This window comes from Rhinoderma darwinii, chromosome 9 (genome assembly GCF_050947455.1).
Source record: "Rhinoderma darwinii isolate aRhiDar2 chromosome 9, aRhiDar2.hap1, whole genome shotgun sequence".
Lineage (NCBI taxonomy): Eukaryota > Metazoa > Chordata > Amphibia > Anura > Rhinodermatidae > Rhinoderma > Rhinoderma darwinii.
This window is the reverse complement of record NC_134695.1, coordinates 22,766,540-22,838,628: the sequence shown is the minus strand read 5'-3', so window position 1 is coordinate 22,838,628 and position 72,089 is coordinate 22,766,540. Positions and strand designations below refer to the sequence as shown.

General features: G+C 42.8%; 1 protein-coding gene across 4 annotated transcripts; it reads right to left on the bottom strand.

Moving 5' to 3' along the window:
- Nucleotides 1–20,676: 20,676 nt before the first annotated feature.
- Nucleotides 20,677–48,647, bottom strand: KAT5 (lysine acetyltransferase 5). Of its 4 annotated transcripts, none has more exons than XM_075837358.1 (15): nucleotides 48,367–48,647; nucleotides 46,116–46,182; nucleotides 44,401–44,469; nucleotides 44,160–44,296; nucleotides 43,119–43,190; nucleotides 33,345–33,416; nucleotides 33,139–33,222; nucleotides 30,784–30,864; nucleotides 30,031–30,279; nucleotides 29,843–29,932; nucleotides 28,875–29,015; nucleotides 26,237–26,330; nucleotides 25,987–26,146; nucleotides 25,796–25,877; nucleotides 20,677–21,613 (listed from the first exon to the last, which is right to left on the bottom strand). In XM_075837358.1, the coding sequence occupies exons 1-15, from the start codon at nucleotides 48,373–48,375 to the stop codon at nucleotides 21,479–21,481; spliced, it is 1,542 nt and encodes a 513-aa protein (XP_075693473.1). In that variant the 5' UTR covers nucleotides 48,376–48,647; the 3' UTR covers nucleotides 20,677–21,478. The 4 variants fall into 4 exon arrangements, with proteins under 4 accessions (XP_075693473.1, XP_075693476.1, XP_075693472.1 ...); XM_075837361.1 differs by having other exon boundaries at nucleotides 33,139–33,219; nucleotides 48,367–48,646; XM_075837357.1 differs by lacking the exon at nucleotides 48,367–48,647 and adding an exon at nucleotides 46,792–46,818.
- Between the last annotated feature and the right edge of the window lie 23,442 nt (nucleotides 48,648–72,089).

The following is a 72,089-nucleotide window of genomic DNA, read 5'->3' as shown; positions in this document are numbered from 1 at the left end:
TTATATATCGGTAAGACAACTCAACAGCTTAGGAGAAGGATCTCCAAGCATGTGAGTACTATCAATACACAAGAAGACACTCCTCTCTCCAGACATGTTAGATCTTGTCACCAGGGAAATGCCAATGTCCTAAAATTCTGGGGCATCACCCAACTCAAATTGGGCCCTAGGGCTGGTAATTTAGATAAAAAATTGTTACAAGAAGAAGCACGCTGGATACATAGGTTAGGCTCTCTTAGCCCCAATGGTCTAAATGAGGGCTTTACCTTCGCTGCCTTTTTATAAAATCTTCCATGAATTTATAAAATCTTCCATGAATTTCCATTCGAATTATTCAAATAATACGGATCAAATCAAGTTTCTAATCTTGACAACTAAGTGTACACCATACACCATTATGTGATGCAATCTTCTATATACTATATACAAGAATCCTCACCTATATATACAGCTAACCTATCACAGTAGTCCTACCTTTAGGAGCAATAAATAGCCCTTCAGTACAACATAGGGGGGGCTAGTGCTTTTTTAAAATTTAATACAGTCGCTGCTTAGCTCCTGCACTTTACTCTACGTAGGACAGAGGCTCTTCAGGCAGTCTGCAGCTGCCGCACATGCCAGCCATATCGCGTCCATGAGATGTCAATACCTCTCACATCTCCAATGCTATGCTAACCGACTCTGCACATTTTAATCCTAACTCAATGTTGTACGTCTACCTTTTTGTCATGGCACTCTATTTCTAAAGCTAAATATTAAAAGTTATGTTTTACTACATGCCATAATTCAAGTGGTAGCTGGGAAACTGGGATATTTGTGCTAATGCGGGTAAATATATGCTTCTCAAGCAGTTGGGTCAATGTGGAGCAGCATCCCGACATCCTCAAGCATGCGTGAAATGTCTACAAAGGAAAATAAAGGAAAATAAAAACATAATTAGTGAGTGTTTTGTACCCATTAAAAAACGAAGGAGTTTATACAGCAAGAATTGGATCTAAGTACAGGTGCCTAAGGCATATTCCAAAATGAGGCCCTTAGGCTGCAAAGTATCTAACTGGAATATCCATTTTAATTCCTTTTCTTTCAAAAGTCTTTGTCTGTCTGCTCCTCTATGCAAAACCGGTACGTGATCTATCACTCTAAATCTCAATTGATTAACTGAGTGTTTAGATTCTATAAAGTGTTTAGCCACTGGCAGGTCTATCTGTTTTCTTCGTATGGTACTCTTGTGTTTATTTATACGATCTCTCACCTCATTGATAGTTTCTCCCACATAGACAATACCACATGGGCAAGTAATCATATAAACCACGAAACTAGTGGCACAAGTAAGCCTGCAGGGTATATTGAATTTTCTACCTGTGAATGGATGTGAGAAATTGGAAACTTTGAGAAAGTTGCCGCAACAGGAGCACCCCAAACAGGGAAAAGTACATTTTTTAGGAGTATTAAGGTATGTCTGCACAGGACCTTTAGATCCCCCTATATCTTAACGCACTAGGGAGTCACTCAGATTTTTATTACGTCGATAGGACATTATTGGTGGTTGATCACAAGATGGTATGTTGGGACAACCTCTTCTGATCAACGACCAATTCTTTCTGATGGCTTGTGCAAATTGTCCACTCATAGAACCATATGTGGAAACAAATGGTATTCTTTCTGTGTTTGTCTCTTTATCCCCTCTGATAAGAAGTGTATCCCGATTCATATTTCTAACTGTATGTCTATGTTCAGAAAATAATCTAGTGGGATATCCTCTTTCCAATAACTTTTTTACACATCATGTCTAATCTCACATCCAATATTTCCTGATTGTCCACTATCTGCTTAACTCGGAGTAATTGATTCCGTGGTAAAGAATCCACCATCTTTCTTGGGTGGCTACTTTGGTAATGCAACATCCTATTTTTGTCTGTCGCCTTCACATAGAGATCGGATCTCAGCCTTTCTCCTTCCCTATAAATTGTTGTATTCAAAAACTGGATGTTATTCTCAGACCAACTTAGTGTAAATTGTAACTCAATGTACCTGCTATTTAATTCTCGATGAAACAAATTTAATTTGTCCAGTGTGCCTTGACATATTAGGAAAACATCATCGATGTACCTTAGCTAGCATTGGACATGTCTCCAGAATTTAGAGGCATACACAAACCTGTCCTCAAATGCAGCCATGTAGATGTTAGCATATGTGGGGGCCACATTGGACCCCATGGCTGTGCTGCGGAGCTGTAGAAGTCGTCTCCAAAAACAAAGTAATTGTTCCTGAGGACAAACTCCAACAGATCCCGGAACAGGTGTGTATGCCCCGGGGACATGTCCGAGCTGGCCAGAGCTCCGGAACCGCTGATAGACCCTTGTCATGCTCTATCGATGTATAAAGAGAGAAAAATAGAAAATTGTTACAACAAGTCCGCTCACTGCATTTCCACTACGTTATTTCATGCGATTGATTTCACGTCCAAGTGTTACAGGTGCTTGAAGGTACTCCCAGAAAAATCCTGAGTCGACAGCAGGTATACAGAGCAATGGAAGTGGACAATAAATGGTGTATCCAGCACTCTGTGTAAAAAATATGGCTTTATTCGGTCATTTTAAAATAGAGAGATTAAAATAAAAATCCCGGGACCACGCTTACGCGTTTCAGACTGCTAGGGTAATTAGTCATAGCTTGGTGTTTCACTTGTGGGTTAACATATTTATACCTTATATCCCAGGTCAGGTGACATCCTGTGGGTAGGGTTTAAACATTAAACATTTCATTCATAGCTTGAGTTATTCTCGTAACATCAATATGTCTTTGTCTAAATATATTATTTTATATTCGTCATACAAAACTTCAATAGATCTGACATGCGTAAATGAATTATTTAAACATGTGACAAAAAGGTCTTGCAAATAGTTTAAACATCATTAGAAGAGACAATGATCCTAAATGATTCCCTGGACAGCTCAGGTGTTTTAACACTGTGATGTCATCTAGGGGGAGTGAAAGCCGTGTAGCTTAAGTTTTAATATAACAAGTTTTTGTAAGTTTGAAAAACTTTTTCATTAAAGTATGTTCAACTAGTAAACTCTCATATATTATGAAGGTTAAAACATCACCAAATACATATATTTAGTTGAAAATGTGAGACATTTGTTAGACGATAAACAGCTGTCCATGTTATCTCGTCCGTGGTGCTGAAGGACAGCATAATACAAAATGAATGAGAAGAACTGCTCCGTGGTGCTGAAGGACAGCTCCTTTATAAATAAGTCAGCATGCAATGTGGAGGAGGAATAAGATATATGTTTTTGTATATTGGGAATATTTACGTTGTTCTTACACTTATATGCTATATTGTATTCCATCATTCAGGAAACATTGTAAGTGTGGCAATTAGAACAATCCATATTTATTAGATGTGTTTGTACAAGTATATTTAACTTGTGAGCAATACCTATAGACACTCTATGAGTTGTCTCTTCCTATTAGTTCTTCATTGGTCATTACATCTATCCCAATATTTGACTATTATAATTCAACTCTCTGAAAAAAATATTTGTTATGGTCAATAAATATACACGAGATCATTCCTATAATTCATTCCTTGTGGAAAGCGTGTATCCAATTTTAAAATCCACAAAGCTCCCCTATTCAGGAGGAGCTTCCTCCAATCCCCACCTCTTTTGGCATAGTACACTTTCCACACCACAGACTTATAATGTACTAGTGTCACGTTGGTGAAAATCTATGAAATGCTTTGCCGCTCCTGATACATTAGTTTTATTAGGATTTTTTATATTGGTCAGATGTTCTGCCACTCTTTTTTTCAATGCTCTGATTGTACATCCTACATACTGTAGTTTGCATTTGTTGCAGTGTAAAACATATACAACATGAGTAGTATTGCAGTTCATAAACGATTTGATGGGGAAAGATGTGTTATTAAATGAAGAGGTTAGGATGGTGGTATTGGACATTATGCTACACATGGCGCATCTTGTGCCACCACATTTGTGTGAACCAGTGCATGTTAACCATGAGCTTTTGTTATATGCGGTTCTAGGAAAAAGACTCGGGGAAATACGATTCCATTTTGTAGTGGAATTTCTTGCCACAAAATTGCAACCTGCTTTAAGAATGTTTTTCAAACTGCGGTCTTTGTCCAAAATGGGAAGATAACGTTTTATGATGGTCACTATTTGCCCATAATCGCTACTGAAAGGAGTAGAAAAAGTTAAGTTTCTAATTGGTTCCTTCTTGGGATATTTATGTTGTTTTTCAGGATACAGATATTGGAGTCTGGACTTTGCGTTAACAATACTTTTAGCTCAATTGAGCTTGTGTTTGGGATAGCCCCGTGCCGTTAATCTGGTATCAATGATATTGCAATCTGTGAGGAATGCATAATCTTGGGTACATATTCTTGTGGCACGTACATATTCCCCAATGGGTAGATTGTCAATTACATGATTGGGATGTGCACTAGCTGCATGTAGGACCGAATTTCCTGCTGTTGGTTTGTGATAGAGGCTGCTTAAAATGTGTGACTTAAGGGAGTCTCCAGTTAATATAATGTCAAGGAAGGACATCGTTTTGGGGTCCATATTGTGAGTGAAAATTAGATTGTCACCATTATTATTCACATATTCTAGAAAATCCTATATGGATGTATGTGAACCTGACCATATAATCAAAATATCGTCTATGTAACGACCATAATAGTAAATGTCCTTGACATGTGGATTCAAATTGTTGTAAATATAGTGTTCCTCCCACCAAGAGACGTAAATGTTTGCTAGGGAAGGCGAAAATTTGGCCCCCATGGAGCAGCCTAAGCATTGTAGATAAAAAGCATTATCAAACAAAAATAAGTTATGTTTTAAAAGGTGACAAGTGACATCAACAATGTATTCCTTCAATTCGTCTATATATAACTCAAGCTTTGAATGAAATGGTTAATGCTTAAACCCTACCCACAGTATAAAGAGAGACTATATCCAGAGAGGCCAGGATGATCATACCACTGCCTTCTACGGTCCTAAGCTTATTTAGGAAATCAATAGCATCTTGAGCAAAAAATCTGGTATTTATAGCAAATGACCTCAATATTCGATCTAAAAAGATTGCTACATGATTGAAAAGGGATCCCCGGCCCGATACGATCGGACGGTCTGGTGGATCTATCAAGCTTTTATGGACCTTAAGTAAAGTATACAAAATAGGTATAATTGGCGATGGTAACACTAGATAATCAGCCAAAGCTTCATCCACAATGCCATCCAACCTAGCTTTCTCTATCAACAGCCTAAGTTCACAATTCAATTTAGAAGTGGGATCTCTTGACAATTTCTCATATACACTCCTGTCCATTAATTGCCGATGTACCTCTCTGACATATTTCTCTGTGTCCATCACTACCAGGGCTCCCCCTTTATCCGCCCTTTTGATGGTGATGGACTTGTTAGTAGACAATTCAGAGAGTATTTGGCTTTCTTCTACAGTGACATTGGGTCTCACTGAAAATGACATTTCTATGGCCCTCAATTTTTTAAACACCTGTTGAGTAAATTTAATATATGTCTCAATACAGATATCCTGTGGCGGTTGAAACTTGCTCTTAACATACAGGCCAGTCCCTCAATGTAAAGGGAGAACTATCAGTGCTACTAATAGATGTTGCAATATTTTGTACATTATCACTCTCATGGGTGATTTTCGATATACTCTCATTTTTATATATATTTTTTTATATATTTTTTACAGTTGAAGATTGTCCTTCTTGAAGGTTCGTTCACCACACACCAGCGAACATACGACCAGTATGAAGACTACAATTTTTCCTCTCTTTCGGTCCATCTTCTGTGTGTGGTCATAAATGCGAATGTTTTTATTAGATCTTTGCAGTAATTGAAGAGATCATATGGGTCTCAAGGGAGACACTATAGGAGACGATCAGTAGCCAATCAGAAGTCTTGTGTTTATTATGCTGTATATCTGTCTGATAATTTTCTTCAGACACATATTACGAGCGTTCCCTGCAACTATCTCTAATCACTTTTTGTGATCTAGTTTATATAGGCGGTTTAACATAGTAGATGACTGATTGGATTTGAGTAAAGATTGAACTACTTATTGATCCATACATATAGTTAGGGGCCGGTTAATAAACCCCCCTCCCTTTTTCCCATTGACTCATTGGATATTTGGAAACATGTGACTTATTGTCACGTAGTGATGGCGTCCTTGACAACATAACAGATTATGTCCCACAGCTTCTTTTACAAATTACACTGTTAGAATTACAATGTTGTGGCCAATATATTTGAGCCACAAGATGTGGGATCGAGGATATTATAGCTTCTATAGGTACCTGATTGATATTCCTGGCCGATTTGTTCAGTTGGTGGTCAATTCCCTGTTTCTATTGTGCCTCAGCGATTCATTGATTGCAGAGCATCTGCAGTAGCGTCCTAGGATCGGAGCTGAAACCTGGAGTGTGGTGAACTTCCCTTCTTCGTTTTCTATTACCAGAATAACGATTGATGCATTTATATTAACTGTCGATTGAAGATGTATTAAATGTCGTTTTTATACACATTTTTACTATTATGTAACAAGTTAACGGATGTCATTAAGATTAATGTATAATTCACCTGGGAGACACTGATCACGATTTCCATTGGCTGAAATGTACCATGTGATTATTTGTATTTACCTATTTAAGATGATGTTTTGAGACATAATGTTAGGCTTGACAAAGACCCTACACTCACTATGGGTCGAAACGTTGCCTGTTTGTCGTGGATGTTTTGACAATAAAACCACTTTGAAGATCTGGAGACGTGTGCTGTTGTCCTACTATTTGTCTTGGAATATCCTGTGGACATGTCGTAAATGTCCTTCATAGAAAAACCCCTATAAATGCCACGGTCGCTATTGACCACGGCATTTAACTAGTTAAAGGGGTTTGCCATAAAACACATGTATCCCCTATCTACAGAATATGGGCTACATGTGAGATCGCTGGTGGTCCGACTGCTGGGGCCTCCAGCAATAAGGAGAACAGGGGAGCGAAAGTCACCCAAAGCGCTACATGAGAAGCCTGGACTTCCGGGTTCTGTGTCCGGCTTATTTGTTCCACAGCTCCATAGAGATCAATGGAGAGCCGCTCGCGCATGCGCAGAAGAATCCCGTTGATCTCTATGAAGCTGCCGGAACGCGGAAGTCAAATCTTCCCATGCAGCGGTCTTTGTAACTTTCGGTCCCCGTTCTACTTATCAATCACACATCTATCCACTATCCTGTCGATAGGGGATACATGTGTTTTATGACACAACCCCTTTAAACTGCCAGGAACAGCGAAATTGCTATTCCTGGCCGTAATAGCAGTGTGTCACAAGCTGACACCTGCAGTGTATAGAGCGTGCTCAATGCGTGAGCCCGCTCTATACATCATCCCCCTCTAGCTCCATGATGTGCCGGCACGTCATGGGTCGGGAAGGGGTTATGTAATGAAGCGGTTATGGCGCCCGGCGATGCCGGGTCCCTTGACTGCGGACTATAAGACGCAGGAACTTTTTAGCAAGATTTATTCTTGCTAAAAACTGCATCTTATAGTCCGAAAAATACGGTACATGATAATGCGTTAAATGAGACCCTAAGCTATGCCCCTTTTCTCTGACCATCTACTTGTAGTGGGTTGTTGTTTCTTTTTAACCAATTTTTTCCTCGTATCCCTTGTTTTTAGCCACACTATGAAGGTATGTTCACATGGCTTATTTTCGTCTGTTTTTCGGGCCGTAAACGGACAAAAAATCGGAAGCAGCACAGCCTCCGAACATCTGATCATTGATCTCACGCGCTTGCGAAACAGAAGTGCATGTCACTTCTTGAGACGTTTTTGGAGCAGTTTTTCATTGAGACTATAGAAAAACGGCTCCAAAAACGGCCGTAAAAAAGTTGATTAAAAAACGTCTGAAAATCAGGAGCTGTTTTCCCTTTCAGATGTTTTTTTTGCTAAGTGTGTGAACATAGCCTCAGAATCATTAATCTACTCATATATTCATACTGTTTTCTTTATTTAGGTCACAACATGAGCCACAGATATCACTATGACGTTCTTTGCCATATACAAGGGAACTGACATTCTCGACATCTTCTGTATTGGTCCTGGATGCAAATGGATTGGACTCATACATCATTCTGTATTAAAGAGGCTCTGTCACCAGTTTATAACTGCCCAATATCTGACCTAATCTAATAGGCGCTTTAATGTAGATAACAGTTTTTTGTTTGTTTTTTTAAAAATATTTATTTTTGATCAAGTTATGATAATTTTTAGCTTTATGCTAATTTGTCCTTAATGCCCAAGTGGGCGTTGTAAAGAAAAGTGTATGACGCGAACCAATCAGCGTCATACACTTATCCTTCATTCAACACAACGTGATCTCGCAAGATCACGCTGTGACAAGACTTCTGTCGCTCCGCTGAAGGACCTGTGGGAGGAAGAGCCAACAGACATCGCCTCAAGCCGTGGCCAAGACGTTCACCCGAATCTGCAGAGGCTGGAGGCGGTCTGTTCAGTCTTCCATGGCTCCGGTGAAGGACCTTTGGGTGGAAGTTCCATCACAGCGTGATCTCGCAAAATAACGCTGTGCTGTGAAACAAGCTGGGAAACAGACCGTATATACACCTATTTGCTACGAAAAGGACGACATGGATTTTATGCTCCACTAACTTAGGCCCCATGCACACGAACGTGCTTTTATGTGCATGAGGCCTTAGTGGTAAACATTATGATGACTAATGTTGCCTTTGAATGCTGTATTTTTTCACCCACATCTGATTATTGATGTTTTTCAATACATTATTCACCTATTTCTATGTTTATTTCAATATTTCTTATTTCACACTATGCATCGATCACTAACATTCCGGTGCAAATAACATCTTTTACACTACGGGTTTGTCCACACATAACGGAATTGCGGACGGAAAATTCGCAGAATACAGTAGCAGCAAAGTGGGTGATATTTAACAAATCGAATCCACACACTGCGTATTTTTCGTACCGCAGTGTTAACTCCTGCTGTGGAAAGTGGACTAAATTGTTGCGTTTTTCAGGAGATATCACCATCTCCCAGCATTGAAAATAACGCATTAAAATCCGCATCACTTTCTGCAGTAAAAAAACACAGGAAATGATGTGGCTTTTCCGCAGCGGAATTTCTGCCAGTTTATGCTGAATTGCTGCAGAAATTTTCTGCAGCAATTCCGTTGCTTGTGAATAAGTCCTACCTCTTGCACCTTATATTTTTTTTATTTCATTCATATTCTCATTTATGCCCGACTTTTATACCCAGTAAATTAAGTATGTATTTGCTCACTTTGTTTGATTTAGTTCACCCCTTATCCCTAGATGTGCATATTACACCTTTTTATTCTTTTACTTATACACATTATTATGAATTCATCTGTCCACTATCCTATATAGTATCACTTTCACTGCTTCATCAGCATCCAGAGGTCACGTATCCGTATTAATATATATTGGAGTCATTTACTGCAGTACACTAATCCATCTATATCTCCCATTATGAACCAGCAATCTGCTTCATGTCCATGTTCCATGTGTCACGTATGTAATTTTTCACAAATATACCAATTCGCCAGGACGTCACTTGTTAAATTTGCCCCGCTGCTGAATGCGCACACGCAGCACAGGGGCGCTGACCACCTTCCGGCCCGCGTTTCTCATTGGTTGATGCACCTGGTGCATGATTACGTTATTACGCTCCACCATGCATGTGACAAGGGACGCGGGATTGCCGGAAGCATGATCGCCGGCATCTCGTCTCCGTCATGACGCTAGCTGTCCACAGGTGATATGAGACTGAGAATTGTGGGATGTGGCTTATTATTGGTGCTACCTGATATATAATGAGGGCCCCGTTAGGATGACGCCAACCCCAGACTAAGGCAACACCGAAACATGCACCGGGTTTGGTGTCGTCCTGGTGTTTGAGGACTATCATGTCATTTACTCTGCCATGGGTATGCAGTTTTCTTCCAGCCTACCGCAATCTATTTTTTGCATCTTTTCTGTCCTGGTAATGCATCTAGCGATTATCTAACTGCTATCTAAGGAATATACCTAGTTTTCTTACTTTTCACACATTGAGCATATACACAGTCGAGTCACATTATTATGACCACCAGCTAATATCCACACTAACCGCCGTGTGGAGCACGGACAGCAGTTAGACGGGCTGGGAGTGACTCAATAAGGTGCTGGAAGGTTGTCTCGGGTATCTGGAGCCATGCCAACTGCAGTGCAACCCACATTTGCGGGAGGGTGCGTGGGGGAGAATCCAAATAGCAAACAAGACTACCGAGGTGGTTCTACAGATGCTCAATTGGCATCAAGTCTGGAAAAATAGGGGGCCAGGGAAGTACGTGGAAGTCTTCGTCATGCTCTTCCAACCACCGTCGGACATTTATAGCCGTGTGACATGTTGCATTGTCTTGCTGGAAGATTCTATCTGGCTTAGGGAAGACAAACAGCATGTATGGGTGGACGTGTTCTTCCAGCAATGTTTGCAGGGTGTTGGGTTTCTGATGTTTCTCGTCTGACACACCAACGTCCAGCAGAAAACGTGACTCATCGGAGGACACCCTTTGCCAATCATCGGTGTGCCAATGCCGATACGATCGTGCAAATTGAAGACCATCCATCTGCTTCAGCGCCCCATAAGCGGTAGGGTTTGCTGAATCGACTCGTCTGGTAGCCCCCTAGTTGATATTCACAGTGAGCTGCTCCACTGTAGCGGTTCGTTCGACCCTCGCGCACCTTCAGAACTGACATTCCCCTCTCACATCGACACGTGGTGCTCCGCAGTTTCCACATCGGTTATTCGCAATGGTGCCATTTGTCTACTCACTATACACTTTCACCACAGCAGCACACAAACCATTCACAAACTGCGCTGTTTGAGAAATACTGCCACACTTGGCCTGAAAGCCAATAATCATGCATTTTTGCAACTCTGATAATTCGAATCTTTTACCCATGGCAACGATGTTCAGACAACCTATCGCGCACCTTATATACCCACCAAGCCAGCCCACGACACTTCACTTCCTTTATGGGCTACCAACGTCGAAATTAGGTAGTGGTCATAATAACGTGACTCAACTGTATATATCGCATTCTCTGATAGTTTACCTATATTATGCAGTTTTCCCCAGGGTGGGGGTTTTATATGTAAATTTGTATTATTGTACCAGATACTGCTAGTCCATTAGGACTCGTGGAAAATTAATATCATGTCCTCCACCAGGTTTATAACACTAGTTAGTTTCTTATATATTAGAAACCCCCAAAAAGTCACCCCCACTTTAAAAACTTCACCCCTCAAAGTATTCAAAACAGCATTTAGAAAATTTCTTAACCCTTTAGACATTTCACAGGAATTAAAGCAGTGTAGAGGTGAAATTTACAAATTTCATATTTTTTTTGCAGAAATTAATTTTTAATTCATTTTTTTCGTTTTATCAGAGAAATGCAACTCAATATTTATTGCCCAGGTTCTGCAGTTTTAGGAAATATCCCACATGTGGCCCTAGCGTGTTACTGGACTGCAGCACCAACCTCAGAAGCAAAGGAGCACCTAGTGGATTTTGGGGCCTTATTTTTATTAGAATATATTTTAGGCTTGAAGGGCTCTTGCGGTGCCAAAACAATGGAAATCCCCCAAAAGTGACCACATTTGGGAAACTACACACCTCAAGGAAATTATCTAGGGGTATAGTGAGCATTTTGACCTCACAGGTTTTTACAGAAATTATTGGAAGTAGGCCGTGAAAATGAAAATATACATTTTTTAAAAGAAAGTGTAGGTTTAGCGATTAAAGGAGAAAAAGCACAGCAACATTTGTAATGCAATTTCTCCCGAGTAAAACAATACCCAAAGTGTGGTCATAAATGGCTGTTTGGAAACACGGCAGGGCTTAGAATGGAAGGCGCGCCATTTGGCTTTTGGAGCTCAAATTGAGCAGGAATGGTTTGCGGCGGCCATGTCACATTTGCAAAGCCCCTGAGGGGACAAAACAGTGGAAACCCCCCACAAGTGACCCCATTTTGGAAACTACACCCATTGAGGAAATTATCTAGGGGTATAGTGAGCATTTTGACCCCACATGTTTTTTGCAGAAATTATTGGAATTAGGGCGTGAAAATGAAAATCTAAATTTTTTCAAAGAAAATGTAGGTTTAGCTCATTTTTTCTCATTTCCACAAAGACTAAAAGAGAAAAAGCAACACAAAATTTTTAAAGCAATTTCAGACGAGTAAAACCATACCCCATATGTGGTCATAAACGGCTGTTTGGACACACAGCAGAGCTTAGAAGGGAAAGGGTATGTGCAAACGACCTCTTTTCAGACGTAATCGAGGCGTTTTACGCCTGAAAAGACGGCTCCAATACGTCGGCAAACATCTGCCCATTGCTTGCAATGGGACTTACGATGTTCTGGGCAGGCGAGCTGTCATTTTACGCGTCGCTGTCAAAAGACAGCGCGTAAAATTACGCCTGCGGCAAAGACGTGCAGGACACTTCTTGGGACGTAATTGGAGCCGGTTTTCATTGACTCCAATGAAAACCAGCTCCAATTACGTCCGTAAAAGATGCAACGAAAAACGTGTGCACTTTTAAAAACGTCTAAAATTCAGGAGCTGTGTTCTCCTCAAAACAGCTCCGTAATTTCCGACGTATTTGGCGTTGTCGTGTGCACATACCCAAAGAGCGCTATTTGGAGATCACATTTAGCAGGAATGGTTTGCGGAGGCCATGTCACATTTGCAAATCACCTGATGGGACAAAACAATGAAAACGCCCAAAAAATGACTCCATTTAGGAAACTACACCCCTTGAGGAATTCATCTAGGGGTGTAGTGAGCATTTTGACCCCACAGGTGTTTCATAGAATTTATTAGAATTGGGCAGTGAAAATAAAAACAATCTTTTTTTCTTCAATAAAATGTAGCTTTAGCTCAAAATTTTTCATTTTCTCAACAAATAAAGGAAAAAAGAACCCAACATTTGTAAAGCAATTTCTCCTGAGTGCGGCAATACCCCATATGTGGTCATAAACTGCTGTTTGGGCACACGGCAAGGCTCAGAATAGAATGCGCACCATTTGGCTTTTGGAGTGCAGATTATGATGGATTGGTTTCTGGTTGCTATGTCGAATTTGCAAAGCCCCTGTGGGACCAAAACAGTGGAAACCCCCCAGAAAGTGACCACATTTTGGAAACTACACTCCTCAATGCATTCACCTAGGGGTGTAGTGAGCATGTTAACCCTGCAAGTGTTTTGTAGAAATTAGTGTGCACTCGATGTTGCAGAGTGAAAATGGGATTTTTTCCATAGATATGCCAATATGTGGTGCCCAGCTTGTGCCACCATAACAAGACAGCTAATTATTTTGCAGTGTTTCCTGGTTTTAGAAACACCCTACATGTGACCCTAATCTTTTGCTTGGACATTTGATAGGGCTCACTGGAGATACACACCCCAAAAGTTATTAAAAGGCTTGTCCCGGGTATGGCGATGCCATATATGTGGAAGTAAACAGCTGTTTGGGCACGCTTTAGGGTTCAGAGGGGAGGGAGCGCCATTTGGCTTTTGGAGGGTGAATTTTTGCTTGGTAGCAGTTTTGTTTGAGTATTGCTGGTGTTTCCGTTTATAATGTGGGGGCACATGTAAGCTGGGCAGAGTACATCAGGGGCATAGTTAGGTGGTATAATAATGGGGTAAAAAAAACAATAAAATAATCCATAGATGTGTGTTACGCTGTGAAGCAATCCTTTCTGCACAGGCTGGTGTCGCACTGATAAATGATGTCCTTTCTTATCCCCATTTTGGTCCACACTCCGCACCTTTGCAGTTTGGGGAATTGTGCTAGGAAAGTGTTGTCCTGGTATAATACGGGCACCATCTCTTCCAGCGGATGTTTAAGCCCTACCCTTCCTGGTTCCCTAATTTTAGGGCTGATAAATCGCCTCTTGAAACAGAAGAAATGTTCCCCTCGGACCTTCACAACTGCATATTTTTTATTTCCTGACTTATTGGAGCCTTAACTAATTTTATTTTTTCATAGACGTAGTGGTACAAGGGCTGTTTTTTTGCAGGACGAGCTGTAGTTATTATTGGTACCATTTTGGGGTACATGCGACTTTTTGATCACTTTTTATCCTATTTTTTTGGGAGGCCAGGTAACAAAAAAAAAACGCAATTCTGGCATAGTTGTTTTAGAGTTTTTTTTATACAGCGTTCACCATGCGTTATAAATTACATGTTAACTTAATTTTGCGGGTCAGTACGATTTCGGTGATACCTGATTTATAGCACTTTTTTATGTTTTACAACTTATTGCACAATAAAATTGCTTTTGTTCACAGAATGTATTTTTTCTGTCAGCATGTTGTGAGAACCATAACTTTTACATTTTTTCGTCGACGGAGCCCTATGAGGGCTTGTCTTTTGCGAGACAAGCTATAGTTGTTATAGGTATTTTTGAATACGTGCGACTTTCTGATCACTTTTTATTCCAATATTTGTAGGGTAATGTGACCAAAAACAGAAATTCTGGTATAGTTTTTTTTTACGCTGTTCACCACGTGCAATAAATATAATATTTTTATACCTCAGGTCGTTACGGTCGCGGCGATACCAAATACATATGGTTTATTGTATTTTTTCACTAATAAAGAACTTGATAAGGGTACAGTGCGATTGTGTTTTATTTTATCACTTGAAACTTTTATTATGTTTTCAAACTTTTATTTTTTTCACTTTTTTTCAAGTCCCACTAGGGGACTTGAAGGTTCAACTGTCAGATTTTTTTTTTTTCTATTACATTGCACTACCTACGTAGTGCAATGTATTAGATCTGTCAGTTATTCACTGACAGCAAGCCGATTAGGCTTCGCCTCCCGGCGGGGCCTAATCGGCTTCCGTAATGGCAGAGCAGAAGGCCATCGTGTCTCTTGTTGCCATAGGAGCAGTCGGCAGCCCTGATTGAATATCAGGGCTGGCGATCTGGTAGGAACCGCTAAGATGCAGCGATCGCTGCATCGAAGGGGATAATGGCAGGGATCGGAGCTAGCTCCGGTTCCTGCCGTTACAGGTGGATGTCAGCTGTAACATACAGCTGACATCCACCACTGCTGACGCCGGCTCAGCTCCTGAGCCAGCGCCATCTAGCCGGCGGCTACGGAAGCCGTTTAGGCTCCGCCGCCGGCAGGATCCTGACCAGCTTCCGTGCTAGACAAGGTATTCCGTGCTAGGTATTAGGCCTCCGGTTGCCATTGCAGCCACCAGAAGCCTGGTTTAATTGCCGGGGTTCCAATGAGCTGCAAACACCTTAAATGCAGCGATTGCGTTTGAGCGCTGCATTTAAGGGGTTAATGGCGGGGATCGAAGCTAATTTCGATCCCCGCCATTACAGTCGGATGTCAGCTGTAATACACCGCTGACATCCGGCTCAGCTTCTGAGCCGGTGCCCAGCATTTGGCGTATGGATACGGCAAAATGCGGATAGCACTAGCTTTCCATGGCGTACCCATACGTTAAATGTCAGGAAGGGATTAAAGAGACTCTGTCACCAGATTATAAGTGCCCTATCTCCTACATAATGTGATCGGCGCTGTAATGTAGATCACAGCAGTGGTTTTTATTTTTGAAAAACTGTAATTTTTTAGCAAGTTAATTAGCATAAATCTAAAATTGCTCGTTTCTTAATAGACAACTGGGCGTGTTTTTACTTTTTACCAACTGGGCGTTGTACAGAGGAGTGTATGATGCTGACCAATCAGCGTCATACACTGCTCATTGTTCCAGCCCATTGTTATAGCGTGATTATGCAGTGAAAGAAGCTGGGCTGGAACAATGAGAAGTGTATGACACTGATTGGTCAGCGTCATACACTCCTCTGTACAATGCCCAGTTGGTAAAACGTAAAAACACGCCCAGTTGTCTATTAAGAAACGAATTAGCATAAATCTAAAATTGCTCATAACTTGCTCAAAAATGAAAAAAAAAAACACTGTTGTTATCTATATTACAGTGCCGATCAGATTATGTAGGAGATAGGGCACTTATAATCTGGTGAAAGAGCCTCTTTAAGCAGGAAGCCCGGCAAATTGGACGTAGTCGAACAGTTAGAAAGCTCACAAGCTCAAGTCATTTCGTACACAGAGGCCTCGACCTCGTCCTTTGCAGCCCGTCAGGAGAATCTGAACAAAATAATCGATTGGCTGGAAGACCAGGACAACAGAGGTAGACATAATAATTTAAGACTCAAGGGCGTACCGGAATTGGTTCCCCAAGAAACTTTAAATACCTCAGTTAAATAGCTCTTCATTCAGATTTTAGGAGACACCTATTCTGGAGACATCGAAATAGAGCGGGCACATAGAGCTTTAAAACCTAAACCAAAACCTGGTGAACCACCAAGAGACATCATCTGCCGCCTCTAACTCTATAACAAGGGATGACATATTGAGAGCGGCTAGGGAGACTGATTCAATTCTCTGGGCAGGTGCAAATATTCTCATTTTCCAAGATTTTGCCAATGTTACCCACTCTAATAGGAGAATGCTGAAACCTCGGACGGATGCCCTCAGGCAAAGGAACATCCCCTACAGATAGCTCTTCCCTTTCGGTCTGAGTTTTTCGGTAGAAGGGAAACTATTGATATTGTGCCAAAACGCCGACCTGCCTGAAGCCTTGGAAGCTTTAAGTCTGGTCTGGGATGTCTTTCGTCAATCACCCCTCCCACTCCGTGGGAAACAGCTGGCCAGGGGAAAGCTACTAAAGCTAGAAACCGCATGGGCAAGACTACTCCTAGGAAGATCGACATGGATCCGGAATGATTACTCTCACATAATATGTCGTATAACGTCTTCCAACCGGACTGCATGAACTGTTGTTTATTTTCTGTATTATGTAAACATTGTAGTACTTTATGTGAAATTTCTACACACACATTTTGCTTGTTGTTCTACAGCGTCAAAATAACTTAAGTAAGATTATACAACTCTCATTGTGTGTAATGACAATGTTTAAAGGTATTAGTGGATTATTAATAGCAGAGAGACCATTTGTCACAGCATACTCCGCTGCTGCCTGGAGTCTCAAGAAGAACAACGCTTTATATATGGTAAGCTGATTCTTTGCACATATATTATACTGGTGCCGTATATACACATACACATATACATGTTTATTTAAGCGTTGAATTGCGAAACTATATTGCCTGTAACAAGTTACATCTGTCTCTTACAATGCATTTGATATCTGTTCAATGTCCTATACTAATAATCTTTTTCTCTTTCTTCACACTCATTCTGGCGCACCCTCTTATGATGTACATCACCTTACCTTATTACAGGTTTCCTATGTTTCCAGTTAATGATTATAAGTTTGCTTACCCCATTAAGCGGTATGTTGGTTCCGACTCCTCTACACACATGTGAGACACCTAGAGAAGTTTTCATGAGGTACTACAGGTTGAGACACTCAATTCCCTACTATTTTCAAATAGCTAGATATGTTGGGTTTAGACTTCCTCCACACTTTATTTGCTCACCATGACACGCCAAGATATAACTTTTAATTCCTATAACGTCAAACGTTTCAATGACCCTAGGAAACGTAGCCAAGTACTATCCCTCCGTAAAAAGAGCCAGAGCAATATACTTTTATTGCAAGAACCGCATTTTAAAACTACATAATCTTCCTAACCTCACCTACTCACGATACCCGAAATGGTTCCATAGCGCCCAACCCACCTCTGCCTCTAAAGGCGTGAGCATAGCGTTCCATGTAGGTATCCCATTTATTCACGAAGCCTCGTTTTCAGATTCAGAAGGGAGAACCCTGTTCCTCAAGGCACCATAGCTGGCATCAAAATATCAATTGCCAACATTTATGCCCCGAATCACCATCAGGTACCCTATTTGATTGACATCCTTGAAAAATTTAAAAAAACTTTGTGGAAGGTATGATGGTAGTTGGGGGAGATTTTAATTTAGCTTTGGATCCACTTGTTAATACTTCATCCCAAAAATCGGTTATTGCTCACAGAGCCTTATTGGGATGAACGATGCATCGAAACTTCGATACTGTGCATCCCCAAACGGTTCGATACCGCTATTTCATGTATTTCGATACTTAGCTGCGCAGCCAAGTATAGTAACACATGAATGTATGAGAGCGGTACTACGGCCGTGTAATACAGTCATTGCCCTGCTCCTGACACGTGCGCGCCGTCCGGATGATGCGATGCGGCCAGCGCTGCACTAATGAGCGGCGGCATTGAAGACAGAACATGGCAGGCACACTACAAAACACCCCCATGTTCTGTCCTCAGTGCCTGAACCGCCGCTCATTACTGCAGCGCTGGGCGCATCACCTCACGCTGACCGCGCGCGCACTTAATGTCAGGAGCAGGGCAATGACTGTATTAAACATCCGCAGCACCGCTCTATAACGGCGGAGACCAGAGAAACCTCTCATCTCCGCCGCTATTCTCCTGAATGCTGCGATCACAGCGGACTGCCGCATTCAAGAGGAAGTGAGAAGGGGGGATGCCCCTTGGATCGCGTCACAGGAATCCCTGTGACACGATTGAGGGACATACCATATATGGGCAGACAGCCCAGGGTCCATTGAAGGACCCCAGGGCTGTCCTACCATATTTATTGTTGTTAGGGCATACTTCGGTATGTCCTAACAACTGCCTGTGTACTAACAGGCTAGTGTACTGGCATATAGATATATGTCAGTACATTAATGTTTAAAAATAAAGTAAAAACAAAGTAATGTTAAATTTAAAAAAAACACAACACCTTTTTTTACAATAAACATTAAAATAAGTCAATACATAAAATATACATATATTCAGTATTGGCGTGGGCGTAATAACCTGTACAACTATTTTTTTGCATCATTTATGATGTGTACGCTGTAAAAAAATAAAATGAACACTGCTTTCTTTCACTTATTAATGTGAGGCGCGAGGTGTGATGAATTTAACCTCCATGTTCCTCACATTAATAGTAATTAACCCCATCATGTATCTCTGACTGGGAAACATGATGGGATTAATTACTATTAATGTGAGGCGCATTCAAAATTCATCACACGTCGCGCCTCACATCAGAAAACAGAAGAACTTTTTTTATTATTACTGTTGGCAAAGTATCGAAATCGCAATACTAAACGAAGTATCGGTATCGAAGTCCAAATTCTGGTATCGTGACATCCTTAGAGCCTTAGGACGACTCAGGACAAGCCTGAACTTACTCGACTTAATAGACGTTTGGCGTCTTCACCACCCTCATGCCAGAGATTACTCATTCTTTTCAGACTCATTCCTCATTAACTAAACATGTCTTTAATTATTATTTGTGTGCTTCTCTCCTTGTATTGCATATTTCTCTGGGAACCGTGTACATAGTTCTTGGTATTTAACACTTCATATTGCCTTTTATGTATAATTGAAAGCCATATGTTTTTCATTGTCTGTCAGAGGCCTGCGTGCTCTATTTGTTGTACTTTTATTTCCTCTCAATAAAAAGAGATATGCCAAAAAAACAAAAAAAAACAACAAAAACTTACAGCACACAGACCTATACAATTCAATGGGGCTATTCAGACATGCGTGATTTTTTTACGCAGTGCGTTTCTGCTGCGTGAAACTCACTGCATGTCGTATTTTTGTCCGTTTTTGCGGATCACGCACCCATTGAAGTCAATGGGTTCGTGAAAATCACGGACAGAACCCGGACACCATCCGTGTGCTGTCCCTGATTCACGCACCAGTTGCTAAAGAAATGCAGAGAAAAAAATAAATGAATAAAAAATGTGCACCAACACAGACATCAAAAACTGATGACACACGAAGCTGTAATGCAGAAAAAAAACTGGCCGTTTTTTGCGGACGCGTTCATGTGAATCTAGCCTAAGCGATTATTTTTTTTTTTTTATAAGCCTGGAGCACTGAATCACATGTACTGCAATTAATCTAAACCATGTCCCCGAAACCTCATTAACCCCTTCCTGACATCTGTAGGGGGTATGGAACGGGCTGAGTTCACTCCATAAAACGAGTGTGTCGGCTGTGTGTAACAGCCAAGTCTTCAGTGCAACAAGTGGGTTTCTGCCGTTTAACCCCTTAGATGCTGCACTCAAATGTGCCCGCGACATCTAAGCCGTTAGAAACAAGGGTCGGCCCCTTGTGACATTGCATTTATTTTTTTTTTCCTTGTAAACCAAAAGTAGTAAAACAAAAAAACGACATAAAATTTGGTATCGCTACTGCACGGTGAAAACAGTAAAAACTAAACCCACCCCAAAAAAAATGTAGAAATGTTTTTTTTCCCCATTCAACCCCACAAAGACATTTTTCCCAGTTTCCTGCTATATTATATGAAATGGTGGTGTGAAAATCTACAACTTGTTCCGCAAAAAAACAAAAAAAAAAACCCTCACACGGCTATATCGATGGAAAAATAAAAAAAAGTTCAATAAAGTTAAATACAAACAACCTGTTGCCACTTTCTTCAATTAAAGCGACGCAGTAAATCTCCATTTGATGGTCTCCAAATACTAAAAAAAATGACGATATGATCATTTATGAATATATCTGAAATATCAGGCAAGAGGTATCACTATTCTATCCGGAGGAGAAGACTTGATAAAGTGAGACATTGAAGAAATCATTCATTACACATCATATAGCACCGAGTAAATAATAATAGGAAGGTGGAAATCGGCTCCTCTCTCATTAAAATGCTTTATACAGCGGCTATGAAACACTCGTTACATTATGTTACACTGATGTCTTGTGTTCAGCCGGTTACAAAACATCTCCCGGAACAACAGAAGAGGTTGATCAAAGGGACGGTCTTCTTCTTGGCATTTATACTCCTGGATTGCTGGTCCTCTTTTATCCATATGTGCGCCGTCACGTTCCCCTCTTCAGCACCTTCCTATGGAGGCTCCGCAGGCAAACTGGCTGGAGGTGCTGGTCAGAGTCTGACCCTTACATATAATGTCAACACTTACAGCGATGTTTCTGTATATCGCTAAATGGTGCAACAAAACCACTAGCTTTGCTCACAACATATTTGGATCATCATTAAAATTCTGTCTGTTTAGAATTGTGCTTTTGAAGTAGAATTTCTTTTGTCCCGGCCTCGGTATAAGCTTCCGCATCTATTGTGCTCTGCGCACCGTGACCACACGGTTTATTTCCCATCATTGGTCCCATTCTGTTCTGTGCGACCGCTTTACAATAAAATTTGTTCATTATTCAAAGAGACAGCCAAGGTTCGAAGGTTGCTCTGCGGGACAGTCATAAATGAAGTCTTCTCTAGACTTCCCACTCCATTAGGCTTACCACAGTTTGATATAATGGTCTACCACTTCCCTCTTTTGCTCCAGTCCTTAGGAGTGAAGTGCAGACATTTTGAATCTATCCTCAAGATCCTTTTCAGCATGGCTCTTTCATGACCTTCAACAATGTCTTCTGAGAGTGTCAAGATATACTGCCCCTGCAAAAAACACAGCCAATGTAATGTATTAAAAGGAGATGTTCTGCATTATTTATCTGAATTCGATGTGGCTTTATTAGAAGTTTTCCAAGAGAAGGGGATTTTAGAATCAAAACTTTATGGGTATGAACACACACAGCGTAAACACTGAGGATTTTCTGCAGAAAATCCGCAGCGTTTAACAGTAGCAGCAGAGTGGGTGAGATTTTAATAAATCTCGTCCCCGCACTGCGGAAAAATGCCACCGAAAAAAACTCACATAAATTGACCTGTGGTGCGGTTTCTTCAACCGCAGCATGCCAATTAATACTGCGGAATCGCAGCTCTTCTGTGGTTTTCCCATTGTATTCAGTGGCGTGCTTAAACCCTCAACAAAGAGGTGTGCTTTGCAATATATTTGCAGCGGAATCACAGCAAAAATCGTAAGTAAGAAAAAAAATAAAAATATTTAAGTTATACTTACCCAGTTTCCTGCTTCCCCAGTCCGGCCTCCCTGGATGACGTTGCAGCCCATGTGACCGCTGCAGCCAATCACAGGCTGCAGCGGTCACATGGCCTGCAACGTCATCCAGGGAGGCTGGAGCGGACGTCAGAGGAGGAAGGGGGTAAGTATGTGCGATAATTTACACCCGAAAAAACGCACCACAGTGTAGTCTGGGTTTTCGGACGGCACTCCCTGCGGTGTTCAGGGCAGTTATGCTGTGCAGCTTGACGCAGTGGATCTGCCCTGAATACGCTGTGGGTGTTCCTACCCTAATAGAGTTGAGCAGGAAGGCCTTCTGGTGACTAGATGATGGGGAACCACCTGTCAAAGCTTTAAGTAAAATGTGGCATTTCATGTACCCAATAAAATCTTTTTACAAATGTCAAAACATCTACGCTGTGCAGCAGGATCTCTACTTTGGCCACTGTAAGGGCACGGCCAGACGTGGCGGATTTCCTCCGCAACTGTCCGCATCAATGCCGCACCTAATCCGGGTTGCGGATTACGGCTGCGGATCTGCCCAAAATGTGCAGTAAATTGATGCGGACTAGCTGCTGCGGACTGCGGAAAAAGTGCTTCCCTTCTCTCTATCAGTGCAGGATAGAGAGAAGGGACAGCCCTTTCCCTAGTGAAAGTAAACGCATTTCATACTTACCGGCCCTTGTCTTGGTGACGCGTCCCTCTTTCGGCATCCAGCCCTACCTCCCTGGATGACGCGGCAGTCCATGTGACCGCTGCAGCCTGTGATTGGCTGCAGCCGTCACTTAGACTGAAACGTCATCCTGGGAAGCCGGACTGGAGACAGAAGCAGGGAGTTCTCGGTAAGTATGAACTTCTATTTTTTTACAGGTTGCTGTATATTGGGATCGGTAGTCACTGTCCAGGGTGCAGAAACAGTTACTGCCGATCACTTAACTCTTTCAGCACCCTGGACAGTGACTATTTACTGACGTCTCCTAGCAACGCTCCCGTAATTCCGGGAGCCCCATTGACTTCCTCAGTCTGGCTGTAGACCTAGAAATACATAGGTCCAGCCAGAATGAAGAAATGTCATATTAGTAAAACCAATACGCTCCGCAGCACACATAACATGTGCATGACAGCTGCGGACTTCATTGCGGAATTTAGAATCTCCATCAACCAGTCCGCCACTGCTCCGCAACAGACAGAGCATGCTGCGGACACCAAATTCCGCTCCGCAGCCTATGCTCCGCAGCGGAATTTTACTCAACGTCTAAACGAACACTGCTAAATTAAAGTGGAAGTCAATGGAGAAACGGCTCCGCTGCGGATTAACGCTGCGGAGTGTCCGCAGCGGAATTCAAGTGAAATGCCGCCACGTGTGAACCCAGCCTAAGGGGGTCCTGAACAGGGGAACCCCCTTACCTCCATGTGTCCTAATAATTCATATAAAAAGGGGATATCCATACTATTTGGCTGCTGTAGAGTCTGTAACTCCTGTAGACAGCTGGACTGCTGCAAGTTCTAACTCAAATCCCGCAGTCCACTGCTGCCGACTCAACAACTCTCCCCCTACCCTTAGTTTTAGAGAGAGCAGCAGTGGGGGGGTGTGGACCCAGCAGGTCAGAGACTAGAGGAAGCATCTTGATAGCCTGTGCTCTCCCCTCTCTATCTACACTGATTTAGATTTTTGGGGGGGAGGGGGAATTTTTTTATTCTTTTCTTATGTAATACATAACCAGATCACTTTTATACAAATAATTTACACCAAGTACCCCAAACATTATTTTATAAATATAGAACAATATTCCCTCCCTCTCTGCCACAGTGTAGAACAACAAAAAGCGAAAAAGAGACGTCACGCTATGAAAGTTGTTTTCATTTTAATAGACAAGGAGTTAATCCAAAGTGTCAACTTTTCAGAAAGCAGCTTTAAAGAGGCTCTGTCATCACATTATAAGTGCCCTATCTCTTACATATGGAGATGGGCGCTATAATGTGGGTGACAGCAGTGCTTTTTATTTAGAAAAACGATCTGTGTTTACCACGTTAGGAGCGATTTTAGCTTTATGCTAATTAGTTTCTTAATGCCCAAGTGGGCGTGTTTTTACTTTTGACCAAGTGTGCGTTGTATAGAGGAGTGTATGACGCTGACCAATCAGTGACCAATCAGCGTCATGCACTTCTCCCCATTCATTTAGTCAGCGCATAGTGACACTGCGTTGTTCATTATGTGCTGTCTTATACGGACATATTAATGTTACTGACGTGTTTAGACCGTGAATAGACATTCCTTCCAGCAAGGACGGGATGTCTGTGCACAATCCCAACACTTCGTTACGTTTCTGTGGTACTTACAGCAGAGCAAGCGTAATCTCGCTGTAACCTGTCATTTACAGCGTGATCTCGCGAGATTACGCTTGCTCTGCTGTAAGTACCACAGAAACGTAACAAAGTGTTGGGCGAATGTCGTCTATTCACTGTCTAAACACTTCAGTAACGTTAATATGTCAGTATAAGACAGCACATCGTGAATAACGCAGTATCACTATGTGCTGACTAAATGAATGGAGAGGAGTGCATGATGCTGATTGGTCAGCGTCATACACTCCCCTGTACAACGCCCACTTGGTCTAAAGTAAAAACACTCCCACTTGGGCATTAAGAAACACATTAGCATAAATCTAAAATCGCTAATAAAGTGGTGAAAATAGATCGTTTTTCTAAATAAAAAGCACTGCTGTCACCTACATTATAGCGCCAATCTCATTATGTAGGAGATAGGGCACTTCTAATGTGGTGACAGAGCCTCTTTAATTTATCCCTCTTGACAGAATCCATCTTTTCGAATAGCAATATTGAAAAGACATAGTTATGCCATAATGATAATGTCGGTAACCATAGAACCAATTTCTGGCCGCATAAAGCAGTTTTAAAAACAAGTGTTTGTGCAGTAAAATAAGAATATCAAAAATACCCAGAATACATCATGTACTTTCAGAAAATAGTTTACAGCTGAATATTATATTAATAGCCTCGATAACATCTACCTAAAAACAATATCATTTTGGACATCTCCAAAGAAGGTGGATGCAATCTGCTTCCTCTATTCTACACGTCGGACATCTACTATCTGCTCTTCAGTTCATATTGACAACAAGTTTACGAGTCATAGAGTTGGTGTACAATGTTCCTAACTCATTGCATCCATGACTTTTGAGACAGACCAACTCGATCTCTATTCCACTTGTGCATAGCTCTATCAGGATATTGCAGTAAAAACTCATCAATCAGTAATTTATACATTTTGGACAATTTCCCCTTCGTTTATACTATCCACAACAAGCTTTAAAACTGGAAAACTACCCATTTTTTATTTCTCTTTATTTGCAATTGCCCTACAAGCGATCTACAATATGATACTAACAGCTTGTGTGATCTGCCCTCCCTGATGCTTTTCCCCTCTCCACGCATTCATTTTTACCATTCATATACTGTATAGAATCAGCTCCTCCCAGAAAAGAAGAAAATATTTCATATGAGTCGGGTCCAAATATTGTAAGTAAAACCTATGTCCCTGTAATACTGTTCTGCTAATGATACACACTTAAAATACTACTTGTATTAATTCAACTATCACGATTTGTGCTTTGCTCAGAACTAACAGGTGCTCTTTAAAAATATCTAATCGGTTCTAGTGATGTGGAAGTGCCCGATAGACAGGTTCTCTGTGTTACCTTGTAGTAATTGATGAGGTTCAGATACTGCAATGTTGAGATGACGTCTTCCTTTTTAACACTGGTGATCTCACTGATTTCACTGAAGGTATAAAACACTATATTATTATTACTACTACATTTATACAACATTGACACAGTTTTATGTTTCCTCATCTTTCTTTAAGCCTCCACAGTATTTTATATCTTACTTAATGGTGATCTGCGGCCTCTCCCCAGTTTCAGTCTTTAGGTCCATTAGAATTTCTAAGATTGTCTGAGACCAATAACTTCGGTAGGAGAGAAGACCCAAATCGGACAGTGGCTTTTCGGGAGTACCGGTCTTCCCCTCCACTTTAGACAATTCATAACCTGATCAGAGATAACAGAATAGTAAGGACCATGAGAGAATTTAAAAGGATGACAAATATGTTAACAGAAAAAGCGAAGATGTTAATTTACTGAATTCAATAAGGAGTTTGCCATATCCTCTTCTTTGATAAGGGGGTAGTGTCAGGATACAGGCAACATTATAATCCTCTGTTGACTCCTTCTCCTGCACATGGAGAAAAAAAAAGAGAACAAACATTTTATTATTCTATGTCTCATTTTATTACAAGAGCGGAGGAGTAATCATAAAGTATTTATATACATCATTAAAGAGGTTGGCCAGGAAAAAAATTCTAAAAAGTGTCCCCATCCTTGGTTTGCCTTCCCTAAAACCCCCTACATGCCTTCTAACCAGTTTCTGTTTGATCTCAATTGTCAACTGCTGCTATTGATTTACATCCCTTGCTTCTGGTCCTGGCTGTTTCTGGTCTTGTAACCCACCATACCCATGATCCCTTGGTGTAGCTGAGAAGACAGCTTACAGTCATCGCCCCCCCCCCTTCCTGCCGCCACAGAATCTCAGCTATTTGCATACGGCCACGCCCCTTTATGTTCACAGGGTCCTTCCCTGCTCTAATTAAAGTCACCCAACTCCCTCCCTGCACACTGTCACAAACATCCACTAATAATCATCATGCTCCTCTGCGTCTCCATCCATCGCTGCTCTAATTACAGGCACCAATCTCCCTCCCCATCCCCTTTCACAGCCTGATATTTGTAAGTCTGCCCACTCAACCCATGTAAGACATTTTGGTACACACAATCCAGTCAGCACATCTTCCTTATCTGCTGCTAGATCTGTGGCAAGAAATCCTGTATTACAGGAAACACCAAACACTACTCCACACAATGGTAATAAAGTTGTTTTTTTACATAAATGTATGTAAGTCTCTCTCTGTCTCCATACCTCGCAAATTTAAAGTATCACAAAGAGGGACAACCAATGCAGCACACTAAGCCAAGCCCACACATTATCATGCTCCCATACTGTACATAAACACCCCCCCCCCCCCAATTTTTGTATTGAAAAAGTTCCTACTTAAAGGGGTTGTCTCATTACACACATTGGTGGTATATCAAGAAGATAGGCCACCGATATCTGAGTGTTGTAACCCCGCTGATCGCTAGAATGAACTGGCAACGGTGCTAAAAAAAAAAAGCGTAGTGCCACTTTGTCTTGTTAGTAGCTATACTCAGGTGATCCTATTCTGTGACAACATTGCAATAGTACGTTTTCCCTTAGATCGGTCATAGTTCCTGTGAAAACAGAGCTAGGATGAACAGAGGCTGTTTTGCAATTGATCCCATTGACATATAATGGGATTGTCGTTTTTACATTTTTATTTAGTTATTTTCTTTTACTGGAAGAAACAGCTCAGCAGGCTACACTATTCTAATTGTCAAAAGGAGATAAAAACCTGACAGATATCGCCTGCAGCCGTGCCAGGACGTTAATCTGTCTGTTCAGCCTTCCGTCGCTCCGGTGAAGGACATGCGGGAGGAAGTGATGTCACAGCGTGATCTCACGAGATCACACTGTGCTGTGAATCAAGCTGGGCTGGAATGCAGAGAAGTGTATGACGCTGATTGGTCAGCGTCATACACTTTTCTATACAACGCCCACTTGGTGAACAGAAAAAGAAAAAGCCCAGTTGGGCATTTAGAAAATATTAGCAGAAATAGAAAGTGTTCATAACTTGGTCAATAATAAACGTTTTTTAAAACAGTAGTTATCTACATCAAAGCACCTATTAGATTAGTTTGGATATAGGGAAGTTATAAACTGGTGACAGAGCCTCTTTAAAGAGGCTCTGTCACCAGATTTTGCAACCCCTATCTGCTATTGCAGCAGATAGGCGCTGCAATGTAGATTACAGTAACGTTTTTATTTTTAAAAAACGAGCATTTTTTGCCAAGTTATGACCATTTTTGTATTTATGCAAATGAGGCTTGCAAAAGTACAACTGGGCGTGTTGAAAAGTAAAAGTACAACTGGGCGTGTATTATGTGCGTACATCGGGGCGTTTTTACTTCTTTTACTAGCTGGGCGTTCTGACGAGAAGTATCATCCACTTGTCTTCAGAACGCCCAGCTTCTGGCAGTGCAGACAGCGTGTTCTCGAGAGATCACGCTGTGACGTCACTTCCCCAGGTCCTGCATCGTGTCAGACGAGCGAGGACACATCGGCACCAGAGGCTACAGATGATTCTGCAGCAGCATCAGCGTTTGCAGGTAAATCGATGTAGCTACTTACCTGCAAACGCTGATGCTGCTGCAGAATCAACTGTAGCCTCTGGTGCCGACACGATGCAGGACCTGTGAGTGACGTCACAGATCTGCACTGCCAGAAGCTGGGCGTTCTGAAGAGAAGTGGATGATACTTCTCGTCAGAACGCCCAGCTAGTAAAAGAAGTAAAAACGCCCCGATGTACGCACATAATACACGCCCAGTTGGACTTTTACTTTTCAACACGCCCAGTTGTACTTTTGCAAGCCTCATTTGCATAAATACAAAAATGGTCATAACTTGGCCAAAAATGCTTGTTTTTTAAAAATAAAAACGTTACTGTAATCTACATTGCAGCGCCTATCTGCTGCAATAGCAGATAGGGGTTGCAAAATCTGGTGACAGAGCCTCTTTAAGTAATATCAAGAATTTGAGGCGGTCCATTTATTATTTGACACTGTGCTCCTAACAAAAGAAACCCACCTTTGAAAAGTAGCCGACAATGTGAAAGCCCTTAGAGTCATACTCAGTCATAATGTAAAAGAGAAAGGGATCTGTGTCATAGTATAAGGTCTTGTGGTCCAAAAAGCATTTTGCCAAAAGGCAAAGATTCTGAGAATAACTCTGGAAAAAAAATGGATAGAAGACAAGTCAGTGGCAAAAATAGGATAGAAAAAATTATATTAATTATGAATAATCATTCAGCCCATAAGGGTGACACAGTACAAATGTCTGCTCCACTGAAGGAAATCTTTAACAAAGCTGAACCCCTGTAAAATAAAGAATCCCTAATCCATCAGTGCCAAACATTCAGTTTTCCTTTCTTATCCCTTTGACGTGTAATTTCTAAAGTGCTAGCAAAAGAAACCTGCTAAATAATCTTTGAATTTCCTTGGAGGCAGGAGAACTGATCGCTTAGGCTTTGTTCACATCTGCGTTGGGGTCCCGTTCGGACGTTCCGTCGGAGGTTTCCGTCAGAACGGGACCCTGAGCAGACACAAACGGACACATTTCCATCATCATAGATTTCAATGGTGACGGAGCCGGTGACCGTGCTTTCCGTTTGTCTCTTTTGTGCACTGGACCCGTCGTTTTGCCGGAAGCAATAGAATAGTCGACTACGCTATTGCTTCTGGCAAAACGATGGGTCCGGTGCACAAGAGACAAAAGGAAACTACGGGCACCGGCTCCGTCACCATTGAAATCAATGGTAATGGAAACCTCTGGTTTCCGTCTGTGTCTGCTCAGGGTCCCGTTCTGACGGAAACCTCTGACGGAACGTCAGAACGGGACCCCAACGCAGATGTGAACGAAGCCTTAAATGTAAGAAATGGTGGAAAAACATCACACAGAAGTGGTAAACTAACTGTTGCTTCTCTGTAACAGTAAACACAACTTCAAACACCCTTCACAAAATAGAGTGACTGTGTCTTACTTAGGAGCACATGTACCTTATTCTTGCGTCCGTCTATTTCAAAGAATGAGATAGTCCCTTTTCTGTAGATTTCGTTCCCTGGGGGATGTCGCAAGTTACATTTAGTCTGCCAATAAAGAAATACAAGCATCACCATGTTATTCTAGCAGTCCATCAAATACAAACGTCTAACTCATTTATAACTTTTTGTAGCCTCTTACGTACCAGGTGTCTTTGGAGACACTTAAGACTTTTCAGATACTTAAGGCAGAATTCACATAAATAGAGTACAGGTAACACAGTCAATTCTTGTGGGTACGGTGAGAAGTACCATGGCTTAAGCCTGTGACGGCCCAGTTCAATGCACTCTATGTTCTTCATGCGAGTAATGATGTCATCATGGCTCCGATCAGACACCAAGCTACCAGTCATTCGAGGAGCAGAAGGAATTCCATCAGAGCTGTCTTGAGAATCCTGAACATAAGCGCAAATAAGTTAGGGACTGTTACCTAGCCTTTCCGGTCACAGGAGGCCGTGCTCATTTGTGACAAGCTCCTCTTGCAATAACTGGCTCACGTGGAAACAGAGGTTGTTTCTAAGGCTATGTTCACACGCTTACTAAAAAAAAGTCTGAAAATACGGAACTGTTTTCAAGGGAAACCGCTCCTGATTTTCAGAATTTTTTTAAGCAACTCGCGCTTTTTATGGCCGTTTTTGGAGCTGTTTTTCTATAGTCAATGAAAACCTACATGCACTTCTTTTATCGCAGCCGTTCTTTTATGCGGCCGTTTTTCAATACGTCCGCGTAAAAAAAACGGTCCGTCAGAACAGAACGCCGTTTTTCCCATTGAAATCAATGGGCAGACAATTGGAGGCCTTCTGCTTCCATTTTTCGGCCAGAAAAACGTCCGAAAATAAGCCGTGTGAACAATCCCTAAAGCAGCGCACAAACAACCACATCAACTCCTTAGCCCTCACCTCATCTGCACTAAGGCAGTTCGATTTTCGCTTGCGTCCAGGAGGAACAGCGGGTGCAGTTGGCCTCCGGGCTGCTCCATTCTAAAAGGAAACAGCAAAAGCTAAAATCACAACCAGGATGCAGCATTCCTGCTAACTAGAACCATGAACTGCTAGGTTTAGAACTTAGATTTTGTGTTTTGCTATATTGTTTCTTCTGACAGGACTAGAATACTGGTTAGTGGCATATCCTCCATCAGTAACTTGTGCCAAAAAGCATTAACTAAGAGATAGTGAACCCTGAAACATGTCAGCGAACCCTCCTACCTGCATGGATACATTTATTTATCCAATGGAGTGCTGGACATTCTAAGGATATGTTCCGACACACAGGATATGCTGCGGATTTTCTGCAACAGAAAACCTGCAGCGGAATCTAAAAATAAATAAAAAGCTAAATCTGTCAGAAATCTGCACCAAATATTGCATTTTTGCTAAGCATGTGCAGTGTTAAACATTGATTATAGCAAAATATATGTGCACCTGCATATTTCCCGCGGTTTTTACTGCGTTTCCTCTGCGTAAACTCTGTAAAAGCCGCAACAAAACAAATCTGTTGTTGAATTTATGCTCCCCATTGAAATCTGTGGATCAAACATGAAGCATCTCCGCACAGAACCCGCAGTATAAATTGATATGCTGCGGATTTGTAAGTCACACCGCAGAACACATTCCGCACGACTTTTCTGAGGTTTTTTTCCGGCAGCGTTGACATGAGATTCTCCAACTCATTCACTTTGCTGCCATCGCAAATGCTGCTGAATTTCCGCACAGGATTCTGTTACGTTACGTGGGCACACAGCCTTATTGTGATTAATACGGAGTTTCAGAGTGTCTCGGCTGTCTTCTGTGCACCATTACCTACACCTAGGTCAGCTGACTAAGGCATATGTTTTGAAACCTCATACAAATATTATTTAGGATTTGATTAACCCCTTAGTGACCAGCCCATTTTAGGCCCTAATGACCAAGCTATTTTTTTCGTTTTTCTATAGTCGCATTCAAAGAGCTATAACGTTTTTATTTTTTCGTCTACATAGCTGTATGAGGACTTGTTTTTTGCGGGATTGGTTGTACTTTTTAATAGCACCATTTTTGGCTACATATATTTTTTTATTAACTTTTATTAACTTTTTTTGGGGGGGATTATAAAAAAAAACCTGAAATTCCGCCATTGTTCTATGTGTTTTTAAACTGACGCCGTTCACTGTGCGACGTAAATAACACGTTACCTTTATTCTATGGGTCGGTACGATTACGGCGATACCACATATGTAGAGGTTTTTTATGTTTTACGACTTTTGCATAATAAAAACACTTTTGAACTAAAATGATTTGTTTTTGCATCGTCGCTTTCCAAGAGCCGTAACTTTTTTATTTTTCCATCAATGTAGTGATTTTTTGGGCTTGTTTTCTGCGGGACGAGACGTAGTTTTGATTGGTACTGTTTTGGGGTGCATGGGACTTATTGATTCATTTTTATTATGACTTTTTTGGGGGGCAATGGGAAAAAATAGCAATTTCGCCATTGTTTTTTGCGTTTTTTTTTTTTTTTTTACGGTGTTCACTTTGCGGTTTAAATAACATATTAACTTTATTAATGGAGTCATTACGGTCGCGGCGATACCATTTATGTGTACTTCTATTTATTTTTTACACTTTTACTAAATAAAACCACTTTTTATGGAAAAAAATGGATTTATTTTTTTACTGTAACTTTTATTATTAATCTTTATTTCACATTTATTATTTATTTCATTAGTCCCACTAGGGGACTTTACTGTGCGATCTTCAGATCGCTGCTATAATGCTTTGGTATACTTCGTATACCAGAGCATTATTGCCTGTCAGTGTAAATCTGACAGGCAATCTGTTAGGACGTGCCTCCGGCGCGTCCTAACAGGCATATGTCCAGGGCAGACCTGGGGGCTTTTATCAAGCCCCCGGCTGCCATGACACCCCATCGGAGACATGCGATTGCATTCGCGGGCCGCCGATGGGTGACAGAGGGAGCGCACTCCCTTTGTAAACAAAGTTAAATGCCGCGGTCGCTATTGACGGCGGCATTTAACGGGTTAAACGGCCGCAATCTAAGTAAACTTCGATCACGGGCGTTGGAGCAGGAGCTCAGCTGTCATCAGACAGCTGAGCCCCGGCTCCAGCCTGCACGGGAGACCCGTGCAGGACTTAGACTAGGCGAACGTTAAAAGGCGTCAGCCTAGCCTAAGGCCCCTTAGTGACCGACGTGAAAAGGCGTATTGGTGGTCACTAAGGGGTTAAAAAAATAATTTAAAAAAATCCTTCTAAGACCTTTACCTGTGAGAATACAGAGGCTTGTGTGGTTTCAGGTGCTGGTGGAACTGGTGTTGTTGGCGACACGACTTCTACTTTCCGCTTCTGCTAGAAAAGGCAATGTGACATGCAAAGACATTTAAAAAAAGTATACGACAGAATGTTATATGGAGAATACTAAAAGGCAGGGTAGACCGACATGAATGGAAGTATGCAAGACAAAATCTTACTGGAACAGGGAGAGACTTTCCTCCTCCCGCAGGGGCTGCAGCTGGAGGTAGAACGAGCTCAGGAATCTTCCTCTGTTGAAAAGGAATAACACAGGCTTATTATAACCCCCTGCCCACTGTCCTGGGAGGCCAGATGTATGAAATGTACTTTACCATTACTGTGTGGTAGGGGAGAGACACATAGCATTTCACCGTGTCAAGGACAGAGGTCCAGATAGAATCTGCCCTTGTCATTAGGTTGTGCAATAGACACGCACGCACGCACGCACACTTGCCACTCGCCAGTGTTATAGGACAGATTGCCAGGGCAGCCACAGGTCACCAAACACATGAAAGAAACACACTAAATGCCAGGGTTACATTAAAGGGCACATGACGTCACACTAGCTGCCCTATCTGCAGGCAGCATGTTTTAGAGCAGCTTGATCTATACTTTGGTGGGAAATTTTTTTGTATCAGTGGGCAGTGCTACTCCGTGATCGTCAACGATCCGTATACATGCTCATACCAGGGTTGCACGATGCATCGAAATATCGATACTATCTCCATGCCGTGCACCCTCAAACGGTTCAATACTGTCAATTCATGTATTTCGATACTAAACCGTGTGCAGCTTAGTATTGTAATACATGAATGTAGTTAGAGCTGTGTAATACAACCATTGCCCCGCTCCTGACATGTGTGAGCACGGTCAGAATGGACCAGCGCTGCACTAATTGCCGGCACTGAAAATAGAACATGGTGGGCGCAGTACAAAACACCCCCATGTTCTGTCTTCAGTGCCGGCGCTCATTAGTGCAGCACCGGCCACATCACCTCATGCTGACTGTGTGCGCACATTTATTGTCAGGAGCGGGGCTATGGTTGTATTACACAGCCGCAGCCCCGCTCTAACGGCAGAGATCAGAGAAACCTCTCATCTCCACCGCTATTCCCCTGCATGCTGCGATCACAGCTGACCGCAGCATTCAAGAGGAAAATGAGAAGGGGAGGACCCTTCGATCACGTCACAGGGAATCCTTGTGACACGATCGAGGGACATACCATATATGGGCAGACAGCCCAGGGTCCATTGAAGGACCCCAGGGCTGTCTAACCATATTTCCTGTTAGCGCATACTTAGGTATGTCCTAACAACTGCCTGACATAGTACAGTATCAGTACATAGGCTAATGTACTGGCATATTTATATATGCCAGTACATTAAAGTTAAAAAAAAAAAAAAGTTACAAAAATATTAAAGTAATGTTAAAGTAAAAAAATACCCTTTTTTTTTTACAACAAACATTAAGTCTCAATACATAAAATATACACACATTCAGAATCGTCGCGTCCTTAATAACCTGCAAAACAAATTTATATTTGTGATGTGTACACTGTAAAAAAATAATAAAACTGCTTTCCTTCACTTATTAATGTGAGGCACAAGGTATTATGAATTTAACCTCCATGTGCCTCACATAAATAGTAACTAATCCCATCATGTACCTCACACATTAACCCAATGTTGTCCATTATGACTGAGGAACATGATGGGGTTAATTACTATTAATGTGAGGCACATGGAGATTCAAAATTCATCACACCACGTGCCACACATCAGAAAATGGAAGAACTTTTAAAAAATTTTTTTTTTACTGTTGGCAAAGTATCGTTTTGAAAGTCGCAATACTACACGAAGTATCGGTATTGAAGTCCAAATTCTGGTATCACGACAACCCTAGCTCATACAGGTAAGATTATCAATCATTGAGTCACTACACCCACTGGACTCGTAAGCCCACAGTAAGCAGAGATTTAAATGAATAAAATATGAGCTATAATGATTTATTTTCCCCACAAAACTATACATCAATCTGTTCAGCTCCTCTGGCTCTGCAATATTCTAATGCAGATAGGACACGTTCAACATGATAGGTTCGCTTTAAAGAGTTATTCTATAAAAACTGTGACCGAAAAGTGGAAGCCACATACATTTTTAACCTTGAATTAAAATGGATTTTGATTTTATGTAATGAACCTGCCAAAATAGTCCAAATTGTTACGGTGAAATAAAAAACCAAAAAAAACAAAACAAAACTGAACTATAAACTGAAAAGTTGTGAGTGCATATGTATTTACCACTCTTGCTGTGAAACCCCTAAATTAGGTCTGGTCACACCAATTAACTTCAGAAGTCAAATAATTTGTTGAATAAGGTCCCCCTGTGTATAATCAAAGTGTCACATGATGTCAGTATAAATACACCTGTTCTGAGAGGCCCGAGTCTACAACACTACTAAGGCCAGGGCTACACCTAGACTTTTTGTAGCATTATAGAATTGATTTTAACTATTAAGCTACAGCTAAAGTCGAACTGGAGTCCATTGATTTGCAGGCAATCTTGGACCTCAGCTGTCACTCAATAGTGAAAATCTATTATGTAATACTACAAAAAGTCTAGGTGTAGCCCTGGCCTGGGAAAGCAACATGAAGACCAAGGAGCTCTGCAAACAGGTCAGAGACAAAGTTGTGGAGAAGTATTGGTCAAGGTTAGGTTATAAAAAATACCCTAAACTTTGAACATTGGCACAATTACAAATCTGACAAGAGAAACTCCGCAAAACTCACAGACCGGGCAAGGAGGGAAATAATCAGAGGTTCAACAAAAACACCAACGATGGCAATGAAGGAGGAGCTCCAAAAGGTCTGCAGCGGAGATGGAAATATCTGTACATAGGACCACCATAAGCCATGCGCCAAAGAGTGGGGCTTTATGGAAGTGTGGCCAGAAAAAGGAATTGCTTTAAGAAAAACCATCATACGTTTGGAGTTTGCCAAATAGCACGTGGCAGAGTCCCCAAACACATAGAAGAAAGTCCTCTGGTCACATGAGACTAAAATGTAACCGTTTGACCATCATGGGAAACGTTATGTGTGGTGCCAACCCAACATTTCTCCTTACCCCAAGTGACTCATGGTGGTGGCAGCATCATGCTATGGGGATGCTTTTCATCAGCAGGGACGGGAAAACTTGTCAGGATTAAATACAGGGCGATTCTTGAAGAAAATCTGTTTCAGTCTGCCAGAGATTTGAGACTAGGACGGAGGAACAACTTCTAGCAGGACAATGACACTAAACATACTGCGAAGGCTACACTGGAGTGCTTTAACCTGTTGCCGACACAGGACGAGAATGCTAGTCCTGAGCGGCGAGCACTTCGCGCATTAGGACGAGCATACTCGTCCTGTGTGACAGACGTCTGTGCGCGCGATCGAGAGCGGGGCAACGGCTGTAATACACAGCCACGGCCCCGCCCTGACAGCGGGGAGGAAAGAAACATCCTCTCTCCGCCGTTAACCCTTTGAATGCCGCAATGAAAGCGGATTGCGGCGTTCAAGCAGAGGGGACTGCACTTTGATCGCGTCACAGAAGATAACTGTGACGCGATCAAAGCCCACAACTTGTATGGGCAGACAGCCCAGGGTCCATTGAAGGACCCCAGGACTGTCTGAACATATTTCCTGTTGTTAGGGCATACTGAGGTATGTCCTAACAACTGCCTGTGTACAATCAGTAACAGGCTAATGTACTGGCATATAGAGCTATGCCAGTACATTACAGTTACAAAATCAAAATGATAAATCCCTTTATGGGATTAACAAAAAAAATAAAAAAATTAAATGTACAATTTTTAATGATAAATAAAGTAAAAAAAAATACACAAACACACTTTTTTTTTATAATAAATAAACTTTTTAAAATAGAAGTCCCAAAACATGAAATAGACATATTTGGTATCGCCACGACCGTAACAACCTGTACAACAAATGTATAACATTATTTATGATGATCGGTGTATGGTGTAAAAAAAAAAAAATTACAACTGCAGCGAAATGTGTTTTTTCTGCATTTTCGCCAAAATAAAAATTTACATAAGTTAAACGATAATGTATTTGGACCAAAAAATGTTATCTACATAAAGTACAACTCGTCCCGCAAAAAACAAAGTCTCATACAACTACGTCGTACAAAAAATATAAGGGTTATGAGAGTTATGAAAAAAATTGTTCTGTCCTTAAGGCCAAAATTGGCCATGTCCTTAACCCCTTCCCGACATTTGACGTATCCATACGCCAAAGTCGGGTAGGGGAAGTATGGAACGGGCTCACGGAGTGAACCCTCTCCATACGATGCAGGTGCCGGCTGTTTGTTACAGTCGACACTTCAGAATAACGAGTTGCATCGCGCTCGAGCGCGATCCAGCTCATTTAACTCATTAAATGCTACGATCAATAGCGAACGCAGCATTTAAATCGCCAGAAAGAGGGGGACGGCCCCCTCTAACAGCTCATCGCCCCCCCCGCAACGCAATCGCGCGCGGGGGGGGGGCGATGGTTGCTATGGCTGCCTGGGGGCTTAATGAAGGCCCCCAGGTACGCCATCCTTGTGATCCCATTAAGCACTGCCTAGGCAGGGCTTAATAGTTGCCTGTCAGAATCACGATATACTGCAATACATTAGTATTGCAGTATATCGTGCAAGCGATCTAACAATCGCTGGTTGAAGTCCCCTGGGGGGACTAATAAAAAAAAGTAAAAATGAGTTAAAAAAAAATTTTTGTGTAAAAAAAATAAAGAAATTCAAAACCTCCCCTTTTCCCATTTTCCCCCTAGAGCATAGTAAAAAAATAAATAAATAAAACATAATTGGTATCGCCGCGTCCGTAAAAGTCTGAGCTATCACAATATATCATTATTTAACCCGCACGGTGAACGCCGTAAAAATAATAATATATGTAAACACCAGAATCGTTATTTTTTTGGTCACCTCATTTCCCACAAAAAATTAAATAAAAAGTGATCAAAACGTCGCATGTACACCAAAATGGTATTAAAAACTACAGCTTATCCCGCAAAAAATAAGCCTCATACCACTTAATCGACGGAAAAATAAAAAAAAGTTATAGCTCTCGGAATTTGGCGAAACAAAATAAATTCTTTTTTACACTTCGTTTTTAACTTGTAGTAAAATATAGAAAAAACTATATATATTTGGTATCGGCGTAATTGTATTGACCCACAGAATAAAGTTAACATGTTGTTTTAATTGCACAGTGAATTCCATAAAAATGGCGCGCAAAAAAACCATGGAGGAATCTCTGTTTTTTTCATTTTCTACCCCACAAGTCATTTTTTCCCCGTTTCCTAGTACATTATATGGCAAAATAAATGGTGCTACGAAAAAACTACAACTCGTCCCGCAAAAATCAAGCCCTCATAATTTAATAGGATAATAAATGGTAGGTGGAGGAGCCTTAAAGGAACAGTGTCATGGCAAATAATTTTTTTATATGTTAAAGATGTTAGTGCTGTAATAAAAACGTTTATATTCATTTGTGTGTTTGTGTTTTACTGTTTCTTATTTTTACACTTTTTCTTCCCTATGGGGGCTGCCATTTTTTGTTCCATTTCTGTGTGTGTCGATTAACGACACACACAGACATGGAGTACGGCAGCCACAGTCCCATAGGGACTGTGAACGGCTCCCGTCCCATTCACGTCCGTGTACGGCGTCTGTGTGGGAACTGCGCATGCGCCGCTCCCACACAGTCCTATTCGAAATTGGCGCCGTCCGGCGCCATTTTCCTGTGGACCGGAAGTCGCGGCCGGACTGTAATATTACTACTTCCGGTCGCGGCTTCCGGACTTGTGCACATGGAACAGCGGCAGCAAAGGGAGCGGACGGGCCGGAGGGAGCCGCGGCGGCAGGAGCAGGTAAGACATTTCAATGTATGTTAGTGTTTGTATGTGTTTACTACTGTATGTAAACCTACTACACTGTGGGTTACCTCAAAAAATGGCGACACACAGTGTAGGAGGTTAAACCTTTCAAACCCCTCGTTTATCCCGGCACTAGCCAGGATAAAGGAGGGGGGGATGCTGAGAGCTCACTAGAGCGAGGGCTTTTAACCCAATGTTGCAATGCTGCAACATTGGGAACAGCTCCATCTAGTGACCAAAAATGGGTAGTATTATAAATTAGAAATAATTTATAATATTTCCTGGACTCGTGCAAAAAAAAAAAAAAAATTTGAACAATGTTTAATCACCCACACACTAAATGTTTAATTTTTAAAAAAAAAACATGTTTTTAGGGCAACACCATGCCTTTAAGAATAATTTTAAAGAACTAGGCTACAAGCTGAAGGGAAGGACCTCCAAGGTTGTATTCTCAGGAATACTGCCTGTGCCATGCGCATCACAGGAAAGACAGCGGGAGCTCAGGGAGTTAAATGCATGGCTGAAGTCTTGGTGTAGAGGAGAAGGCTTTGGGTTCCTAGAGCACTGGGCTGACTTTTCATTGGGGAACAAACTGTATTCTGCAGATGATTTGCACCTAAATGGAAGGGGGTCCGCTGTGCTGGGGGAGAGAATTCTAGCTGGGGTGGTGGAGTATTTAAACTAGGGCTGAGGAGGGAGGTCAATGTAGAAAAAAAAGGGGTAGTCAGGTTAGAGAGGGGTCAGACTATATTGGTGGGGGGAGAAACAGAATGTGGGGAGAGGACTAGACAACAGGATAAGGAGATCCTTTCGTTACAAAACATCAGTGTAAATAAAAAGGACCGATTAATGTCAAATCACATTTCTGATAATAAAAGTGAAAAACTGACAGGCAAGTTAAAGTGTATGTTCACAAATGCCAGAAGTCTAGCAAGCAAAATGGGGGAGCTTGAGGCCTTGATACTGGAAGAAAATATAGATATAGTTGGTGTTGCTGAAACATGGCTGGACTCTTCACATGACTGGGCTGTAAATCTACAGGGTTTTACACTTTTTCGGAAAGACAGGACAAATAGGAAAGGCGGAGGTGTATGTCTGTATGTGAGAAGTGATATGAAGGCGAGTGTGAAAGAGACAATAGTGGGTGAATACTGTGAGGAGGTTGAAACCTTGTGGGTGGAACTAGAAAGGGAGGTAAACACTGAAAAAATTACTTTTGGTGTAATCTATAGACCCCCCAATATAACTGAGGAGATGGAAGGTCAGCTATATAAACAGATGGAGCGGGCTGCACAGGCGGGTACTGTAGTAATAATGGGAGATTTTAATTTCCGGGATATTAATTGGTGTCATGGTTCAGCTTCAACTGCAAAGGGGAGACATTTCCTCAACCTGTTGCAGGAAAATTTTATGGGCCAGTTTGTGGAAGACCCGACTAGAGGTGAAGCTCTGTTGGATCTGGTCATTTCTAATAATGCAGATCTTGTTGGGAATGTCAATGTTCGTGAAAACCTCGGTAACAGTGATCATAATATAGTTACATTTTACCTATACTGTAAAAAACAAACGCAGGCTGGGAGGGCAAAAACATTTCATTTTAAGAAAGCCAATTTCCCCAGGATGAGGGCTGCAATTCAAGATATAGACTGGGAAGAACTAATGTCAAATAATGGTGCAAATTATAAATGGGAGATATTCAAATCTACTTTGAGTTATTATAGTGCAAAATGTATTCCTATAGGTAACAAGTATAAACGACTAAAATTAAATCCCACATGGCTTACACCTTCTGTGAAAGGGGCAATACATGACAAAAAAAGGGCATTTAAAAAATACAAATCTGAGGGTACATCTGTAGCCTTTGTAAAATATAAAGAGCTTAATAAAATCTGTAAAAATGTAATAAAATTAGCAAAAATACAAAATGAAAGGCAGGTGGCCAAGGATAGTAAAACAAATCCCAAAAAATTCTTCAAGTATATAAATGCTAAAAAGCCAAGGTCTGAACATGTAGGACCCCTAGATAATGGTAATGGGGAGTTGATCACTGGGGATCAAGAGAAGGCAGAGTTACTAAATGGGTTCTTTAGCTCTGTATATACAACAGAACAAAGAGCAGCTGATGTAGCCGGTGCCAGTGCTGTTAATATATCAGTTGATATACTGAATTGGATGAATGTAGAGATGGTCCAAGCTAAATTAAATAAAATAAATGTGCACAAGGCCCCGGGACCAGATGGGTTACACCCTAGAATTATTAAAGAGCTTAGTTCAGTTATTTCTGTCCCCCTTTTCATAATATTCAGAGATTCTCTAGTGACTGGTATAGTGCCAAGGGACTGGCGCAGCGCAAATGTGGTGCCTATTTTCAAAAAGGGCTCTAGGTCTTCCCCGGGTAATTATAGACCAGTAAGCTTAACATCCATCGTGGGGAAAATGTTTGAGGGGCTATTGAGGGACTATATACAGGATTATGTGACAAAAAATAGTATTATAAGTGACAGCCAGCACGGTTTTACTAAGGACAGAAGCTGTCAAACCAACCTGATCTGTTTTTATGAAGAGGTGAGCAGAAGTCTAGACAGAGGGGCCGCTGTGGATTTAGTGTTTTTGGACTTTGCAAAGGCATTTGACACTGTCCCCCATAGACGCCTAATGGGTAAATTAAGGACTATAGGTATAGAAAATATAGTTTGTAATTGGATTGAGAATTGGCTCAAGGACCGTATCCAGAGAGTTGTGGTCAATGATTCCTTCTCTGCATTGTCCCTGGTTATAAGTGGTGTACCCCAGGGTTCAGTGCTGGGACCACTATTATTCAACTTATTTATTAATGATATAGAGGATGGGATTAATAGCACTATTTCTATTTTTGCAGATGACACCAAGCTATGTAATATTGTTCAGTCTATGGAAGATGTTCATGAATTGCAGGCAGATTTAAACAAACTAAGTGTTTGGGCGTCCACTTGGCAGATGAAGTTTAATGTAGATAAATGTAAAGTTATGCATCTGGGTACCAACAACCTGCATGCATCATATGTCCTAGGGGGAGCTACACTGGGGGAGTCACTTGTTGAGAAGGATCTGGGTGTACTTGTAAATCATAAACTAAATAACAGCATGCAGTGTCAATCAGCTGCTTCAAAGGCCAGCAGGATATTGTCGTGTATTAAAAGAGGCATGGACTCGCGGGACAGGGATGTAATAATGCCACTTTACAAAGCATTAGTGAGGCCTCATCTAGAATATGCAGTTCAGTTCTGGGCTCCAGTTCATAGAAAGGATGCCCTGGAGTTGGAAAAAATACAAAGAAGAGCAACGAAGCTAATTAGGGGCATGGAGAATTTAAGTTATGAGGAAAGATTGAAAGAATTAAACCTATTTAGCCTCGAAAAAAGACGACTAAGGGGGGACATGATTAACTTATATAAATATATTAATGACACATACAAAAAATATGGTGAAATCCTGTTCCTTGTAAAACCCCCTCAAAAAACAAGGGGGCACTCCCTCCGTCTGGAGAAAAAAAGGTTCAAGCTTCAGGGGCGACAAGCCTTCTTTACAGTAAGAACGGTGAATTTATGGAATAGCCTACCGCAGGAGCTGGTCACAGCAGGGACAGTAGATGGCTTTAAAAAAGGCTTAGATAATTTCCTAGAACAAAAAAATATTAGCTCCTATGTGTAGAAATTTTTCCTTCCCTTTTCCCTTCCCTTGGTTGAACTTGATGGACATGTGTCTTTTTTCAGCCGTACTAACTATGTAACTATGTATAAAAAAATATCGATGGAACAATAAAGACATATGGCCTTTGGAAGGTGGGGAGGAAAAAACGAAAATCTGAAAAAGGGCTGCGGCGGGAAGGGGTTAAGGTTCTGTTTTTTGTCTTAATTATTGTTTGTGTCAGAGTAAAAAATATTTTGTACCTTCAAAGTGGTTTCTGGTTTTATAGTCCTATAGATGTCATCTTTATATAATTAAATTACGTGCAACTTTCCGTTTTCTCACCGTTTCAAGATCTCTGCTTGCGGTCAACGAAAGGAGAACTTCTTGTTTACATCCAGAGGCTGGAAATCCATCCTGATCATTTCATGTGAAACAAAGTATATTAGAAAGTTCCAGAACTTTTCATTATCGCACTCGACTGCACTATTGATTACGTCAAAACAACGGAACCCTGCCACAACGGTGACAAACGGAAACCTTTAGGAGCGTTACCGTCACCATTGAGATCAACGGTGAGGGAAACGGAAGCTAAGGTTTCAGTTTGCCTTTCCGTTGAGGGGTTAACCCGACGGAAACTTCAGACGGAACCCCTCAACGGAAGGGCAACGCTGATGTGAACAGGCCCTAAGGCACAGTTTCTGCAAGGAAGCAGCTAGGTTTTATCCTTATCCCATGCAAATTCTCTAACATGAATCCTTCAACCAATACAATTGTAGTCAAATTCTGAAGCAATCTTCTAATGTGACATCTTAAAGCCAAGATACCATAGAAGAATGATTTACATTTACTGGAGTATAAGCAAATCAGCAGCATGACTTTGAGAAGATATAATGTAAGTGATGCTTCAATGTTTTTTTTTACTGTTGAACCACATAAAATCCCAGACTGTGGGGCAGATTTACGATTCAAAATGCGCTAGAATTTTGGCTCAAATTGAAGCAGAATTCTGGTGAACATGTGAGCCACATTTATTGACGGTTTTAGACAACTTTCACCCCACTCCACAAGGGGGAGTGATTTAGCTAGAAAGGTGCGTGGTCTAACGTGAAGGGGCATGGCTTCAAATGCACTGCTGTGCACCAAACGATGGTCAAATCCAGACAACAGGTGGAGAGAAAGGTCTAACATGTCCAGCTAGATGCACCAAATGTATCCTACAGCGTGATCTACTTTGGTAAATTTGGTGCATTTTCAAACCGCCTTGTCTTAGTTCACACTGTCTAAATGTGAGACCGTATTAGTAAATCTTCCTCAGTATATTTACTTCAAGCAATCACTGACCTTCCAAACCTAATATAAGAACAGGGAGACCTGGATACTCACCACTTCTCTCTCTGGTGAACTGGGTCTGGATCCAGACAAACCATTCTTGGTTGGAGTCTTGGCTTCTTTTTTCGGAAATTGAATCTTCTTCAAGTCTAAGCGATCATAGGTGACCCACTCATCCAATCGCTTATTGACTAAAGGATGAGTAGCAGATTTAGTACTTACAAGGATTATGGTAGTAAGATGGACAGTGACAAGCTCTGAAAACAGCTTTTTTTCTCCATATCAATCTACTTACAGTCTATATAATGAACATAAAACAGCTTCTTTGCAGACAGGTCTTTGACGCTCAGGATTTCTGCTAGTGCTGAAAATAAATGGAAATCTCATTACTCCAATGCCGCATTCTCCTCAGTCATTTCTTCCAATCAAATAAACTTTTCTGCCCATGAATTGATTTCAACTATTTAAAGAGATTGTCATTATTTATAAATAAAAGCTAACAGGAGTTCGGTGCGCTGAGTGCAGGACCCCCCCCCCCCTCTGTGACATCCATGTATAATCCTTTAGGTCACATAGACAAGGGGTGTCCTAAAAGAATAACGCCCTCAACCCCTTACCGACATTTGATGTATGGCTACGTCATAGCTGGGTAGGGGAAAGTATGGAGTGGGCTCAGGGAATGCAGGTGCCGGGTGTATGTTACAGCCAACACTTCACAGTAACGAGCGGGATCGCGCTCGTTTAACCCCTTTAAATGCCGCAGTCAATAGCGACCGTGGCATTTAAACCGTTAGAAAGAGGGTGGCAACCCCCCCTAGCAGCTCATCGCACCCCCTGCAATGTAATCGCAGGGTGGTGATGGTTGCTATGGCAGCCTGGGGGCCTAATGAAGGCCCTGAGGTCTGTCATCTTTGTGCTCCTATTAAGCCCTGCCTCCAACAGGGCTTAATAGAAGCCGGTCAGAGAGACGATATACTGCAATACATTAGTATTGCAGTATATAGTGCAAGCGATCAAACGATCGCTGGTTGAAGTCTCCTAGGGGGACTAATAAAAAAAATAAAAAATAAAAAAAATTAAAAAAAAAACCTTTTCCCATTTCCCCCCTAGAGCATAGTAAAAAAAATAAAAAAAAATGTTAATAAAATAAACATAATTGGTATCGCCGCATCCGTAATATCTGAACTATTACAATACATCATTATTTAACCCGCACAGAGAACGCCGTAAAAAAAATAAAATAAATGCAAACGCCAGAATCTCTATTTTTTGGTCCCCTCATCTGCCACAAAAAATTGAATAAAAAGTGATCAAAACCTCGCATGAACCCCACAATGGTATCATTAAAAACTACAGCTTATCCCGCAAAAAATAAGCCCTCATACCACTTAATCGGCGGAAAAATCAAAAAAGTTGTGGCTCTCAGATTTTGGCGACACAAATATTTTTTTATTTTTTACACTTCGTTTTTTCCTTGTAAAAGTAGTAAAATGTAGAAAAAACTATATATATTTGGTATCGCCGTAATCGTATTGACCCGCAGAATCAAGTTAAGATGCTGTTTTAATTGCACGGTGTATTCCGTAAAAACAAAGCGAAAAAAAAAAATGGAGAAATCGCTGTTTTTTTCATTTTCTACCCAACAAATAATTTTTTCCCGTTTCCTAGTACATTATATGGCACAATAAATGGCGCTACGAAAAACTACAACTCGTCCCGCAAAAATAAAGCCCTCATAGGACTATATCGACGGAAAAATAAAAAAAAAGTTATGGCTTTTGGAAGGTAGGGAGGAAAAAATGAAGATAAAATCTGAAAATTGTTTACGACGGGAAGAGGTTAAAACGATACAAGCTATTTTCCAGAAAGATAAAAAAAAAAAAAAAAAAAAAAAAGGTCACATTCCAATTGCTGCCTGCTTCGATATAATTTTTTTTATAAATAATAAAAAAACAAAATAACGCTGTATAGAGTACATTGCGTTTATTTTCAAACCTCTAAACCACTTACGCCACTCCACTTCATTGTCTTGGTTCTTACGGAGGACAGGAAGTCGACAACCCTCCACAATCTCTGCCTAAAATAAGAGACTAATGTGAATGACTTTACTACAAACCTCTCGGATTTGGTCACATGCACTTTTGGCACAATTTTTTTTTTTTTTTTTAAAGGCTCCAATGCAATTAAATAAATAAAACAAAGTCCAGTATGTATCCAAGTGAGGTTTACTTAAAGGGTAACTAAATGTTCAACAAACTTCTGACATGTCATAAGTTTTGTTTGTTGGGGGTCCGAGCACTGAGACCCCCACCAATCGCTAAAACAAAGCGGCAGAAGCGCTGTGCCACTTCGTTTTTGTTTGGCCTTTTCCAGAAATCGATGTAGCGGTGTATGTGATTACTAGAAAGTCTATGAGCCCGTACTCCGCTACATCGGCTTTCGGGAAAAAGCCGGACAGAAACGAAGCGGCACAGCTCAAACGAGCGCTTCTGCCGCTTTGTTTTAGCGATTGGTGGGGGTCTCAGTGCTCGGACCCCCACCGATCAATACTTCTGACACGTCACTATGATATGTCAGAAGTTTGTTGAACGTTTAGTTAAACTTTAAAGAAGTATTCCCAAAAACTGTTTTTTTTGCTCCCGTCATTTGTAATGTGGTGTTTTAAAAAAAAAAAAAAAAAACTTACCCAGATCTCCATCTAGTACTTTTTGGCCTCTATTCGGTCCTTCCACTGGACCATGTGACCCCTGACCTGACGAGCCCTACAGTGTCTTCTGTGTGGGCCGAAAGTTCGTTTCTCTATTCACTCCTAAGAGAAGCTTCATGTGAGTCGCATGGGAATGAATAGAGAAACTACAAACAAGAGACAAGGCAGCACATCCAAAGAAAAGTGGCATGTATTCACCCACAAATGCCACGTTTCGCTTCAACAGCATGAGAAAGGTCCAGTTGGACTGAAACGTGGCATTTGTAGGTGAATAAATTCCAACTTTTCTTTGGATGTGCTGCCTTGTCTCTTGTTTGTGGATCTTACCTATGGGACTTTGGACCAGGTTCTTTAGAGGCTTGCACCCGTTATAGTGAAAATATCTCGTCTCCCCGATGCGGTGACATTCTTCCTTTTTTTTTTGAATAGAGAAACGGACTTCCGGTCAACACAGAAGACACTTTAGGGCAGGTCAGATCAGGGGTCACGTGGTCCAACGGATGGACCGAACGGAAACTGAAAATACAAGATGAAGCGCTTGGTAAGTTTTTGTGTCTTTAGATCCCATGCAGAACTATGTGTCTCCATGGTTACAGACTACAAACAAATCCTGCAAATTCATTTAAAATTGTCGCTAGGGTTTCCTTTTACTGTAGCTCTTCGAGGTTTCATGCCCACTTCAGTTATATTCTTCAGGGTGCTATCCGTGTTTTTATCGGAAAGCACACGGACACATTCATTTCTATGGGGCCATGCACACTTCTTTAACGGAACAGTGTGGCCGTTCCGACAGAAATAAGACAGGTCCTACTCTTGCCCATTTTTGACGGAACTCTCTTGGCCATTTCATTCATTTGGTCCGTTGAAACAACAAACTGCACACGGAAACATCTGCGCGCGGTCCGTGTTTCACGGATCCGTCATTAGCGGAGTTGTCAGGGTACAGACCATGTGACAGCCCAGAACAGAGGCCCATAAAATACAGAACCAGGTAAGTCAATAAATATCACTACATAACATTTGCAAATGGGGTGGTCTGGAGTGCTCAAGGGGGAGGGGATTGAAAAATTGCCATAGCAACCAATTAGGTTGTTGCTCTCATTCTCCAAAGGGCTTCTAGTTCACGTGGATCCGGTGATCTAATTGGTTGCTATGGACAACTGCTCTACTTGCCCATTGCACTCGCTTTGGTAAGTCCCACTCACTGTCTCTAACCACATCATAGTGTTTGCTGGATTAGGTCACAACCCTCCTATAACGCGGCCATACAAGTAAACACGTCCTACACTATAATGTTATTCCGTAAGCCACTATAGTTCAATCATTTTATTAACGACATATATAACACGAGAAGGACATGAGGTGCTGAGGATGAATGCTGCCTATAGACATCTAACTATACTGGAGCACAGTGATAAGCCGGTATGGGATAGGGCAGTACTGTTACGTATGGCACTCAAAGAGCTCTCCTATGTTCACAGCTCGTAACCTAAACATTCAAAATTCGATGCAAACACGTTAGTGGAGACCATTACACTGCAACGAAGCCCTCACCTCCGCCATGTTGTGTCTTGTATTCAGCGCTGGCCCCGCCTCTTCCTTGATTTTTTGGGCTATTTACAGCGCGCTTGGTACTAGCGACACACATTCATTTCCACAAAAAACTACGGCGCTTTAAATGTACTCCATTGCTAAAGAAACGTTCTTGGTTTGTAATAGCTCCTTACTCCTTTCTCTTTTAGTCAGCAATATCATATACACGGACAGGCATTGCGGAGGACAGCCTGAGCGGCAAGAAAAGGGGGCTTACAGGGAGCTCGTGATGTTCATTAGATGAACGCCTCCTCTAGTACTGCGCGTGCGTCGTATAACGTTTGCCGCAAAACATAATTGATGTCTGCCTAGATGCAAAATAATGAAAACTCCACAGTATTCCGTTTTCCCTTATACATACTGTACATTATGTTGTGCCATGAAATAATATAAGCTTTCTATTTATGTTTAAACTAGGTGGCGGCACCTAGTGGTGAGTGACTGGTTTCTTTGTACGATGCTGAAGTTGGTTTTCTTATTGAGGGCTGAAGTTGGTTTTTCAGCAGTTTCTTATTCACATTTTCAGTATTTTTGTTTTTTTTAAGAATATATTAAAGGGAAAACATATTTATAATAAATTATTTTGCACTGTGCTGACCAGAGGTGAAAACTCTTTAAAACAACCTAAAAATAGAAAGAGCTGGCACAAAAATGGGCATAAAAATGGGCACTACAAAGTGTGATTTATGGGGTTACATGACTTTGGGCCACTGATATCACACTGCCAACGTACAGAGAGGAATGCCCCGCATCAACATCAGTCAAGATCAGCCTGGCCCAAACAGGTTCTGTCAGTGGTGGATTAAGTAGACCATAGGCCCTTATCCAAACTTAGGCCCCCCTTCTCCACCGCTGCCCTGCCGCGCCGTATCTATTGTTAACACTACCTTTTTGTGTGAGCACTAACAAATCTGGTGTTACGATTCCCCTTGTCAAAGGGCTGTGTCCCTACATACTGACAGTATCCCACTATTCAGGGACATATCCTCCTTATAGCGTTCATGGCCACGGGCCATCGGGTTTACTCACCTCCCGACGCCCGCAGCCATGGATCCGTGAGCGCCGGTCCCCATCTCCTTCCTAGGAGACGCCAGTGCTCACTTCTGCTCCGGTCCGCTGTGTCCCGTAGGGTGCGCGCACGCTCGTGCCCGCTCTTAAAGGGCCAGCGCACGCACCTGTAAAACAATCATCATTATCAACCACATGATTTCCTGGTCTATAAGAAGGCCCCAGCCCTTGTGATCCTTGCCTGAGTGTTGTTAGTTATTCCCAAGTCTGTCTTGCAAATGGTCCCTTAGTGTTTACCCGTTCCAGTTGTTACCCGTGCCCTGTTACCTGTTCCTGTATCCCGTGCTGTGTTCTTGTTCCTGTGCCTACTAGTTGGAGTCGTGTCTACTGCACCTGCTGTTGCTTTGCCACGTCCTGTGTCATCTGCCACGTCCAGAGGGATTCGCCACGTCTGGCGCAACCTGCGGCACCTGTGTCGTCTGCCACGTCCTGAGGGAATCGCCACGTCTGGCACAACCTGCATCACCTGCTGTCCTCCGCCATGTCTGCCGTTACCTGCTGCACCCACCTACTTCTGTGCCAGAGCTGCGCCCACTGTCTGGACTATCCTGGTACCCTTGTGCGGGACTTTGTATTACTGGGGTTCCTTTTGTTTGGCCAGCTGCCTCCCTGCTACGTCGGTGCTGCCTAGTGGTTCCACATACCCACAAACCATGACACTCCTGACAAGGGGAATGGTAACATGCATTTGTCTATCAGTCCTGGAATACAAGGACTTCCTATAATAAACATGTCAGGAGAGGTGATAGATTCTCTATAAATCCGGTGACTCACAGGTAGAGCTGGGCGATTAATCAAATTAATTCGATTAATTCACCATTTCAAGTTAGCACGATTCTGGATTTGCCCAGAGTCGTGAATTCGTTATAGGCCTCGCCCCCCGGGTAGGAGAGAGAAAAAAAAGCTTTATAAACAAGCTGACACCCTGCCCAGCGCATCTCAATGAATGCCGACAATGAACAGGAGCAACAGTGATCGGACTGGGGTTTTCCAACTTTGTGTAATACTGTGAGGCTGTGTTCACATCAGCGTTGCCCTTCCGTTGAGGGGTTCCGTCGGAGGTTTCCTTCGAGTTAACCCCTCAACGGAAAAGCAAACTGAAACCTTAGCTTCCATCTCCCTCACCATTGATCTTAATGGTGACGGAAACATTGCTAAATGTTTCCGTTTGTCACTGTTGTGACAGGGTTCCGTTACTTGACTACGCTATTGATTCTGTCAAGAGCAACGGAACCTTGTCACAATGACAAACGGAAACCTTTAGCAACATTTTCATCACCATTAAGATAGATAGTGCCCCACATATAGACCCCTCCTGTAGATAGTGGCTCACATCCCCACATATAGACCCCCCTTGTATATAGTGGCCCACACATAGACCACCCCTGTATATAGTGGCCCACATATAGTCCCCCCTGTATATAGTGGCCCACATATAGACCACCCCTGTATATAGTGGCCCACATATAGATCCCCTGTATATAGTGACCCACATCCCCACATATAGACCCCCCTGTATATAGTGGCCCACATATAGATCCCCTGCATATAGTGACCCACATCCCCACATATAGACCCCCCTGTATATAGTGGTGCACATATAGATCCTCTGTATATAGTGACCCACATCCCCACATATAGACCCCCCTGTAGATAGTGGCCCACATCCCCACATATAGACCCCCCTTGTATATAGTGGCCCACACATAGACCACCCCTTTATATAGTGGCCCACATATAGACCCCCTGTGTATAGTGGCCCGCATATAGTCCCCCCTGTATATAGTGGCCCACATATAGACCACCCCTGTATATAGTGGCCCACATATAGATCCCCTGTATATAGTGACCCACATCCCCACATATAGACCCCCCTGTATATAGTGGCCCACATATAGATCCCCTGTATATAGTGACCCACATCCCCACATATAGACCCCCCTGTATATAGTGGCGCACATATAGATCCCCTGTATATAGTGACCCATATCCCCACATAGAGACCCCCTTGTATATAGTGGCCCACATCCCCACATATAGACCCCCCTGTAGATACTGCCCACATCCCCACATATAGACCACCCCTGTTGATATTGCCCCACATCCCCACATATAGACCACCCCTGTAGATAGTGCCCCACATATAGACGACCCCCCTGTAGATAATGCCACTCACAGTTTTATTAGAAAAAAAACGAAAAACTTTACATACTCACATGAATCCGTTCCCGCACAGTCCGATGGCAATGCAGACCTGCTCTTTTCTGAGCAGGTCTGCTGGAGCTGAACGACGCGTTGTTCAATGACGCTGATTGGCGGGGCAGAAGGACTTTCCTCGTCAATCAGCGCCTTTCAAGCAGGAAGTGGCGCGATGACGTCATCGCACCGCTAGCGTCGTTGAAAGGCATTGATTGGCAGGGCAAGTCATTTTGCCCCACCAATCAGCGTCATTGTAAGGCGCTGAATAGTTGGGCACGGAAAACATGCCTGGTCATTCAGCGCTAATGCATGTATTTGGCTGTCGCTAGCATCGGGGCCCCCTCTGGTGCTAGCGACGCCTACGGGCATGAGCGGGCCTGTGATGCCAGGCCCATACTTGTTGGAGGCACGGTGGCGCGGGCCCCGTAGTAGCGGCGCTACCGCTGTAGCAGCCATAACGGCTGCTAGCGGCGACACCGGGCATATGGGGTGGCGTGTCGGCTGGCAGCACGGGCCCGCTCAGGCCGCGGGCCCTGTAGCAGCCTCTACGGCTGCTACCGCGGTAGTTACGCCACTAGTGCCCAGCATGTGCCACCGGAGACATACACCCCATAAACTGTAATGTGGGTTCTCTCGGGTACGGCAATACCCTACATGTGGCTGTTATCTGCTGCCTGGGCACATGGAAGGGAAAGATGAGGGGGATAAGCTGTGTGGAGTGCATCAGAGTAAATAAAACTGGGGTAGATTAAAAATCAAGGGATGTATGATACATTTTAAACACTCTTTCATACAGAGCCCTGGCTTTTCGGGACACGTGTCACATTGGTATATTGTGTCTTTCCTTATCCCCCTCTTTGAGCAGACTCATCACCTCTTTTGATTCCTTCCCTTCTTGCCAGTTTGGGGAACTTCTGGAAAGTGTTGCCCTGCTACGATGTGTGTGGCCTCGCTTCCAGAAGTACTGGGTGCCCCCCCCCTTCCTGGTCCCTAACGATTAGGTTTTTGATAACCACCTCTTTAAATTACATTAGTATTGCAGTATACAGTGCAAGCGATCTAATGATTGCTGGTTGAAGTGCCCTAGGGGGACTAATAAAAAAAGTTAAAAATAGTAAAATAAATGTAATTTAATGTAAAAAAATAAAAACAAAATTAAAAAAAGTAAAAAAAACAAAACCTTTTCCCATTCCCCTCTAGAGCATAGTAAAAAATAAATAAATAAACATAATTAGTATCGTCGCATCCGTAAAATCCATGTTTTTTTGCACGCGGTTTTTACGGAATTCACTATGCAATTAAAACAACATGTTAACTTGATTCTGTGGGTCAATACGATTACGGCGATACCTAATATATATAGTTTTTTCTATATTTTACTACTTTTACATGTAAAAACCTAAGTGTAAAAAAGAAAATTTATTCTGCGTCGCCAAATTCCAAGAGCCACAACTTTTTTATTTTTCCGTCGATTAAGTGATATGAGGGCTTATTTTTTGCGGGATAAGCTGTAGTTATTAATGATACCATTTTGATGTAAATACGACGGTTGATCACTTTTTATTTCATTTTTTGTGGGAGATGAGGTGACCAAAAAATAGACATTCTGACGTTTACCGTGCGGGTTAAATAATGATATATTGTAATAGTTCAGACTTTTGCGGACGCGGCGATACCAATTATGTTTATTTTTTTATTTTTTTACTATGCTCTAAGGGGGAAATGGGAAAAGGTTTTTTTTTTTAACTTTAAACCTTAGGTGTAGAAGAGGAGAGCAAGAGCACAAAAGAGCATCTGGGTTAAAGGAACAGTGTTACCACAATTTTTTTTTTAATATGTTAAAGATATTAGTGCTTTATTAAAAACGTTTGGATTAATTTGTGTGTTTGAGTGTTACTTTTTCTTATTTTTACACTTTTTCTTCCCTATGGGGGCTGCCATTTTTTTTTCCATTTCTGTATGTGTCGATTAACGACACATACAGACATGGAATACGGCATCTCCAGTCCCATAGGGACTGCGAACGGGGCCCGTTCCATCCACTAACATGTACGCCACTGTGTGGGAACGGCGCATGCGCCGCTCCCACACAGTTCAATTTGAAATGCGCGCCGTCCGGCGCCATTTTCCTGTGGACCGGAAGTCGCGGCCGGACAGTAAGATTACTACTTCCGGTCGCGGCTTCCGGACTTGTGCATATGTAGCAGCGGCAGCAGACGGAGCGGATGGACCGGAGGGAGCGGCGGCAACTGGAGCAGGTAAGGGATTTCTATGTATGTTTGTGTTTCAGTGTGTGTTTACTACTGTATATAAACCTTCTACACTGTGTGTTAGCTCAAAAAATGGCGACACACAGTGTAGGAGGTTAGACCGTTCAAACCCCTCGTTTCTCCCGGCACTAGCCAGGATAAAGGAGGGGGGGATTCTGAGAGCTCACTAGAGCGAGGGCTTTTTACCCAATTTTGCAGCATAAAGCAATGTGGTTGCTTTACCACATGCAATGCTGCAATTTTGGGAATGGCTCCATCTAGTGACCAGCAATGGGAAATATTATAAATTAGAATCCAATTTGGGGGCGTGGCCAGCTACTGATGTGAGAGGACGTGTGTGGCGATAGCTCCGGGCTGGCATCCTGCATTATATCCTCCTGACGGTACTGTAATCCGTGAAAGTTGCCAAAATTCCTTACCAGCTACGTCGGAAGGGAAGGACATCTTCCAAAAAAAAGATGAGCCCGCCTAAAGCGATGAATGCGGCGGAAAAACTGAAATCCTATGCCCGCGTGGTAATCCAAGATGGCGCCGGCGAGTGTTCTGCTGGGCAGGCCGCGGCAATGGAAGGGACATCCACATCAGCTCCCTCGGAACGGGATGCGGGACTCACGTTGCAGGAGGCATCGGATAAGCTGCTGACAGCCATCCTTGAGACACGCACGACACTCACGGCCAAGATAGATGAGGTGAGAGTGGACGTGGGCCTATTGAGGCAAGACCTACAGAATGTGCGGGAAAGAGTGACGGAGACGGAGGGCAGGATTTCGGCCTTGGAAGATCTCACTGCTAATATGCCTGCGGCTATACAAGACCTGCACCGTAAAGTGGATTTGTGGCGCCAGAAAGCCGACGATCTGGAAAATAGATCGCGCCGTAATAATCTCCGCATTGTGGGGCTGCCGGAGAGGGCAGAGGGGCAGAGATCGGGAGAGTTTGTGGAGAAATGGCTGAAGGAGATCTTCCCAGATGCGCCATTCTCGTTGGCGTATGCGGTAGAAAGGGCGCACAGGGTTCCAGCACGATTACCACCTCCGGGTGCTCCTCCAAGACCTCTGCTTGCTCGGATGCTGAACTGCAAAGATCGGGATATGGTTCTGCTGGAAGCTCGGAAGGCCGGAGGGATTCGATTTGGAAATGCTTCTGTGTCCATATATCCGGATTTTTCTCCTGATTTGCAGAGACAGAGGGCGTCTTATGTCCCTATCAAGCGCCGACTACGGGACATGCAGATTCCTTACTCGATGGCATATCCGGCTAGATTGCGGGTTGTGGATGGAGATAGAGCCATATTCTTTACGAATCCAACTGAGGCGGAAGAATGGATTACAAGAAAACATAGGCAATCTCCCCGAAGATGAGAGCTGTGGCTATGCAGGATGGAAGTTATATCTGACATATGGAACTCATGGACACCCCATATTGCCTATAGCACGGACGTTCCAGTTTAAAGTATCCGTCTAAGATAATGAGGTGATGATGTACCGTATTGTCTGCAACTTGTTATGGGGGGCATGAGGCCCAGGTTATAAGGTGGGCAGTTTAAGGCCCATAGTAACATCCTTATATGTTATAAATTGAAGGAATAAGGGACCGATATTATACGTCAGGTATTAAAATGTCTTTAAAAGGGCCTGGGGATGCTGGCTCGGGCGTGTGCTACACTTATACAGGCAGTGTATTTACGGCAGAAGCACGCTAGCCGTAGAAACTAACCCCTAAAGTATAGGCTACAAAGGTTAGCTCCTGTTGAGCAATGTTTGGTTTTGAAGTTGTTATGAAGGATATTGAGTCAATTAACATTACAGCAGAACGCGGCTTAGATATTGCATATATACGAGTCATGGAGGGCAATGCATACGGGAATGGGATAATTGTTACTCAGGGGCTGGGGGAAAGGCTTCAGGGCAGTGGCGATCCAATGTGTGTTAACAGTATGAAATGGCAGGATTACGGTTAATGTCCTGGAATGTCCGGGGAATGGGGTCTCCTGAAAAGAGGCATATGATATTTGCTACTGTGCGGGGACAGCGTCCACATATAACGTGTCTACAAGAAACACACATGACACCGGACACCGTGTCGATTCTGAATAAGCCCTGGGTGCAGTGGGTGGGACACGCTTCGCACACTTCGTACTCCAGAGGGGTGGCCATCTTAGTACACGCAGAGCTTCGTTGGAAATTGTTACAATCCAGTGTAGACCCGGAGGGGCGGTACATTTTTTTACACGCGGTTCTAGATAATTGCCCATATGTGATCATGGGGGTGTATAATCCTCCACCAGCCTCATTGGCAGTGATTCAGGAAGCCGTCCGATTTGTGGCAACACACCCCGGGGCTCGAGTGATCATGATGGGGGATCTCAACTTGGTAATGGACCCAGGTATGGATAGACAGCCGGGAAATGGGAGCAGAGGCCCGGGTAGTCCCACTCAATTGAGCATGTTGGTAAAGGAAATGGGATGGATAGACTTGTGGAGGGTGACACATGAAGGGATCAGAGAATTTACATGTCACACCTTGCAATACAACGCGCTGTCCAGAATTGATTATATATTTGGATCACATGCGGTTTTCCAGGAGATAGAATCAGTGGATCATTTACCGAGGGGGATCTCGGATCATAGCCCGATATTATTGACATTAAAAAGGCCACAGGTAGGCAGAAGGGGGATGGGTAAAATACATCCGTTTTGGCTTCAGCTCATCCAACAGAATGATCGCATACCGGATCAGTTGTCAATTTTTATAGAAGCGCATGCCCAGATGGAAAATCGGTCACTGGTGTGGGATACCCTCAAGGCCTATTTAAGGGGGTGTCTCCGATCCTCCATATCCTATGTAAAACGAGCATCCGCCTTGCAGGAGGAGGACATAGCATATCAATGCTCACAGGCGGAAAGGGCATTTGTTCAGGATCCCACACCAGCTAACCGGAATACATGGCTGGAGTTGGGTAGACAGTATTTGCAGATCCTGAGGGATAAGACATCGCGTAGCTTATTCTTTAGCAAACAATCTCAGTTTGAACTGGGCAACCAATCGGGTAAAATCCTGGCACAAATGGTACGGAACAGCTCTAGATCCCCCCCGGTGATGGGCATTGCGGGGCCTGGAGATGAGATCTACACCTCCCCGGGAGAGATTCTCGAGCAATTTACACAGTTTTATGAACAGTTGTATGCATCAAAAGTTGATTATAGGATGGAGGAGATGGAGGGCTACTTGGATGGAATATCGTTTCCTTCACTGACAGCGGAGGGGGTGGCATCGCTTGAGGCTCCATTTACGTTAGATGAGGTGTTGGAGGGAATGGCTTCATTGGCTAAGGGGAAGGCTTCAGGGCCGGATGGTATTCCTCTGGAGGTATATTTACAATATGGAGAGCTGTTGGCCCCCCAATTGCTGGCCCTGTTTGAACACAGCTATCGGAATTCCGCTCTTCCGGAATCCATGTGTGAAGCCACCATAATTGTGTTGCTGAAGCCAGACAAAAAAACAGAAGAATGTGGTTCATATAGACCGATCTCGCTGCTGACGGTGGATTACAAAATTTTGACTAAGATGTTAGCCAGTAGACTCTGCAGGGTGATAAGTGAGATTATCCATTCAGACCAGTGTGGCTTTATACCTGGCAAGTCCACCTCAGAAAATATTAGGCGGGTGCAGGTGGTGACACAGATCGGCTGGGAGGAGCAGCAGGACTGGGCAGTGGCATCTTTGGATGCGTCCAAAGCATTTGACTCGGTAGAATGGCCTTATCTGCTAGCAGTACTGCGAAGATTTGGGTTTGGGGAGAGATTTATTAATTGGGTTTCCCTGTTATATAAGTCTCCACGAGCACAGGTGTTGGTGAATGGGGCTCTGTCCCCTTCCTTTGGCCTCCATAGGGGCACGAGGCAGGGGTGCCCTCTTTCGCCACTTCTCTTCGCTTTAGCCATTGAACCACTGGTTCTTAAAATTAGGAAGGATCCTGCATATATGGGAATTAGAATAGGAGACAGAGAGGACCGGATAGGATTATATGCGGACGACATGGCGTTGTTTATGGCGAACCCCAATGCAACTCTCCCCAGAGCTATTTCCCTTATTAACGATTTTGGAAGATACTCAGGGTTATTAATTAATTGGTCTAAATCGTATTTGATGCCATTGAGACAGGATAATTGTGGATGGGGCACCCAGTTTAGCGGACTGCCGGTAAGATCAGAGTTCAAGTACCTGGGGATTAATATTGCTAGAGATAGCACTAGATCGTATGGGTTAAATGTAGCGCCCTTGGTCACGTATCTAAGGGACAAAATACAGGTGTGGAAGGGCCTGCCTCTGTCAGTAGCAGGACGTATAAATCTATTAAAAATGATAGTAATGCCAAAGTTCTTGTATGTGCTGGAGCACATGGATGTGTTGGTGCCTAAAAGGTTCTTTAAAATAATAAACTCGTTGTTTGCGCCGTTTGTGTGGGGGGGGGGGAGATCTAAACTCAAGCTGTCGATTCTACAAAGACCTAAAGATGAGGCTGGGGCTGCGTTACCGGATGTTTTTCTATATTATTTGGCGGGGCAGCTAAGGTATTTGATCTCTTGGGTCTCCCCCCCCCTAAAGACTAATGCTGAGAATCATCTGGCCCGAGTGTTGGGCTTAAAAAATCTGTGGCCGATACTGGAGCCGTATGATTTTAGACACCGCTCCCTGTTACCCTTACATAGGCTGGCGAGACGAGTCTGGCAACAGGCTAAAGATGTACTGGGATGTGTGGGGGTGGTGGCGGAGAGTCCGTTGTGGGATAACCCGAGCTTTTCTCATTTGCATGGGTTGGTGGGGAAACGCTACTGGTCATCTAGAGAGGTAGTTACTGTATCACAACTGTTAACGGAAGAAGGGTCGGTGATGACGGTGAGCGAGATTCGGGCAGCATTCAATATACCGACAGGGGATGAATTATATTGCATACAGCTTCATCATGCTCTAGTACAGACATGGGCAAACTACGGCCCGCGGGCCACACACGGCCCGTTAGGCTTTTTAATCCGGCCCGCCGAACTTGTCCAAGATATATCCGTCCTCAGCAGCTGCTAGTTCGCGCAGGAGGACCGTCCTGTGATCGCGCGGGTACTGACAGTTTACCCACGCGATCAGCGGCAGGAGCACGGCTGTTATACACAGCCTGGCTCCTGCTGCAACTGCCGGAATCGAAGCACGCGCCGATTCCGGCAGTTTAACCCATTAAATGCCGCTGTCAACAGTGACAGCGGCATTTAATGTGTTTGACAGAGGGGGGAACTCCCTCTGTCTCCCGATCGGCGCCCCCGCAAACAAATCGCGGGTCGCCGTCGGGTTTCCATGACAGCCGGGGGTCTAACAAAGACCCCCAGGTCTGTCTTCAGCATCTGCCTGTTAGGCGATGCCAGAGGCATGACCTAACAGGTTGCCTGTCAGTTTTACACTGACAGGCAATAATGCTTTGGTATACGAAGTATACCAAAGCATTATATATGCGATCGGCACATCGCATAGTGAAGTCCCCTGGTGGGACTAAAAAAAAAAAAGTAAAACCGTTAAATAAAGTTTGTGAAAAAAAAAATAAAAAAAATTACAGTCAAAGTCAAATAAAACTACTTTTTTGCCCCAAAAAGTGGTTTTATTTAATAAAACGGTCAAAACAAATCACACATACACATATATGGTATCCCCGCGATCATAACAACTTGACCAATAAAATGAACACATTAATTAAACCGCCGGATGAACGGCGTCCAAAGAAAACGCAAAAAACAACGGCAAAATTCTCTCTTTTCTCCCATTCCCCCCATAAAAAATAAAATAAAAGTTCATCTATAAGTCCTATGTACCCCAAAATAGTACTAATGAAAACTACACATTGTCCCGCAAAAATCAATCCCACGTACGGCCACATCGACGGAAAAATAAAAAAATTACGCCTCTTGGAACGCGGCGATGCAAAAACAAGTAATTTTTTTCTAAAAGGGTTTTTATTGTGCAAACGTAGAAAAAACATATAAAACCTTTACACATTTGGTATCCCTGTAATCGTGCCGACCCATAGAATAAAGTTAACATGTTATTTACGCTGCATAGTAAACGGCGTAAATTTATAACGTGAAAATTAATGCTGGAATAGCTGCTTATTTTCAATTCTCTCCTAAAATAAAGTTAATAAAAGTTAATCAATATGTTATAAGCATCTAAAAATGGTACAATTACAAAATACAACTCGTCCCGGAAAAAAACAAGCCCTTATACGGCTATGTCGACGGAATAAAAAAAGAGTTACGACTCTTGGAATGCGACCGTGGAAAAACAAAAAATAATCCTTGGTCATTAACGTGCAAAATGGCCCGGTCATTAAGGGGTTAATGTGGCGCGTATTTCTCTTTATTTCACTTTAATTTTCACTTCGTTTCACGTCACCATTAAGCCCTTCGGTTTTCAAAGAGTACAATATCAGCCGTCACTTTGCCACGAAGCATGCAAACTATGCTAGCAAGCAGTCAACACAAGAAGGGGCGGCTACTGCTCAGAGGTTGGCAGCTAATTTACAGAGTCAACAGAACTTTTTTCTTGATAAATCACAGTGCGTATGTTATTTTAATCTATTTACATTTCCTCCTCCCAGTATCTGCGAAATAGTATGTAAATGCCATATCTTGCATATTCCTTGAGACAAATTTATTAACTGATAAGGGCTATTTTTCACATTTGAAAGACAGTTAATAAATTGGGTTGTAGTGTTCTTACTGTGCTATGAGGTTTGCACACACTACATTTAATGCTTTAGTATATCCGGCCCAAACACTCCCTCCAAATGCTCCTGGCCCGGCCCCTCTGTCAAATTTTAGAACCCATTGTGGCCCGCGAGTCAAAAAGTTTGCCCACCCCTGCTCTAGTAGCACAATTCCCACACTCTAGCTGTGACTTGGTGGTGAGGCTGTGCAAGCCGTTTACAAGAGGTGCTATCTCCCAAATTTATTCTTATCTAATGGAGGCTAAAATGCAAATGGAACCCCTGGGGGTGGAGGATAGGTGGCGTGCATTAATCCCACATCTCACAGCAGAGGAATGGAGGGAGGCGCAGGGCTCCCATCTGCTGGTGTCACCAGCTGCAAATAATAAACTTGTGCAACTGTTTATCATCCACCAATGTTATTTAACGCCCGTAAAGTTACATCGTATGGGAAGATTGGAGTCCTCACAATGTCATAGGTGTGGAGAGATGAGGGCAGACTTCATACACCTAATGTGGGGTTGTCACCGGATTCTTCGTTTCTGGGAGGAGGTGGTTGCATTATTAACGGTAGTGATGGGGAGGACGATAACTTGCAGGCCGGAGGTGTGTTTATTGGGACTGCTAAATGAGGAGCAATGGTCAGTATATGAGAGGATCTTTCTCAGAGAAACACTGTTTATGGCAAGAAAGGCGGTGGCCATGAGATGGATGGCGGATAGGACCCCGACAGTAGCGCAATGGCGCAAAATGGTCAATGACATGCTCCCATTTGAGAAAATAGTGTATAAACACCGGGGAAAGCCAGCTAAATTTGACCTGATCTGGGATGGGTGGTGCTCATCGAGTCTCACTCATTGTACAGTCCAAGGGCTGACAGCTGCTCTGGCACAAGCTGGAGGTGGGAGAGGGTAAAAGATTAGGGAGGAGGACATGTCCAGGTGCTCCATGGTATGATGTACAAGAGGATTGAGGCGGGGTGATAGAATATGGAAATGTGGGAATATTCCTATTGTCATGATGTAATGTAATAAAAGACAGGGTGGAATGCATTGAGAATTCTGTATTATGTGTGAGTGGTCTGCGAACCACGGGTTATCATGACGGATACCTGCGAGTACTCCTTTTGTATATATTGAGTCTTATGACATATGCACTATTGAATGTATAATGTTCCCCTGCTGTATGTGATGGATTGACTCTGACAGTTACTTTTAATAAAACGAGTTTAAAAAAAAAAAATTAGAATCCAATTTAATCCAATTTATAATATTTCCTGACTCGTGAAAAAAAAATAAAAAATTAGAACAATGTTTAATCACCTATACACTAATTGTTTAACTAAAAAAAAAACAAACATGTTTTGCTGGCAACACATTCCCTTTAAAGGGTTTTGACCATCTTATCACATTGAATGACAAGAGAAATGAAAAAAACAAAAAAAAAAACATGTAAAACATTAATACAAAGCATAATAAAATAAAGAAGGCACTATACGATATTGCAGAAAATGACAGTCCAGGTTCAAAATGAACCATTGGGAATCCACAGGCGGGACAACCCAAAACGGAGGGTGGTTCCAAATAGTAGGAAGAGCAGAAATTACCAGATATAGACAGAAGGAGCTCCAGCGCAGATGTAGCAAAAGGGAGTTCACTTTTTTTTTTTTGTGCTTGTAATAATGGGTATTGACACGAAGAAGAAATCAAACATATGTTGTAAATGTCAACTGTAGGATTCAAAGAAACAGATTAAATCTTTTCCAAAGAATATGTCATACCTGAGAAGCCTTAAAGAGGTTCTGTCACCAGATTATTAATTCCCTATCTCCTACATAATCTGATCGGCCTGTAATGTAGATAACAGCAGTGGTTTTTATTTTGAAAAACGATCATTTTTTAGCAAGTTATGAGCTAGTTTAGATTTATGCTAATGAGTTTCTCAATGGACAACTGGGCGTGTTTTTACTTTTTACCAACTGGGTGTTGTCCAGATGAGTGTATGACGCCGACCAATCAGTGACTAATCAGTGTCCTGCACTTCTCATTGTTCCAGCCCAGCATGATCCGCAGCAGTGTGATTGTGCAGTGAAAGAAGTAAACACGCCCAGTTGGAAATAAGAGAAAACACGCCCAGTTGTCCATTAGAAAGGCTCATTTGCATAAATATAAAATAGCTCATAACTTGGTCAAAAATGATCGTTTTTTAAAAAAAAAACACGTTACTGTTCTCTACATTGCAGCGCCAATCACATGCAATAGGAGATAGGGATTTGATCATCTGGTGACAGAGCCTCTTTAAAGAGGCTCTGTCACCAGATTTTGCAACCCCTATCTGCTATTGCAGCAGATAGGCGCTGCAATGTAGATTACAGTAACGTTTTTATTTTAAAAAAACGAGCATTTTTGGCCAAGTTATGACCATTTTTGTATTTATGCAAATGAGGCTTGCAAAAGTCCAAGTGGGCGTGTTTAAAGTAAAAGTCCAAGTGGGCGTGTATTATGTGCGTACATCGGGGCGTTTTTACTACTTTTACTAGCTGGGCGTTCTGACGAGAAGTATCATCCACTTCTCTTCAGAACGCCCAGCTTCTGGCAGTGCAGACACAGCTGTGTTCTCGAGAGATCACGCTGTGTCGTCACTCACAGGTCCTGCATCGTGTCGGCCACATCGGCACCAAAGGCTACAGTTGATTCTGCAGCAGCATTGGCTTTTGCAGGTAAGTTGATGTAGCTACTTACCTGCAAACGCCGATGCTGCTGCAGAATCAACTGTAGCCTCTGGTGCCGATGTGTCCTCGCTCGTCCGACACGATGCAGGACCTGTGAGTGACGTCACAGATCTGCACTGCCAGAAGCTGGGCGTTCTGAAGAGAAGTGGATGATACTTCTCGTCAGAACGCCCAGCTAGTAAAAGTAGTAAAAACGCCCCGATGTACGCACATAATACACACCCAGTTGGACTTTTACTTTAAACACGCCCACTTGGACTTTTGCAAGCCTCATTTGCATAAATACAAAAATGGTCATAACTTGGCCAAAAATGCTTGTTTTTTAAAAATAAAAACGTTACTGTAATCTACATTGCAGCGCCTATCTGCTGCAATAGCAGATAGGGGTTGCAAAATCTGGTGACAGAGCCTCTTTAAGTCCCCATATTCAAGTAGCTTCCCGAGAGTGTCTGCCCTCCTTTGATTTTATCCATTCCTGAGCAAGAGTTGGAGGAGATTTTTTCTTAGGTGGAAATCTGTCGCCATCTTGTGGCTGGTAGACAGACCAACTTGTCAGAAGAATGGCTGCATTTTTTGGATCGAGAACATGAGTAGTGCCATTACGCATGATCATCAGTTTAACGGGGTATCCCCATTTATAAGAGACGTTGTGGTCTCAATTTTAGTGAAAGTTGCAAATTCTCTTTTTCTGCAGGGAGTAGCAGGGGAGAGGTCTGCGAATAAAGAAATTTGTTAGAAGCGTTCTGGGAGACCAGTTTTATGGATTGCCGACCTTCATTATCGCCTCCGTAAAATGGTAGAAGTGAGGGCATGCAAGAACGTCCCTTAACACACTAGAGGGAAGGTTCTTTGGTTTAGGAACTCTATCAGCTCTGTTAATAAGGAGATCTCTTTCTTCAGCTGTAGGAATGAGAGCTACAAATAAATCGGTCAGTAATTTCTGTAGTTGTGTGTCTGAGACTGATTCAGGAATGTTCCTGAACCTAATATTGTTTCTCCTGGAGTGGTCTTCCAGATCAGCTAACTTGAGCTTTATAATGGAAGTATCATCCTCCATGTCATTGTGGGTGTCAATAAGATAGTTGTGAGTATTAACAAATTCCTACATTTTTTCTTCTAAATGAGCTGTTCTCTCCCCCACCTCTGTAATGTTAGTGTGCATAATGGCGATTGGTGACTGGATGTCATTGTGCAGAGCTTCTTTGAACTCTTGGAAAATAGTCTCATCTCTGCTGAGGCCTGATTCACACGAACGTGTTGAAACAGCAGTCGTCCCACGGACCTATGTAATTCAATGTGGCCGTTCACACAGCCATTGTTTCAACGGACCGTGTGAAGGGTCCTTGGGAAAAGAGGACGTGTCCTATCTTTTCACGCATCACTCATCCCTCCGTAGACTCAACTATGGTGGATGCGTGACATCGCGCCCCGCAGCGCTGAGCACGGATGCACCTCAGACGTGAAAAACTGCAGTTTTTCCACGTCCAAGATGCGCAGCGTTTGTGTGAATCAGGCCTGAGGAGACTGGGAGATCAGATGGAGGCAGCGCTGCTGTTACAAATGATCCCCTCAGGGGAGAGGGACTGAGGAAAGGCTAATTTCTCCGGAGAGAGGCTGGGTGATCTGCTTGCCTGGAGGTTTAGCACTGCCGAAGATATAGTAGGGATAATAGAGGAGGATGAGCTCACCTCCCTAGCTGCTAGGAGCTGTGCATGTCTTCGGCGTGCTCCGGCGCCATCTTGGGAGACTGGTGGGAAGAAAGCCGTTAGCTTCGGCGGACCCTGACCTTTCCTCTTACTTCTCGTCATGATTGCCAAACGCCGCAGGGTGAAGGGAGGTAAGTAGGCACAATGAGTGTGTCCTGGATGGTTTTTGCTTCTGTTTGAGCTGCTAATGGTGAAAGTAGCTCGGAGTTCCTGCCTCACACGTCCTCCTCACTCAGCATCGGGGCACGCCCCGAAAAAATGTAGATTTAAATTTTCACAGCCTACTCACAATAAATTCTGCAATAAACCTTGAGGGGTGTAGTTTCCCAAATTGTGTAAATTTTGGGGTATTTCCACTGTTTTGGAACCGCAAGAGCCCTTCAAACCGGACATGGTGCCTAAAATATATTCTAATAAAAAGGAGGCCGAAAATCCACTAGGTGCTACTTTGCTTCCGAGGCCGGTGCTTCAGTCCATTAGCACGCTAGGGCCACATGTGGGATGTTTCCTAAAACTGCAGAATCAGGGCAATAAATATTGAGTTCCGTTTCTCTGGTAAAACTTTCTGCGTTACAAAAAAAAAAAATGGATTAAACATGAATTTCTGCAAAAAAAATAAATTACATTTGTCAATTTCACCTCTGCTTTGCTTTAATTCCTGTGAAACGTCCAAAGGGTTAAGAAACTTTCTATATGCGGTTTTGAATACTTTGAGGGGTGAAGTTTTTAAAATGGGTGACTTATCGGGGGTTTCTAATATATAAGGTCCTAAAAGCCACTTCACAACTGAAATGGCCCCTGTAAAAATAACCTTTTGAAATTTTATTGAAAATGGGAGAAATTGCTGCTAAAGTTCTAAGCCTTGTAATGTCCTAGAAAAATAAAAGGATGTTCAAAAAAATGATGCCAATCTAAAGTAGACATATGGGGGATGTTAAGTGGCAACAATTTTGTGTGGTATAACTGCCTGTCTTACAAGCAGATACATTTAAATTTAGAAAAATGCACATTTTTGCAATTTTTCGCTAAATTTTGGTGTTTTTCACAATTAAATACTGAATGTATCCAGCAAATTTTGCCAGTAACATAAATTCCAATGTGTCACGAGAAAAGAATCTCAGAATCGCTCAGATAGGTAAAAGCATTCCGAAGTTATTACCACATAAATTGAAGCATGTCAGATTTGAAAAACGAGGCTCTGTCACGACGGTCAAAGTGGCCAAAGAGGGAAGGGGTTAATTTATCATATACAATGGTACATGTTTACATAATGTGATAAAGAGAAGGTTATGTGAACAGATGGTATCCCTGTCTGTTAAATGAAGAATAAATAAATGGTTAGCGGCTATAAGCCATAAAAATTATCTTACCATTCTCCATATTGATACATTATCATAAAGTTTAATTGCTTAATTTTTCCCTATCATTCCTCAACATGACTTTTGACATCAAACACTATGACGTTAACACCAGTATGTGCTGGAACCAATTGACTTCACAGGTTCGCGGTTCAGTCATCGTCATCAGCTGGGTACATCATTATCTGTTTAAAATGTTAGTGACCGCCAATACGCCTTTTCACAGCGGCCACTAACAGGCTTTATTCTGATGAATACGCCTTTTCATGGCGCTGCATCAGAATAAAACATGAGCAGTTAAATCTCCCTGCTCTCAGCTTCCAAAGGTGGTTTCTATTGCAGCCTGGGGCCTAACAAAGGCCCCCAGGTCTGCCTCTAGTTAATGCCTGTTAGGCCATGCCAGAGGCATGGCGTAACAGATGCCTGTCAGTTTTAGGGTATGTTCACACGGCCTATTCTCAGCCGTTTTTTGGGCCGTAAACGCCCAAAAAACGGCTGAAAAAAATCGGAAGCAGAACACCTCCAAACATCTGCTTATTGATTTCAATGGGAAAACGGCGTTCTGTTCCTACAGGGCGTTTTTTACGTGCAGGTCACTTCTTGGGACGTTATTTGAGCCGTTTTTCATTGACTATCGAAAAAAGCTCCAAAAATGGCTGTGAAAAAAGCAGCGAAAACCGTGAGTGGCTTAAAAAACATTTGAAAATCATGAGCTGTTTTCCCTTGAAAACAGCTCCGTATTTTGAGACGTTTTTGAGTTTGTGTGTGAACATACCCTTACACTGACAGGCAATAATACACTGTAATGCAGAAGTATTGCAGTGTATTATCAAATGATCTCACAGTAAAGTCCCCTAGTGGGACTAAAAAAAAAAAAATTAAAAAAAGAAGTTTATAATAAATAAATAAAAAGGCCAAGAAATTTTTTTTTAGAAACCCATTTTTCCCCTTACAAAATGTTTTATGAAAAAACAAAAAAAACTGTTATTAAGTTACACATATTGGGTATCGCAGCGTCCACAACGACCCCAACTATAAAGCTGTTACATTATTTAACCCGCACGGCGAACGCCGTAAAAAAATAAAATAAAATAAATGTCCGAATTGCTATTTTCCGTTTATCTTGCCTTAAAAAAATCTGATAAAAAGTGATCAAAATGTCGCAAGTACTTCAAAATGGTAAAAATAAAAATTAGAAGTCGCCCCACAAAAAAAATCCCTCATACTGTATTGGTGGAAAAATTTAAGTTATGGCTTTTCAAATATCGATACACAAAAACAAATAATTTTAAAATAAGTGTTTTTACTGTGTAAAAGTAGTAAAACATACAAAAAACGATATAAATTTGGTATAGTCGCAATCACAACGACCCGATGAATATACTTATTATGTTATTTATACCACACGGTAAACGGCATAAATTTAGGAAGCAAGAAAAGAGAGGCTAAATTGCTGGATTTTTTTCTATGCCCCCCTCCCCAAAAAAAAGTTAATCAATAAATTATATGTTATTATACAGTAATATATTGTATAGCCCCAAAATGGTGCTATACAAAAATACAACTTGTCCTGCAAAAAAACAAGCCCTTATACAGCCATGTCAATGCAAAAAGAAAGTTATAGCTTTTTGAATGAGACGATGCAAAAACATAAAAAATAGCTTGGTCATTTAGGCCTAAAATAGGGTGGTTGCTAAAGGGAAAATAAGGCGGGATTCACACGACCGGGTCGTTCCCGAGCCCGAGTGTCGGCCGGTAAAATCGGCCATTTTGCCCGGCCGGTTTGCATAAAGTTATGCATCCGTGCCGGGCCGGGCAGATCCGGACAGTGACATCAGCGGCAGCTCCTGAAGGGGAATCCCCATGTGTTCGGGGATTCCGCTTCAGGAGTTTCCCCTGATGTCACTGCCCAGATATGGACAGAGACATCAAGCGCTCTGTCCAGGAGCGGAATCCCCGAAAACACGGGGATTCCGCTCCTTCAAGGAGCTAAAGTGCGGCTAGCACATAGCAGAGCGGGGAGATACCTCCCCGCTCTGCTATAGTGGCGTCGCTACAGTAGTAGCAGCCGCAGCAGCAGCAGCTGCTGCTACTACTACTAGCGGCGCCATCGAAGGTGTCGCCGAGCCAGGGTGCTTTTAACAAGCAGGGGAAGGGAGCCAGCGCAGCGCTCCCTCCACCTGCTGTACACCCCGGCCCTGCCACACCGTGTACAGCGATGCCATTCGTCAGAATGGCATCAACTCCTCCTCCTCACATGCACTCTGCGCTGTGAGGAGGAGGAGATAGAGCGCAAGCGCCGGGAAACCCGGCCATCACTCGGAACACATTCCGGTGATGGCCGTGTAATACCCGGCCCCATAGACTTGTATGGGAGCCGGGCGGCCGGGTGCCCGGGCAAAGATAGAGCATGTCCTATTTTTTGACGGCCGGATTTTCCGGCCGTCAAAAAATCGGTCGTGTGAATAGCCCCATTAGGGGTCTATCATTCCTAATGCAGCCGGGTGCCGGCCGATTTATGAACGGCCGGCACCCGGCCGGGAAACCCTGCCGTGTGAATGAGGCCTAAGGGTATGTTCACAAGCTGTGTTTTTAGGTGTTTTTTGGGGCGCTTACGCCTCGAAAAACGCCTGAAAAAACGGAAGCTGAACGCCTACAAACATCTGCCCATTGAAATCAATGGGAAAAACAGCATTTAGTTCATACGAGGCGTCTTTTTACGCCGCTCTTTTAAAACACGGAGCGTAAACAGACGCTCCGTAAAAAGAAGTAGCATGTCACTTCTTGAGCCATTTTTTGGAGCCGATTTTCCATTGAACACTATGAAAAACGCCTCAAAAGAAGCTCCAAATTAAAAGAAGCTTCATTTTCAGCTTCGAAAACGCCTTCAAATCAGAGGCTGTTTCTCTAAAAACAGCTCCGTATTTTCAGATGTTTTTGAGTTTGCGTCTGAACATACCCTAAATGTGACTGGACGTTTTGACGGAACCTCTAACCCAAATGTTACCTGAGTCTTACCCATTCATAACTAAAAGCAGTGGCGTAACTACCGCCGTAGCAGCCGTAGCGGGGCCCGCGGCATGAGGGGGCCCGTGTCGCCCGCCGGCTGCTATAGCGAGACACCACTGAACACTACGGCAGAGCAGGGAGGTATCTCCCCGCTCTGCCATTAAACAAAAGACATGTATCCCCTATCCTCAGGATAGGGAATACATGTGTGATCGCTGGCATTGATAGGGAGAACGGGGGACTGAAAGTCCCCTGAAGTTCTCCATCACAAACCTCGGACTTCCGGGGTCTGTGTCGGCAGCTCCGTAGAAATGAATGGAGCGCCGGTCGCGCTTGTGCGCATGCGTGACCAGCGCTCCTTTCAATTTTATTGAGCTGCGCAGACGGCGGAAGTCAGAGGTTAGTCATGGAGAACTTGGGGGACTTTCGGTCCCCCGTTCTCCCTATCGCAGCCAGCGATCACACATGTATCCCCTATCCTGTGGATAGGGGATACATGTCTTTTGTCTTTTCACACTGTAGGTCGCATTTTTTTGGGGGGTTGGGGACGCTGTATGGTGTTCCCTACAGGGGGGGGCTGTATGGCGTTCCCTACAGGGGGGGGCTGTATGGTGTTCCCTACAGGGGGAGCTGTATGGCGTTCCCTACAGGGGGGGTTGTATGGCGTTCCCTACAGGGGGGGCTGTATGGCGTTCCCTACAGGGGGGGGGGGCTGTATGGCGTTCCCTACAGGAGGGGGCTGTATGGCGTTCCCTACAGACCCCCCCTGTAGGGAAAGCCATACAGACCCCTGTAGATAACGCCATACAGTCCCCCCTGTAGATAACGCCATACAGTCCCCTCTGTAGATAGAGCCATACAGTTCCCCGTGTAGATAACGCCATACAGTCCCCCCCTGTAGGGAACGCCATACAGTCGCCCCTGTAGATAACGCCATACAGCCCCCTCTGTAGATAACGCCATACAGCCCCCTCTGTAGATAGCGCCATACAGCCCCCTCTGTAGATAACCCCATACAGCCCCCTCTGTAGATAGCGCCATACAGCCCCCTCTGTAGATAGCGCCATACAGCCCCCTCTGTAGATAGTGCCATACAGCCCCCTCTGTAGATAGTGCCATACAGCCCCCTCTGTAGATAGCGCCATACAGCCCCCTCTGTAGATAGTGCCATACAGCCCCCTCTGTAGATAGCGCCATACAGCCCCCTCTGTAGATAACGCCATACAGCCCCCTCTGTAGATAGCGCCATACAGCCCCCTCTGTAGATAGCGCCATACAGCCCCCTCTGTAGATAGTGCCATACAGCCCCCTCTGTAGATAGTGCCATACAGCCCCCTCTGTAGATAGCGCCATACAGCCCCCTCTGTAGATAACGCCATACAGCCCCCTCTGTAGATAGCGCCATACAGCCCCCTCTGTAGATAGCGCCATACAGCCCCCTCTGTAGATGGCGCCATACAGCCCCCTCTGTAGATAACACCATACAGCCCCCTCTGTAGATGGTGCCATACAGCCCCCTCTGTAGATAACACCATACAGTCCCCTCTGTAGATAACGCCATACAGCCCCCTTTGTAGATATCTACAGGGGGGATGTATTGCGTTCCCTACAGGGGAGGCTGTATGGTGTTATCTACAGGGGGGGGGGGGCTGTATGGTGTTATCTACAAGGGGGGCTGTATGGTGTTATCTACAGGGGGGACTGTATGGCGCTGTCTACAGGGGGGGGGGTGTAAAAAAAGCACTATCTACAAGGGGGGAGGGGGTTGTGTGACACCCAGGGGAGGGGGGGCCCCAGTCAAAAATTTGCTATGGGGCCCAGTCTTTCCTAGTTACGCCCCTACTGACAGACTAAATAGGCTGAAGGGTTTAGTAAGCCAGGATTTAGCAAAGTGCATAGAGAAATCTGGATCTAAGAGTGCCCAAGGTAAAGTGCGGTCCAGCCAAGATAGAGGGATACGCCACCCAAGGTTTAGGGTGGGGGAAAAACAGCAACAGATATTGTTAGAAAACGATAAGGGAAAGGTTCAGTGAAGAACCTGGAGAAAATAACATAGAAAGCGAGAATGCCCAAGCAGGGAGCCCTCAGTTATACTAGATGGGAGGATTTCTTGAGTGATGATGGGCCCTGGAATAATAAGCAGGTTTACAGAGAACAGATAGAAGTGATTAAATGTCTCAAAGGAATGAATGTACCAAAAAAAAAAGGAAACATTGGGTAAAAAGTTCAAAGAGATTATTGATAGATAGTTAAACTTAGATTAGGAATTGGCTAGAAATATAATTAAAGTCAATAGGATCATTTTAAGTTTAATGACCATGGCTTGTAAAAGGAGAAGTGAGATTAATAAAGTAAATATTCTTATATATTTCTAGCCAGATCTGGTTGTTGTAATATACATAATCTGTCCTAAATTGTCCCTAATGACATTTTCTCTCATTATAGGAGTTTTTCCCAAGACATTTTAAACATTAATGTAAATCTTTTTCCTTTTTGGTTTATTTAACAGTCATTTTTACCCCTTCCCGCTTTGGCCACGTTTGACCTTCCTGACAGAGCCTCATTTTTCAAATCTGACATGTTTCACTTTATGTG

Coding starts and splice junctions, on each gene's coding strand:
- KAT5 (XM_075837357.1), bottom strand. Junction 33,417..43,118: donor CAAGCAGAGATCTTGAAACG/GTGAGAAAACGG, acceptor CCTTTTCAACAG/AGGAAGATTCCTGAGCTCGT. Junction 29,016..29,842: donor TAGACGGACGCAAGAATAAG/GTACATGTGCTC, acceptor TTTTTTTTCCAG/AGTTATTCTCAGAATCTTTG.